The 62,674-nt window shown below is 34.6% G+C and overlaps 1 pseudogene; it reads left to right on the top strand.

The window, feature by feature from the left end:
* Positions 1–21,578: 21,578 nt before the first annotated feature.
* Positions 21,579–27,528, top strand: LOC131846551 (uncharacterized; annotated as a pseudogene).
* The last annotated feature ends 35,146 nt before the right edge of the window (positions 27,529–62,674 follow it).

A 62,674-nucleotide genomic window follows, 5' to 3' on the forward strand; every position in this document is an offset into this window, starting at 1 on the left:
CCTGTGACCATCGGAAGTAAAGCATGCTAAACATTGATAATTTTCATTTAATATTAGATATAGACCTATATAAATATACATTTTATATAAGCTGGTTTTTTATTAAAAAAAAGAAATTCAATTGATTTCCTGCCAGTTCTTCTCAATTGAAACTATGTATACTGAACTGAACGGTGGGAAAAAAGTATAATATAAAAAAATCAACGTTCATAAGCGACCAAAATGTCCTACATGAATAAATATTTTCGAATTTGAATTTCGAACCACTAGATCATTGAGGCCGTCTAGTATATTTGAAAATAGATCTATACTATTCTACTCCAGCAGTACAGAGTAAAATTTTATAATTGGACAGCAAGAGTTACCAGAAACGCATCCGCAACTAATTTGCTAACTCGAACTATTTAATTCTGGTTGAAATTATCAAGCGTGACACAGTTGGAACAACCTATCACGATAGGGGTCATGTGGCAGCCAACACTAGACGATAGTGCTTTATAGCACCCAAAGGTTACCCGCATCCGTTAACGTCCCTAATTTTCGCTTTCATAGTGATGTGCTTACTGATTTATCGATATTATTAATATAATCGATATTTATTAGGTTACCCGCATCCGTTAAAGTCCCTAATTTTCGCTTTCTTAGTGACGTGCTAATTGATTTATCGATATTATTAATATAATCGATATTTTTATTAGCGATCTTTATCGATAATATAATCGATATTTTTACGACGGACGTCTTTATCGATATTTTAGATGGCGCTGTGTGAATTGTCCAGGGTTAATATTATTATTATTTCATTTAGCAATTATTATTTACATACTTACAATATTATTTTCCAAGTGTCAAATTTATCGTCTGGTTCTGGAATAAAAATAACTTTTTTAGTAGGAATTTAATATCACGTAACTTTCATATATATTTAACTACAGAATCATGTACGTACTGTGTGTGTGTGTAGGTCTTATTTATTTTGAGCTAATTTTTTAGTTTTCAGTCGTATCCGATTAGTTCATTATTATGAGATTAGAGGGGAGGTAACAATAGATGGTGGAATGAACTACCTACCGAGGTTTTCTTTAGAGACTATAGCATAAGGTTCTTCAAGAATAGTATATTAAAGTTTCTTAATGCTCGACAACGCGCCCGTGACACCCCTGCTGTTTCAGGCGTCCATGGCTATGGTAACCATTTACCATCAGATGGGCCGTATGCTTGCTTGTCACTTACGTAATATCGACAGCTAAAAGGAGCATCATTTAAGGCAGAAGTTATTTACTTCGTCTGATAATGAATGCCAAAGATACGTTTGCAATGTTTTTGTTATTCTTTATGTACAGACTATAGTCACAAAAGTAAATAAAACATAGGAGATTTATTAACTTTTAAAATCATTATGTTGTTATGAGAAAATATCATATAATTGATTTTTGTTCCGAACATCGCGTTCAACACGGTTTTCATGCTGTAAAAATTGTCAAAATATCAGCTGTCATTCACACTACGCTACGTTGAGTGTATAATTTATTCCTATACATTTTTTATATTAAATTTATGATCACGAGCAATATATTAAAAATATATGACGTGCTCGGTGGCCTAGTGGTTTAGCACACCGCTTTACTTCCGGTGATCACACGTTCAATTCCTCGCAAGATGCAAACATTTGTCTTCATGGGAAATGATTGTTTGTATCGGTCTGAGTGTTTTATATATTATGTATGTATTTACAGAAAAATATCTAAGTATTTATATCAGTTGTCTAATACCTATAACATAAGCTCTGCTTACCATGGGACTAGAGAGCTCTGTGTTAATTGGGTTATTTATTTATTTATTACTTATATAAAATGTTGTTTTTTTCATCCCTAAATATCAAAGTAGATCTTATATAAATAGAGTTAATCGTATTATATAATAAGCGTGCTCAGGTTTTCAACTAGACGTAATTTCCGTTTATAATTTCATTCCTCATTAAGGTAACTTAATGGGCACACAAGAAATTTCAATATAGAGCACGAATTAAGGCGAGTGACACACCAAACTAAAATTACTAATGCTAAATAATTATTAGGGTCTATTAGTTTCTTGACTAGGTGCAATCAGCGTGCAAAGCTTGCACAACGTTTATTTCTACATTGAGCTTATATTATACTTTTTTTTTCTACTTCTACTTTCGACACAATATACAATTGTGTCTTTCCGTTATCTTTTTTGCCACACTGAAGAGGAAACGCCACTACACGTCTTATGTGGTTGTAGCCCATTTATGCATAAACGTACCTAATATCTTCTTGGAAAGTAAACTTTCCAAAACTCTATCCTGAGAAGATAAAAACCTCGCTCCTAAAAATATCGTTCAATGACATGTATTGACGGGTAGATAGCGAACTCCGAAAAAGACGAGCACAATGTATGCTGTAGGTTCAAGCACTCAGCAAGAAAGACAATAGTCCAAACAACCCAATAAAAAAATACAATTAAAATTCCCTGAAATATTTAATGAAATACGTCAAGATATTAGAAATCAAAATAGATGTAAATCATTTTGCATAAATTATAAAAACCATTTACTATGCTGTCTCGTGTCTGGTGGCCCCACTTAAAATCAGCGCTGTGGTATAACTTAGTTATACTACAGTATAAATGCTGAGTGGCAGTCACAGTCAGCGTTACCAATATGTTTTATCTTTTAAGTTAGGTAGTAAACATTATTGTAAATATAACGTAATAAACGCTGAATTATTATTACTATCAAAACATACAATAATCTAAAAACTTAACGTATATAAAAATTCTAATTACTTTTTTAAATTTAATATTGTATATAATTTGTAATATAAAAATATTGTTAATAGTGAAATACTGTGGAAACAGTGTTTTTATATTATTAACAATATTTTTATATTACAAATTATATATGCGCTTATGTAATATCTACATTCAGTGATCTAAATATATATAATATACAACGTGACTGACGTAGTGATCTATCAACGCACAGCCCAAACCACTGGACGGATCGGGCTGAAATTTGGCATGCAGGTAGATGTTATGACGTAGACATTCGCTAAGAAAGGATTTTGATTAATTCTACCACCAAAGGTGTAAAATAGGGGATGAAACTTTGTTAATTTGAAACTGATCAGGCTGAGACTTTGCATGCGTAAAACTACTATGACGTAGGCATCCCCTAAGAAAGGATTTTGATAAATTCCACCCCTAATGGGATAAATTAAAGCGGGCGAAGCCGCGGGCAAAAACTAGTTTATTTATATAATAAATAATCAAATAAATGTTTAAAATTTGACTTAGTGTAACTCTGACCTAAACGTGAGGGTCTAAGTACAAACTAAGGGACAAACCTAAAATCCGTTTAGGTACGCCTTTGTAATATTTCAATTCATACCTACTCGAGAAGATTTTGAATGTAAAGAGAGCTTTGTGACCGGCACAGCTGCTTGCTACCTCGAGTGCGACTCAGAAACCGCTATTGGTGACAATGTGGCTAGGTTTATGGTTAGTTAAGTAGCTATAATAGAAAAATTTTATACTAATTTTTTTTTTGTTTAACTTTACTTGTGTTAAATAATCGACATTCTTCTATTAGTTTTATACGTCTCCGTCCTAAATACAACATATATATCAAATATCAACATAAGGGAAGGTGATTGTCATGAATATGGACTGTCGATGTTATTGCAATGTATATTGTACCATGTCGGGTTGACCTCCACACGGTTTCCCCTGGAAACCATCGTGATAAAATCCTGGTGAATATGTCATAATGGGCAAACTGACCTCACCTGGTGCTCATCTTATCATCCTCCACTGGTGCCAGCTAACTAAACTAAACCATTAGCACAGGCGATATTTAGTAATACTATATATTATTCTATAAATAATTTGACCAAAGACTATCAATAAACAATAGAGTATATCTATATATAGTGAGTCAAATAAATGGTACTTGGGGTAAAGCTGATTGACAGGAAAGTAGAATAATCCCATTCCTAGCAATGTACCATGTCAGGTTGACCTCTATGTGGTTCCCCTAGAAACCATCGTGATAAATTCAGAGTGAATATACAACGATGGGCTGACATGACTTCATGCCCATCTTATTATTCTCCACTGGTGCCCCGCCAGCGTAAACCGTTAGCGCAAGCGGGTGCAACAACATATTATAATTCTAAAAAAAAACAGGCTATATGTTTAATATTTCTATAGATTTAATATATTTTTTTATTAATAATTTTAAAAAAATAGCATTCTTCACTTCTTCTCTATATAAACTATAAGTGTGCAAATTATAGATAATATTGATAACAGTAATTATAAGAATTTATATGTGCAATTATATTTGAATGTACATATGTTTAAAGCTTATCGATAAAACTTTAATATCGATAGTTCTCGATGATATCAAACGTATTTATATTTGACCCAGAAACCTCTGTCGATTGCCGTTCTTCTTGTTAAATAATTTTAATGTAATTATAATATTTAAGATACAGTCACGTGGTTGTATCGAGAAGTGTATAGTACCTTGTTATCTAACTCTTCGCTATATAATATTTAAGGGACAGTCACGTGTAAGGATTGAAATATGATTTACTACCTTGTTAAACTAACTACTCGCTATAAGTGTTTACAATATTCTTTGAAATTGTTAAGAATGTTAGTGTGATAAGGTATCAAATTGTATATAATATATGTGAATATTTTGAATAACATATGTAGATGGTTAGTCAAGTATATTCAGCAACGGATTTTTATTTTTTTCGAGGTGGGGCAAAATCTAAAAAATGGCACCCTAGAACTTTGTTTAGGCTGTATATGGTTATTCCGTTGCCATATAATTATAAGAAGAAAATATGTTTTCTTGAATAAAATATGGTGGGAAATACACAAAAATTATACTATTAAATAAAGTATTTTTATTCCATCAACCTCGGACTTATTCAAACTTCCTCCGGACTTCTCCTCTGGCCAACATTTTTACAGTCTTTGACAACTTGACCTTGACGCCAAGTAAATTATGTTATATGCTAACAATTTAGCATATAATTTGTTCAATTAATATTTCTATTAATTATTGTGACATTTTTCAAATACATTGCACTAAAACAATTTACTTGGCGTCAAGGTCAAGTTGTCAAAGAAGCATTAATGACGTGTATGTGACACTGGCGGGGCACCAGTGGAGATGATAAGATGAGCTTGAGGTTAGGTCAGTTAGCCCATCGTGACAAATTCATCAAGAATGTATAATGGTTGCCAGGGGGAACCGCGTGGAGGTTAACCTGACACGGTACATTGCTAGCAATATGATCATCAATTCACATTACTAACAATCCCCTTTCGGCCCGATAATGTGTATTTTTTTATGGATGATAATGGAATGGTGCACTCGCCTGCTCTAACTGTTTACACTGGCGGGGCACCAATGGAAGATACTAAGATGAGCATGAGGTCAAGTCAATTAACCCATCGTGAGGTCAAGTCAATTAACCCATCGTGACAAATTTAACAAGAATGTATAACGATGGTTGCCAGGAGGAATCGCGTCGAGGTCAACCTGACACGGTACATTGCTAGCAATATGATCATCAATTCACGACGGTTGCCACTTACCATCCCCTATACTCTCAGTTTGTTTACCATTCTAAGTATATAAAAAAAACAAAGTTTATCAAGTCTAAATTGCTCCTCAGATTATTTTAGTCATTTCCCTTCCAAATCTGACGGTGTCTAGGTAAAGCAGAAGTTTGTGCTGATAAAATTAAACGGCTCTCAAAGGTGAACTTTGAACAGATAAAAAGCAAGTTGGTATCGCAGGGGCCTTATTACGCTCACTGAATAACCAATTCAAGGGTCGGTAAATGGAGTCATATACTAAATTAATTTATATATATTACTATAATATAATAATAATCACAGGACAATTCACACAGCGCCATCTAGACCCAAGTTAATCTAGTCTCCAGCTAAGCCAAGCTTGTATTATGGGTACTAGAAAACTGATACAAATACATAAATATATTTTGTTCGTAAATACATATATATTATACAACATATATCTTCCATATTCATATATGTGTATAATAATTTTGTTACTTTATATTTATATTTTCACAGTTATTAAAAAAAATATATAAATTCACTACTATCGCGTTTTCGGGCGTGTGGTGCATATCATTACATACTATAAAACAAAGTCGCTGTTGCTGTCTGTCCGTTCCTATGTATGCTTAAATCTTTAAAACTACGCAACGGATTTTGAAGCGGTTTTTTTTAACAGATAGAGTGATTCAAGAGGAAGGTTTATATGTATAATATATGTACACCCGTGAAAAGCCGAGGTGGGTAGCTAGTCTAATATATAAAATTCTCGTGTCACATGTTTCGTGATTATAATCCTCCGAAACGGCTTGACCGATTTTGATAAAATTTTATATGTATATTCATTAGGTATGAGAATAGGTGTATAACTAATTTTTATACCCCTAAGTGTTAAGAAACCTCACCCCAAAACAAAAACTGGTTTAATTCGCTATCAACCCATATTTAAACCAATACATTGAAATAAATGACCTTATAGCATGTACATGTAAAAATATAATTCAATGATTCCGGCTCACTCCAAAACTGATGATTAATACACACTATAAGTTTAGTGAGAAGCTGATGATTATAATCTAAATCGTGGCACTAAACCATAGACTATATCACTCTCTATAGTTTCAATTCAATTCAAAAATCACGACCTACCCATATCGCCCATTTAGGGGACATAAATTTTCTTAAGAGCAACCACCTTTTGTCTAGTCGACCTAGATTAATTTCGTTACTATAGCATAATAGCTCTTGTCTTTGTTTCATGTAATAGCACTTATATTTGTACTTTATATAATAATATTAATCCTATATAGCATTGTCTTCATACAGCGCCATCTAGTCCCAATTTGTATTTATTTATTCTTAACAATTTGTTATTTAACGAAATTAAAATACAAAATTGTTATCTAAACTAAAAAAATGTCCAATTATTCATAAATTAATCATAATAATAAGAATAAGCCTCTGGGTAATAATAAAATAAAAATAGAATAAATAAACTTATAAATATAATAATAGTAATAATACCTAAATTGAGCTACATTGAGTATTTGTCATTTATTAAAGAACTCATCAATGGAGTAAAATCATTTTTTCAATAAATAATTATTTATTAGGCACATTGATTTAAGCAGAAAAAGTATAATCTATCACATTTAAAATAAGTATTGTTGCTAAGTAACAGTTTGTATGTAACGTGCTACTGCGATCGGAACGAAGTAAATTATATTTACTACTATATATGTAATCCACTCAATATCTCTATCATTATTGCGCATTGTATTTTTTGTTTTAGAGTTTTTATATAGTACATTTAAGCACTTAAAAATAAATAAAATTTCGAAAATAAAGTTACTTAGGTTACTCCGTATACCATTAGCTATCTGCCAGTAAAAGTTCTTTTAAAATCAGACCATTCCTCAAGTTCTTCTCGATTGAATCTTTTGACTGATCTCGACGATACGGAAATAAAATACAAAACTTGACGTTCATATACGTCTAAAATGTCCTACACAAATAGAATAGAAAATCATTTATTCAAATAAACTTACATTAATGCACTTTTGTATATAATAATTTAAATGTATCTGTATTATTGTAAATATGTACAACAATAAAAAAAATACGAGCTGAGTTTCTTGTCAGTTCTTCTCATCTCGAAATCATTCCGAACTGACGGTAGATTTGACTGTAATAGATCTACATGAATAAAGATATTTAGAATTTGAATTTATTTTTATTAGTCATCACATTTTTTCTCTTGCTCTTCATCAAAATAAATAACTTTTAATTGCTCTTTTAAATAACTTAATTGTTACTTTACATTTTTAAGTTGAAATGTCTGAAAATAAACAAGTTAGTTTTGACTTTATTTGATGTAAACTCTTGGAAGTTATATATTGCCCACACAATATCTTAATACATTACATAATACACGTGAAAGATCAAACAGTGAACTGTCAGGGGCTGACGACGGCACGTTTCCGCATTAAAACGTTATATTCGTAATTAACGACAACTTCAAGGTAGATCCTAGCGTCCCATGTCAATGAATGAATTTGTAGCCAGTTAATTTTCTTGTTTCCAAACTCTGTACCGGGATGTAGGCGCGAGAGAGATATCCAGATGCGGCAATTTCAGTTTTTACGAGTTACGAGAACGTAGTACAGTTTAGGTAGTAAGTATCAAATGTGTATGTAGTCAGCAAATTTTGTTTATTAGTTAGTAATACTTATTTATAAAAATAAATAAATATTAATAACAAATTGACGAAAAATTACTGTGTGTGTGATCGAAGTGAGAGCGAGGATTATATCAGCTAATTCTAAAGGAGCTTGACCTATCTGGAACTGCATTGCATGTCCCTTACTCCTCTCGTAAGAGAACATAGAACTCCATGATATTTTATAAGGATAAAGCAACTAATATCAACGTTTCACACTAATCAGATTTTCTTTAAACATAATTTTTTTCACCAAAAAAGGAACCTATCTCTAGTTCATTGGCATGAACAATCCAAGAAGGTATAAAAATTGAAATAATATATAAGTCATTACAATTATAACGATTATTCAGAGTAATGAAAAATATATATATATACACTGCAATGAGGAGGGCAATGAAGGTAAATAAAGAGGGTACATCTGGCCAAAACATAAGTACTTATATACAATAAAAGTAAATCCCTTTTTTTACGTCAATGGTCAACATATACCAAAAAAGAAACAATATATCTGATTATAGCAGCTGATGGCAGATGGAAATAGAAATGGAAAAATAAAAACTTTAATAATAGAGTAAGCCGAATACAGCGGAACGTAAATATTTACGGTAAAAATTGGAAAGTGCTATTGTACTTGGGTGAGGGGAGAGGCAAGATCTTTGAATAGAGATAGAACGAATACTGAAGATTAGAGATAGATTAGATAGTTAGATTAGATTCACTACATTGTAATTTTATAGCTATTACATACTTATAAGATTTACATTGAAATTTTGTAAATAGGTTAGTAGACTGCGTAATCATTATACAATGTATTTATAATATAAATTACAGTACAACCTATTTTAACTTCCCACACAATATTCCTTCATAACATGTATTCAGGTTAATTTGCGTCTTTAACTGTATTTTACATTGTGTTTATTAACTGACAAACCTATTTTTAAGTCAGCGTTGTAGTTTATTTTTTAATATTATACATTAATAAAACAATTTACACACAAGACATAATAAGTATATATCCAAAAATAATACAATAAAATAGAACTCAAAAGTGTTTATTAATTTTAAGAAGTCATTTTCTTAAAATCTCCAATTGTCTTAACTCAAACTGAGCATTTATATAACTAAGATATTTTATTTACATATACAAATCAGATTTAATTCTTTAACCGTTTACCGTCCAGTCCAGTACAGTATTTACAGCATTTGAGATGAACTGGCATGAATAATTTACTTATCACACTACCCACCAGAAATTAAAATACCATCCTGATCATCTGGTTGAATGGCGGTCCTCCATCGTGCGTTTTTCCAGAAACTTTTTGCCACGCACAAGCACATTGTAGAATCACCTTCCAGCAATGATATTTCTGAACCGATACTATATTTAAACCTTCAAAAAAAGATCTTACTTCTTCTTAAAAGGTCGGTAAAGCATTTACAATTCACCTGCTGTTGCGCGTGCTCATAGGCGGCGGTAATTACTTACCATCAGGTAAGCCGCAAGCTCGTTTGCCCCCTATGTTATAAAAAACAACTTATTTGATTTGTTTAAGATTATAATGAAAATTCCATATATGACATAACATTATGCATGTTTGTCATTAAAATATTGTTTAGTAAGTAATATAAATAAAGCCTCGGTTAGTAAACCTGTTTGAATAAAAATGAAGTTTTGTTTTTAATAGATTTTTAAGGTATTAAAGCCCCATAAAGCGAATTAACAAAGAAATAGACTCCTATTTACATTTATAATAATTACTTAATTCAAACACATCATCATCAGAAACTGTACTGAGTGTACATCCCACAGAACACAAAATATCTGCCTACTCCACAATTCTAAATAATTACTGTTACTAGATAAATACGGCTCAAACTATATATAAATTTACACATTTTATTTACTAGCCTACACATATTCTAAGTGAACAGTTGATCTCAAAGTTTTAATATCACAATAGCTGCTGCCGCGACCAAAATATCACCATTCAGTTGTTCCGGAATATATACCATGTCGTTATACGTTGAAACAGTTCCGCACCTCATAATTGGAGCTCGTGATTTAGTTTTTAGTAATTTTTATTTTATATAATTGTAATAGCAAACAAGTTGACTAATGGTAAATGGTAACCGTCGTCTACATACATGAATAGCACCCCGAACATCACGTTATTAGGCTACGCCCATATACCACTCATGCGTTGTCAATCTGAAGGACTATGATATCACGCCTCTTTTCCTGTAATTTCACTGCCAAATCTCACCCTAAATCCGAATCAATCAATAATTCAATAAGATTACCATCTACTATATCATTTTTATGATTAATAAATAAAATATATAAATAAACAACATACAGAGCAAGCAATTTGGCGACTGATATACTGCACAAAATATCAGCTTATTTCATAATTCTAAACAGTTGTACTGTAACTAGGTACAACTGGTACTGCTGGATCTGTCGATAGACTTATACAATTTATTTACATGCCCACATATATTCTAAGTGAACAGTTGATCTCAAAGTTAGCAGCTGTCACGTCCAAAATATCGCCATCCGGAACAAGTAAGTTGAAACAGTTCCGCGTCTTCAAAAACAAGCTACTTTACGACAGAAATACTGCACAAAATATCATTTGGATCAGTCGATAAACTAATACATTTTATTTACTTGTCTAAACATATTTTAAGTGAACAGTTGATCTCAAAGTTTTAATATCACAATAGCAGCTGCCACGTCCATAATATCGCCATCCGGAACAAGTACGTCGGAGCAGTTCCGCGTCACTAATTAGAGTTCGCGACAGTTTGTTACTGCTTCGTTCTACTTGGAACTGTTCTTTACCTTTTTAAATTATAAAGTGGCAACACTAAATATTATAACGATCTGCTAATATTATATATTATCAGTAAAATTGGTGTAATATCATTACATGGTATAAAACAAAGTCTCTGTCCCTATGTATGCTTAAATCTTTTATACTACCCAACGGATTTTGAAGCGGTTTTTTTAAATAGATAGAGTTAAAGAAAACAAGAGGATGTTTTATATGTATAATATAGTACAGCCATGCAATGCCCACCCACCTAGTTATCAATAAATCTAAATAACATAGTATTATGGTTCAATCATCCCTCCCTATGGTAGAGAGAAGTTATTATTACCTGTAATCATTACTAGACTGCCTCGGTTGACTAACAGTTTAGTTGCCTAACTTCTAATGGTCGTGGGTTCGATTCCTCGGACAGTATAAACATCGTTCTGCAGTATATTTCTGCGGTTCTTATTTTTTTTTTTTTAATTCATTATTATTATGAATTACAACAAACGAAAAATTTTATTTATATTTATGCATTTGTATTTATATAATATTCTAGTTATTATATATTATAGTTATATACTATGCGTTTGCTTTTTTTGTTGGTATTGTCATATATTTCCACCACTCCACAATTCCTTTCAGTCATTCAAAGGTTGACTGGACATCCCTCATTCGGGATAAGTCCGCCATTGTACAACTTATTTCTTAAGATCGTTGTATCCTGTTATTTTAAATGTATTTACTGCACAATAAAGTGTTACAAGCAAAGAAAAAACAAATCGAACATTTGTATTCATGAGTACAATTCTTTGTAACGGTCTAAGAACAAATTCTGTGAAAACTGTATATGTATTTACAAAAAAAATGAATCTATGTATTTACATCAATTTTCTGGTACTCATCGCTAATAATTGTTCCACTATGCGAGCATTACATCTGTTAAATTCATTTTTGGATAAGGTCCAAGATGCTGACGTATACAGATATAACATCGTATACATAAGCCTTGCATTCTATAATAAATAAAATAAGAATGTTTTTATCGTTAAATAGTTAAGTTGTGTACATAGTTAAGTTTAATAGTTTTAAAATATAAACGTGTTGGCAATTAGCTGTAAGTTTATATTATGTAAATTGAATAAAAAAAAATGACAATGATTGTTTGTAACGGTCTGGGTGTTTTCTATGTATAATATGTATGTATTTACGAAAAAAAATCTATGTATTTGTATCAGTTATCTAGTACCCATAACACAAGTTTTAGCTAACATAACTTGGGTCTAGATGGCGCTGTGTGAATTGTCCTGACATTATTATTCATGACTACAAAATGTTTGCACGGTATGAGAAATCGAACCCACACCACCGGAGTAAAGCGGCAAGCTAAACCGCTAGACCACCGAGGTCGACAAAAATTAGGGCCTGTGCCGATTATACAATCTTCTAGTTAAAAGGTATATTTTTTTATGTTCTGTTATTTTTCTCTTTTCAATTTTAATTTATACTTCACAATTTTTCTGTATAAAAATTATGTTTATATATTCGAGTACAAAAACGGATAGAAGACAGACATCGCTATGTTTTCTTTAAATTATAAGGTTTTTCTTTTAAATTATATTTCTTATATAATATACATTATTAATAAAGCTGAGACAAGTGCGAGTCGATCTAATACTATAGGTTCCATTTTATTACAACTTATATAACGGCATGTATTTTTTGTATAAACAACCGATTCATATTAATAGGATCCAATCGGCATAATATTAATAGGAGTTTTTTTATATTTCTTCTACAATTCACACAGCGCCCTCTAGTTCCAAGCTAATAGAGCTTGTATTATGTGTGTAGGCAAAAGGTCACATTTTTTAAACCTTGTTATTATATGTTCATATGGACAAAAATGCATGCAGAAAATAGCTATAATATGAATACGAATTTTTACAACTAAATATGTATTTATACATTAGTGCCGTTCTCTAATACATAAAATGATTGATCAATATCGATTCAGTGTCAATAAAGATATTGTGTTCGCGTGTACTACATAATTACACTCAAAATATAAATACAAATTGTGGAAGTTCATTCTTTGTTATTACGACGCTTTAGAAACAATTTCAAAGATGCCAACACTCACTACAATCAACGTAATATAAAATGTACTTTCCTTTAATATTATTACTTCTTCTGTAACATCTGAGAGAATTTAAAAAACGTATAAAAGAAATGGTTTATTAAAATTCAATTTTTAAATTTCTCACCGTTTCCTTGAATTAAGACGTATTTTTTACTTTAAATTACATTAATGTGCAACAGTTATTTACAATATTTATCACTTACGAGTCATTAGAACTTGCATTTGACACTTGACTATAGTTACATTCTGTGCAAATATTTATCGGTTAATCACGACTCATTAGAACTTACCACTTGGAACTTCACTATAGTTACATTCTGTGCAAATATTCATCAGTTAATCACGACTCATTAGAACTTACCACTTGGAACTTCACTATAGTTACATTCTGTGCAAATATTCATCAGTTAATCACGACTCATTAGAACTTACCACTTGGAACTTCACTATAGTTACATTCTGTGCAAATATTCATCAGTTAATCACGACTCAGTAGAACTTGCCATTTGACACTTGACTGTAATTATATTCTTATTATTTTTCTCTTTATAAATCTTCAAAACGCTGACTATGTCCTTTACATTCTAACCACAGTTGGAAACTGTGGTGTGCAATTTGAGTTCTGAGATGCATCCGTTCAAACATCAATCGGTGTCACACCTACTTTATTTATAGTTTTAATTACTATAAAGTAGTTTATTATAAAATTTATTTTTGTATTTGTACCGCAAGATAGGACTACCGTAATTTGTATCTGCCTGCAATAAACATGTTATACAAGCATACGATCCACCTGATTATCAGTGCTAAAATTCGCTTAAATATATTAACAACACTATGGATATTAAATTCATGCAATGACTACCCATACAATTCTTTTAACATAGTCAGTGCGGTCGACTACGCACCGAGGAGTAATATCCGACATACGAGACAACGTCGCCCGAAGCACGTTCTCATTGACCCCGACGACCCCGTAACGGCAGGTAACCTCCCCACGGGCCCACCCGTTCCACCCCGACAACACTTTTACACACACACACGACACTGTCCTCGCCGGCGAAGACGACGACCTCAAACACACAATATCGCGCATTCAACCGGGCGCCTGCGCGCGCCCGGGCGCTCTACACCGACGCCCCCGGGCGCCCCTCCGATCTATCCCCCATCCAAATCAAACGGGGATCGAAAATACGACGGTCTGAGCCGAGGTTCGAACCCCAAGTGGTGCCCTCAGACTAAAGTCGTATCCGTCAGGCAGGAGTTGGCCTTCAGCCGCTCCATAAGTCCTTCCGCGGTTTGGAGTGCCATCTGCACTCGCCCCCTAACGTCCAGTGAAGCTGTAAAGGCCAGCTGCGGCCAACAGCATTAGAGTAGTCCGAAAATAAAAAACAATTCTTTTAACTTTCAAAAAAAGGATTTAAAAACGTTCCGGTGTTACCTTTTAAATCACTGAACCCTAAAAAGTAATATAAAAACTTGGTACGTGCCGTATCTAATTGCGAAAGTTTCATACTGTTGATGTAGTTCACTTGATTTCACTCAAACTTCTTCATCTAAACAATATTTACTTGTATGCTATATTTTTATAACGTTTGCTATAATAATGTACGACGCAAAAAGATGGGTGTTTTATGTTTGTATGCTCCTTAATGTATTGAGGAATGTACCGATAATGATGCGGTTTGTTAGTTTGAAAGCTGACGTAATGGTGATGATTCTTACCTACAAATTTTGAAAATCTGTTCAGGCGTTTGAAGGTCAGCAGCTCTTTGTGTTCCGAGGCTCTAAGATACAAAGCTTAAATTTAGGGGGTAAAATTCCACCCTGTGTACCCAGACTCGCCACCAATTTCTTCTATTAAAACTGTGAAAACCAGCTGAAGCATATTCTTTGAAGACCATTAAAATTTATACAACTTAAGTCGTAGTAGCCGTAGTCGAAAAAGGACGTAACTTTTGTTCAAAGATTACAGGGATACAGTAAAGTTTATTGCGTTATCATAATTAATTTTCTTGATAATGTTTCTCTGACGGGCAACAGGAAAAGTACCAAAGCAATGATTAAGTACAGCGAAACGAATTATTCGTACTTAGGGTTGGCAACTCTTAGGGATGAGAGACGACTGCATGGAACTGAAATTCGAATGTTGAGATGAATGTGTGGTGTGATAAGAACGGAGAAGATAAAGAATGAATACATTAGAGGAAATATGAAACTGTCGCCGGTGTCGGAGAGGTTCAAGAGTAATCGTCTATCGTGGTATGGCCATGTAATGCGTAGGAATAAAGATAATGTTTTAAGGAAGGTATTACATTTGAATATGAATGGATATAAGAGCAGAGAAAGGCGAAAAAGAGAGTCCTTGGACTGTGTGAATGATGATATGGTAAGAATGAGGCTAGGTCAGTTTGTCCATCGTGATTAAATAATCAGGAAACAACCATGGTAGTTTCCAGGCTGAACCGCGTGATGATCAACCTAAGATGGTACATTGCTTGCAATAAAGTCAATGGGGTCTCATGACTAACTAAACACTTCCCTCTACTTGTTTCATTTATTCCAAAAAAGTATATAACATGACTCAAGTCTTTAATAACTTCATTGATTTATATTACAATGAATTAGGTGTTATTTTGCGTTATTATATTATTTCGTTTCCGCTATAATTAGCATGAGACCACAAACATTCAGTGCGGAAACCTGACCTTCTCTAATGGTGAACAAATTCCGACCATTATCGAGTCTACATCCATATTGCGACACGTGGTTCCTAAGAACGAGGTATCATCAGGCACTGAATAGAGTTCGGATATAGCTTGGAAGTCTAGTGTTGAGGATTCAGCGAGCAAACAGCGACAAAATATATAGAGCCAAATTTGAAGTCAAGACATTTAAGTCCAAGTTAGGGCAGTACTAAAATCTAAGGTACGATGCTCTGTTCTGTTTTTTTAAGGAACAGTTATTTTATCACAGTTACGCGTAACATAACAGCGCAGAGGCAGACAACAATAAAATTTAATCCGCTTGGAGATCAAGGGACTACCCGCAGTATAATGTTGTTTTTCTATGGGCCTATATTTCTTGCACGTGTCACACATTTAACAAGATACAAAGGGCAAAACGCGCCATTTTGTACTCGTTTGTAATAAACTTATTTATTACTAGCTCCGCCCATGACTTTGCACATATATTTTACATATAATAAAAATGAGACTATCTAGAAATAATGTTATATCTAAATCTATTCTTCATTGCTTAGTAGACAATATTGAAATAGACATTTTATTTTAGTCCCATATATCTCTATTCTTCATTGCACTTTGAATACATTATTTTAGTATCTTCGTAAAATTTTTTTAGTGGATGATAATGGAATGGTTCACCCACATATGATAATGGTTTACGCTGGCGGGGCACAGTGGAGGATGATAGGATGAACATGATGTCAGGCCAGTTAGCAAATCGTGACAAATTTACCGACAAATTTGACGAATTTGTCATAATGGTTTCCTGGGGAAACCGCGTGACGGTCAACCTGACATGGTACATTGCTAAAAATGGGATCGTTAGTCTACATTACTAATATTGTTAAATAAGGAGGACTTATCCCTAGAACGGATCTCTTCCTGTCAACCCTCTAAAGAGTAGCAGTATTAATTGCTCTATTTTGAACACACGCAGGGTTCAAATCAAACAAATGATGAATAAGAGACAACTCAGTCCGAAGAATTGCGAAATTTGAAGTGGCATGGGCAGGGCACATAGCTCGTTGGACAGATTACCGTTGGGTCAGTAAAGTCCTCGGCCGACGAATGTGGACCGAAAAACGCTGCGTGGGAAGGCCTCCGTTCCAGTGAAGATCGCTGGAAAGCGTTGAATTTGAGTTAATGCGGTGATTACTGATCGTCGTGTAGATTTTTGCGGGACGCCTTTGTTCAGCAATGGACGCCTTCTGGGCTGAAATGATGATACAAAACATCATGAATACAATTTTTTTACAGTGCAAAGAATCGAAGCCGCGACTGTCAGAAATAAAACGGTATAGACCAATAGATTGGTTAGACCAATGAGGCCATCGAGACCTATATTTCAAGAATTACCACTTTCAATCAGGCCTGTTTGTCAATTGTACATAGATTAGTAAGATTTATATTACGTGACGATTATGTGACGGCCTCGGTGCTCTAACGGTTTAGCACACCACTTAACATCCGATGGTCGCGGGTTCGATTCCTCGCACGGTGCAAACATTTGTATTCATGAGTATTATTGTTTGTATCAGTCTAGATGTTTTTTATGTATATTATATATGAATTTAAAAATATATAAATATGTAAGTATTTAATGAGTTGTCTAGTACCCATAACACAAGTTCTGCTTAGCTTGGGACTAGATGGCGCTGTATGAATTCTACAGGGATATAGGGATATATTTTCTTACATAAAGAATAGTAGTGCAGTAACATATGAACACACATCACGTTACAAAGGAACAGATACACATCACTGATACGAGGGGTCGCAGTAAAACCTAATTCGCTCTGAACATGGTAGCACGTTAATATTTTTCTCTGGGCCGATATTTCTAGAGCGGTGTCCATAGTCCATCCCTTGGGTACGGACCGGCATTTCGTATCGCATCCCTTCTGTGAGATTGCCCTTACTGATAATACATACGGACAAATAATACACACGACGGGATCTATGGTCTTTCGGTATCACACCGTCTTACTTTCGATGGTCGCAGTTCGATTATTCGCGCGGTACATAATATACAATTTGTTGAATATGGATGTATAAATGAATGTATGGATGTTTATCACTTTTTCATACAAAAACTACTGAACGGATATTGATGAAACTTCACAATAGCATAGCCTTTACAACAGAATAACACATAAGCTATAAATTTCACTTAGGTGAAACTACAGGCACAGGTTAATAATTATACTATCTTTTCATATAAATAGGACTTATATAATACAGAATAGTAGAATTAAAAAATAATAATATTTTTTTTTTAATTTCTCGGCTTTTCTGCACTATAGTTCATGTAATATAAATCTTACACTTGAATCCTCTATCAATTAATGGTAAACTCATTAAAATCCGCTGTGTAATTAAAAAAATCCAAACGGCTTCGTCTTTGTTTTTTAGCTACCTGCCTCTCCTTTAAACAGATGTACATATATTATACATATACATCGTCCTCTTGAATCACTCTATCTATTGCTAAAACTGCATACAAATTACAAAACCGTTGCGTTGTGGCGCCAGTGTCAGAGAGGTTGAAGAGTAATCGTCTATCATGGTATGGGTATATAGTGCATAGGAATGAGGATAATATTTTAAGGAAGGTGTTACATATGAATGTGGATGGTTATAAGGGCAGAGGAAGGCCGAAAAAGAGATGGATGGCCTGTGTGGAAGATGATATGGTAAGAAAGGAAGTAAATAACGCGATGACTGCGAACAGGCATGAATGGAAGAGAAAAACATATTACGACGACCACAAATAAATGGGATAAGGAATAAGCAGATGATGAAATCCGTTGCGTAATAGATCTAAGCGAACAAACAGCGGAAGCTACTTCATCTTATACTCTGTGAAGATAAAGTAAAAGATAATTCTTTTATACTCATATTTGCCACTTGTGCCGACCGTGTATCCCACAAAATGGCCACAGATAAGCAGCCACTGAAGAAAATACATGTAATATCGACAGTTGTTACTTGTTTGTGGATAAACGGAATGGGCAGCTCCACTCCGGCCTATTGGGATGATGGACTCGGTTAATATCCAACAGTGCGCAGTAATACAAGTGGGGATGGTATGAGGCCTTCAAGCGGTCATGAACGACCGTACTTGATGTAATATTGCATTTGTTTAAAGGATCTACTCTGCGACTTGTTTCAGACCAGATCTTGTATTTTTTATAAACGACTAGCTGACCCTAGATAATAGAATAGAGAAAATGTTAAGACACTTGATACGGCACCATGAATTTATGAAAGTTATTATTGAGGGAACGATAGAAAGGGAGTAAATAACGAGATGACTGCGAACAGGGATGAATGGAAGAGAAAAACATATTATGCCGACCCCAAATTAATGGGATAAGGAAGAAGCAGATAATAATGATTATTGAGAGAACGATAGAAAGAAAGAGGAGGAGAGGAAGCATAGCTACACCAAGCAAATTAAAGATAGAATTGGAGTCGTGACGTATAAACGATTAAAGAGTAAGATGGAAGACCGTGGAAAGTGGCAAGAGCTCCACCAACAAGAGCGTCGCTCTTAAATTATGAATAATTGAGCTGACCCCGCGAACTCCATTCGACCTCAGAACTAGATGTGTCAAAGGTTTTTTGAAGTTTAGTTACGCAATAAATTTCGGAACGCACCCTGTTGGACAGGTATGAACAGTATGTATGGGAATATAAAATTGTTATTTTTACTATTTTCCATGTAATTTCTTCACATTTTCTCACCACTTTTCTCTCTCTCTCTCTTACCCTTCTTGGAGTTCTACAAACATTTCAAAACCAAAATTAATCAAACTGCTCCAGCCATTGTCAAGTTTTAGCGAGACTAACAAATGTTATTTCATTATATATATAAGAAGATAAAGATAAAAGTTAATTAACAAATATTAGACAGCGTGAAGTTATTATCGAATTAGACAGGATTTGTAATAAAAAGAACATTGTTATTATTATGTGTATGATATTTACATGTGTGTATATATTTACATGTATTTTGCTATTTATATATACTTTTTATAAAAAGCAAAATATATGTAACATAAAAAGTATAATTGTATGCGGTTCTAATGTAATGTTTGCATCGCCTACAATTTTTCTCCACATATATGCTCGACTGTTAGAAAATGCCCAAAGGTTTTAAGTCCACCACATGTACTTTTTAAAAATCTTGATATCATGACCTTCAAGTTATATAAATAAATAACTACGTGCCCTCAGACTGACTCAAACATAGCAGCGGGATTAGCTGATGTCGTCACAACATGTCTCAACTAAACTTCTCCACTCATTTCCCAGAATATCCACCCAAAATAATATATTAAAATTTGCCAAATTGCAAATTTAAGGGGCGGCTATATATCTGAGTTAGGTGTTTAACTTTTAATTAGGTGCTCGCCGGACCCCGTCGGACCCCGCTGGACCCGTGTAAACGGATTAGAACAGAATAATCATACGTTCCACTCAATTCTAGAGATTTATACGCGTATACCTTGAACATATTAAAATTTGTCTAGTTCCAAATTATTTGTAACTATAAATTTACATATACAACGTACCTACGTACATATAATAATAATCACCACGATGGGTTAACTAGCCTAACTTCATGCTCATCCTATCATCCTCCACTGATGCTTTGCCAGCATATACCCTTAGCACGGGCAGGTGCATTATACCACTGTCATCCATAAAAAAAAGAATGGAGTGGGACAGAATAGAATGGAGTAGAATGGGGTAGAATGGAGTGGAACAGAATAGAATGGAGTAGAATGGAGTAGAATGGAGTAGAATGAAGTAGAATGGAGTAGAATGGGGGTAGAATGGAGTAGAATGAGGTGGAGTGGAGTAGAATGAAGTGGAATGGAGTAGAATAGGGGATAATGGAGTGGAACAGAATAGAATGGAGTAGAATGGGGTAGAATGGAGTGGAATGGATTATAATGGGCGAGAATGGAGTAGATGGGGGAGAATGAAGTGGAATGGTGTAGAATGGGGTAGAATGGGGTAGAATGCACTAGAATGAAAAGGAATGGAGTAGAATAGGGGAGAAAGGAGTAGAATGGGGTAGAATGGAGTAGAATGAAAAGGAATGGAGTAGAATGGGGTAGAATGGAGTGGAATGGAATGGAATGGAGTAGAATGAAGTAGAATGGGGTAGAATGGAGTGGAATGGAATAGAATGGAGTAGAATGGAAGAATGGGGGGAATGGAGTGGAACAGAATAGAATGGAGTAGGGGAGAATGGAGAATGGAGTAGAATGAAGCGGAATGGAGTGGAACAGAATAGAATGGAGTGGAATGGGGGAGAATGGAGTAGAATGGGGTAGAATGAAGTGGAAAGGTGTAGAATGGAGTAGATTGGACTAGAGGGAATGGAGAATGGAGTAGAATGGACTGGAATGGAGAATGGGAGAATGGGGGAGAATGGAGTAGAATGGAGTAGAATAGGGGAGAATGGGGTAGAATGGGGGTAGAATGGAGTAGAATGGGGGAGAATGGAGTGGAATGGAGCAGAATGGGGGAGAATGGGGTGGAACAGAATAGAATGGGGGAGAATGGAGTAGAATGGAGTGGAACAGAATAGAATGGAGTGGAATGGGGTGGAACAGAATAGAATGGAGTGGAATGGGGTGGAATTGAATAGAATAGAGTAGAATGGAGTAGAATTGAGTAGAATGAGGTGGAATGGAGTAGAATGGAGTGGAATGGAGTGGAACAGAATAGAATGGGGGAGAATGGAGTAGAATGGGGTAGAATGAAGTGGAAAGGTGTAGAATGGAGTAGATTGGACTGGAATAGATTGGAGTAGAATAGGGGAGAATGGAGTAGAGTGAAATGGAATGGAGTAGAATGGAGTAGAATGGAGTGGAATGGAGTGGAATGGAGTGGAATGGAGCAGAATGGGGGAGAATGGAGTAGAATGGAGTGGAATGGAGTCGAATAGGGAAGAATAGGGTAGAATGGGGTAGTATGGAGTAGAATTGGGGAGAATGGGGTGGAACAGAATAGAATGGGGGAGAATGGAGTAGAATGAGGGAGAATGGAGTAGAATGGGGTAGAATGAAGTGGAAAGGTGTAGAATGGAGTAGAATGGGGGAGAAATGAGTAGAATTGAGCAGACAGGAGTAGAACGGAGGGGAATGGAGTGGAACAGAATAGAATAGAATGGAGTAGAGTAGAATGAGTGGAAAGGTGTAGAATGGAGTAGATTGGACTGGAATAGATTGGAGTAGAATAGGGGTAGAATGGAGTAGAGAATGGGGAGTAGAATGGAAGTAGAATGGGAATGGGGGAGAATGGAGGTGGAATAGAATGGGGGAGAGTAGAATAGGGGAGAAAGAATGGGGGAATGGGGGAGAATGGAGTAGAATAGGGGAGAATGGAGTAGAATAGGGTAGAATGGGGGTAGAATGGGGGTAGAATGGAGTAGAATGAGGGAGAATGGAGTAGAATGGAGTAGAATGGACTGGAATAGATTGGAGTAGAATAGGGGAGAATGGAGTAGAGTGAAAAGGAATGGAGTAGAATGGAGTGGAATGGGGTGGAATGGAGTAGAATGAAGTAGAATGGGGTGGAATGGAGTGGAATGGAGTAGAATGAAGTAGAATGGAGTGGAATGGAGTAGAATGGAGTAGAATGGGGAGGGGAGATGGGGGAGGAGTAGAAGGAGAATGGGGGAGAATGGAGGAATGGAGTAGAATGGAGTAGAATGGAGTAGAATGGAGTAGAATGGAGTGGAATGGAGGAGAATGGAGTAGAATGAAGCGGAATGGAGTGGAACAGAATAGAATGGAGTGGAATGGGGGAGAATGGAGTAGAATGGAGTAGAATGGAGGGGAACAGAATAGAATGGAGTAGAATGGAGTGGAATGGGGTAGAACGGAGTGGAATGGAGTGGAATGGAGCAGAATGGGGGAGAATGGGGTGGAATGGAGTGGAATGGAGTGGAATGGAGTAGAATGGGGGAGAATGGTGTGGAACAGAATAGAATGGGGGAGAATGGAGTGGAATGGAGTAGAATGGGGTAGAATGAAGTGGAATGGGGTGGAATGGGGTAGAATGGAGTAGAATGGAGTAGAATTGAGTAGAATGGAGTAGAATGGGGTGGAATGGAGTGGAATGGAGCAGAATGGGGGAGAATGGGGTGGAACAGAATAGAATGGGGGAGAATGGAGTAGAAAGTAGGGGTAGAATGTAGTAGAATGGAGTGGAATGGAGCAGAATGGGGGAGAATGGGGTGGAACAGAATGGAGTAGAAGAATGGGGAGAATGGGGTAGAATAGGGGAGAATGGGGTAGAATGGAGTAGAATGGGGGAGAATGGGGTGGAACAGAATAGAATGGGGGAGAATGGAGTAGAATGGAGTGGAAAGGTGTAGAATGGAGTAGACTGGGGAATAGGGGAGAATGGGGTAGAATGGGAATAGAATGTATGGGGAGAATGGAGTAGAATAATGGAGAATGGGGTAGAATGGAGTAGAATGGGGGAGAATGGTGTGGAACAGAATAGAATGGGGGAGAATGGGTGGATGGAGTAGAATGAAGAATGGAAAGAATGGAGTAGAATGGGGTAGAATAGAATGGAAGGAGAATGGTGGTAGAAGAATGGGGAGAATGGAATAGAATGGAGTGGAAAGGTGTAGAATGGAGTAGACTGGACTGGAATAGATTGGAGAATGGGGGAGAATGGGAGTAGAATGGAGTGGAATGGGGTAGAATAGGGGAGAATGGGGTAGATTGGGGGTAGAATGGAGTAGAATGGGGGAGAATGGGGTGGAACAGAATAGAATGGGGGAGAATGGAGTAGAATAGGGGAGAATGGAGTAGAATGGAGTAGAATAGGGGAGAATGGGGTAGAACAGAATAGAATGGGGGAGAAGAATGAGTAGAATGGAGTTGAATGGGGTAGAATGAAGTGGAAAGGTGTAGAATGGAGTAGATTGGACTGGAATAGATTGGAGTAGAATAGGGGAGAATGGGGTAGAATGGGGGTAGAATGGAGTAGTATGGAGTAGAATGGGGGGAATGGAGTAGAATGAAAAGGAATGGAGTAGAATGGAGTAGAATGGACTGGAATAGATTGGAGTAGAATAGGGGAGAATGGAGTAGAGTGAAAAGGAATGGAGTAGAATGGAGTAGAATGGAGTGGAATGGGGTAGAATGGAGTGGAATGGAGCAGAATGGGGGAGAATGGAGTAGAATGGAGTGGAATGGAGTCGAATAGGGTAGAATGGAGTAGAATGGGGGAGAATGGGGTGGAACAGAATAGAATGGGGGAGAATGGAGTAGAATGGACTGGAATAGATTGGAGTAGAATAGGGGAGAATGGAGTAGAGTGAAAAGGAATGGAGTAGAATGGAGTAGAATGGAGTGGAATGGGGTAGAATGGAGTGGATGGAGTCGAATAGGGGAGAATGGAGTAGAATGAAAAGGAATGGAGTCGTATAGGGGAGAATGGAGTAGAATGGGGTAGAATAGAGAATGGGGTAGAAGAATGGGGGAGAATGGGGTGAACAGAATAGAATGGGGTAGAATGGAGTAGAATGTAGAATGGAATAGATTGGAGTAGAATAGGGGAGAATGGAGTAGAGTGAAATGGAATGGAGTAGAATGGAGTGGAATGGAGTGGAATGGAGCAGAATGGAGTAGAATGGGGGAGAATGGGGTGGAACAGAATAGAATGGGGGAGAATGGAGTAGAATGGAGTAGAATGAAGTGGAAAGGTGTAGAATGGAGTAGATTGGACTGGAATAGATTGGAGTAGAATAGGGGAGAATGGGGGAACAGAATGGAGAATGGGTAGTAGAATGGAGTAGAATGAAAAGGAATGGAGTAGAATGGAGTAGAATGGAGTAGAATGGAGTAGAATGGAGTGGAATGGGGGGAATACAATAGAATGGAGTAGAATGGGGTGGAACAGAATAGAATGGGGGAGAATGGAGTAGAATGGAGTAGAATAGGGGAGAATGGGGTAGAATGGGGGTAGAATGGAGTAGAATAGGGGAGAATGGAGTAGAATGGAGTGGAATGGGGTAGAATGGAGTGGAATGGAGTGGAATGGAGCAGAATGGGGGAGAATGGAGTAGAATGGACTGGAATAGATTGGAGTAGAATAGGGGAGAATGGAGTAGAGTGAAAAGGAATGGAGTAGAATGGAGTAGAATGGACTGGAATAGATTGGAGTAGAATAGGGGAGAATGGAGTAGAGTGAAAAGGAATGGAGTAGAATGGAGTAGAATGAAAAGGAATGGAGTCGTATAGGGGAGAATGGAGTAGAATGGGGTAGAATAGGGGAGAATGGAAGTAGAATGGGGAGAATGGGGTGGAAAGAATAGAATGGGGGAGAAGTGGAACAGAATAGAATGGAGTGGAATGGAGTGGAATGGAGCAGAATGGGGGAGAATGGAGTAGAATGGAGTAGAATAGGGGAGAATGGGGTAGAATGGAGTAGAATGGGGGAGAATGGGGTAGAATGGAGTAGAATAGGGGAGAATGGGGTAGAACAGAATAGAATGGGGGAGAATGGAGTAGAATGGAGTAGAATGGTGTAGAATGGAGTGGAATGGAGTAGAATGGGGTGGAACAGAATAGAATGGGGGAGAATGGAGTAGAATGGAGTAGAATAGGGGAGAATGGGGTAGAATGGAGTAGAATGGGGGAGAATGGGGTAGAATGGAGAGAATGGGATGGGGGAGAATGGGGTAGAATGGAGTAGAATAGGGGAGAATGGGGTAGAACAGAATAGAATGGGGGAGAATGGAGTAGAATGGAGTGGAATGGAGTAGAATGGGGGGAATGGAGTAGAATGAAAAGGAATGGAGTAGAATGGAGTAGAATGGAGTGGAATGGGGTAGAATGGAGTGGAATGGAGTGGAATGGAGTGGAATGGAGTAGAATGGGGTGGAACAGAATAGAATGGGGGAGAATGGAGTAGAATGGGGGAGAATGGAGTAGAATGAAAAGGAATGGAGTAGAATGGAGTGGAATGGGGGAGAATGGAGTAGAATGGAGTGGAATGGAGTCGAATAGGGTAGAATGGAGTAGAATGGAGGAGAATGGAGTAGAATGAAGCGGAATGGAGTGGAACAGAATAGAATGGGGGAGAATGGAGTAGAATGGGGTAGAATGAAGTGGAAAGGTGTAGAATGGAGTAGATTGGACTGGAATAGATTGGAGTAGAATAGGGGAGAATGTGGTAGAATGGAGTGGAACAGAATAGAATAGTGGAATGGGGTAGAATGGAGTGGAACAGAATAGAATGGGGGAGAATGGAGTAGAATGGAGTAGAATAGGGGAGAATGGTGTAGAATGGAGTAGAATAGGGGAGAATGGGGTAGAACAGAATAGAATGGGGGAGAATGGAGTAGAGTGAAATGGAATGGAGTAGAATGGAGTAGAATGGAGTGGAATGGGGTAGAACGGAGTGGAATGGAGTGGAATGGAGCAGAATGGGGGAGAATGGGGTGGAACAGAATAGAATGGGGGAGAATGGAGTAGAATGGAGTGGAATGGGAGTCGAATAGGGTAGAATGGAGTAGAATGGAGTAGAATGGAGTGGAATGGAGGAGAATGGAGTGGAACAGAATAGATTGGGGGAGAATGGAGTAGAATGGGGTAGAATGAAGTGGAAAGGTGTAGAATGGAGTAGATTGGACTGGAATAGATTGGTGTAGAATAGGGGAGAATGGAGTAGAGTGAAAAGGAATGGAGTAGAATGGAGTAGAATGGACTGGAATAGATTGGAGTAGAATAGGGGAGAATGGAGTAGAGTGAAAAGGAATGGAGTAGAATGGAGTAGAATGGAGTGGAATGGGGTAGAATGGAGTGGATGGAGTCGAATAGGGGAGAATGGAGTAGAATGAAAAGGAATGGAGTCGTATAGGGGAGAATGGAGTAGAATGGGGTAGAATAGGGGAGAATGGGGTAGAATGGAGTAGAATGGGGGAGAATGGGGTGGAACAGAATAGAATGGGGGAGAATGGAGTAGAATGGAGTGGAATGGAGTCGAATAGGGTAGAATGGAGTAGAATGGGGGAGAATGGTGTGGAACAGAATAGAATGGGGGAGAATGGAGTAGAATGAAGTGGAAAGGTGTAGAATGGGGGAGAATGGAGTAGAATGGAATAGAATGAAGTGGAATGGTGTAGAATGGAGTGGAATGGAATAGAATGGGGGAGAAAGGGGTGGAACAGAATAAAATGGAGTAGAATGGAGTAGAATGGGGTAGAATGGAGTAGAATGAAGTGGAAAGAATGGAGTAGAATGGAGTGGAATGGAGTCGAATAGGGGAGAATGGAGGAGAATGGCGTAGAATGAAGTGGAATGGTGTAGAATGGGGGAGAATGGGGTGGAACAGAATAGAATAGAGTAGAATGGGGTAGAATGGAGTAGAATGAAGAGGAATGGTGTAGAATGGGGTAGAATGGAGTGGAATGGAGTCGAATAGGGGATAATTGAGTAGAATGGGGTAGAATGGAGTGGATTGGAGTAGAATGGGGGAGAATGGGGTGGAACAGAATAGAATGGGGGAGAATGGAGTAGAATGAGGGAGAATGGGGTAGAATGGAGTAGAATAGGGGAAAATGGGGTAGAATGGGGTAGAATGGAATGGAATGGGGTAGAATGAAGTGGAATGGATTAGAATGGGGTAGAATGGAGTAGAATGGGGGAGAATGGAGTAGAATGGAGTAGAATGTGGTACAATATTAAAACCCTCAAGAAAAGAGCATATTTCATTTCTTCCAGTATGTGTATATATGTATATATATGTAGGTTTATATATTTATACCTAATATAAGTATGTATATTTAGTAGTATAGTAAATAGTGTCTCATGTGTGCCACCTACCTATTCTATGTACATACATAAGTCCTTTATTCTAGGTTGTCTGTAAGATATTACTTTTAGCGATAAGACCGCCTTTTGTAATTATTTTACTATTTACTGTATTTTCTTATTATTTTATCCATGTACACAATGGAGAGATTTTTTTTTTCTCTCAGCCTTTGCTGGTTTTCATTTTTTTTTATTTTTTTATTATAATATATATGTGTTATATATCTCCCTTTTCATAGGGGTAATACATTCAAACACGCGGGCCTTAGCCGAGCGTGGATGAGTTATGAGGATGATAAAAGTGAAAACGACAGAAATATAAATACGGTATTTTTATATATTATAGAAATATAAATATATTATTATTGCTATTATTATTATATTTTCTCCAAAAATAATTGCAATATCCCTAGATTACTATACGTGATCATATTGCCGATACTTTATATAATGTACATTGCCCTAATTTGCTTCAAACGGCAAGAAAATAATAAGATCATTACATAAATAAATAATCCTGGACAATCAACACAGCTCTATCTAGTCCCACGGTAGAGTTTGTGTTGTTGGTACTAGACAACTGATATAAATACTTAGATATTTTTCTAAACACATCCATAATATATAGAAAACACCCAGCCGATACAAACAATCATACTCATGAATAGAAATATTTACACCGTGTGAGGAATCGAACCCGCAACCATTAGAAGTACGGTTAGCGGTGTGCTAAACCGCGGGACCATCGAGACCAATATAAGAGAAGACATAGTAATGGGTAACAAAATCCACCACATTTCATCAAATAGCTTTCACAATCAGCACCAATCGTAAAATGTAAACCCCGAACTCCAATCCTCGAGCCGAGTATATAAAACAGTATATCAGCAAATCACATTAGAGAGTGAATCCATAAGAGATACGTCTGCCCCTCTCGCCATAATCATTTAGAGGCGTGGATAGAATCGATAAAAGTTTCAACTCTACCACACAATAATAACGATTTTTTTCCGATTCGGGGCAGCTCTAGCACGCGAAATGGAGTACACAACCGGTTTTTATCAGAATCCCCACTAAAGGAGTAACACAATACGAAAATATGTTTCTATACAGATTTGGAAGGATAATTGAGAGTGGCTCGGAATGGAAATTGTTAAATTCGACGAGTTCTTGTTTCTGGAATGTGGGAATAATGTTGAGAATGCATTCGAAAATTGAAAAAAGTTTAGGTACTCGAGAACATGACTTATGCTATTTTTTTAAGGGCAAAGGACAGAAATTCATGCGGTTTAATGTAAGTGGTTAGTGTGAATGAATATCTGTACAATTGCAGCTGTGGTACTGGCATATTAGAAAGTTTATGTCTGGAATATGTCCGACTTATTCGTTATATTCGAGAACTACACAGAGACTGTCTGCTCTAGTCACTGCGACGGTTTTATTTCATTCCTACTCTGTATGGTATGGTATGGTAATTTTAATAATTTTATACAATTTACTATAAAGTAAAACACAAAATCATTAACTTGTCAAATGTGACTGAATCTGCAGTAGAAAAAAAATACTATTCAAATAATTTACAAAGATTTAAATGTCATATCAGTTTAATAATACCATTGCAGAGAATTCGATTATCTATTATGATTTCTATTCTATGATCATCATTAAAAACAACGGTTGGTATTTGTTAACAACGAAATACCTAGCTCTAATGTACTAATAACCATAATACTAAGTGGTTCACCCTTAAACACAAGAGGCAACCCTCTTTATGTGCGTTCATGAGTTGAGTCGGTAATTGCCTAGCTTGGTAATGATGTAAGCCTCTTTGCCTGTCTGAAAATTAAAAAAAAGACCCAACAGTTGAGATTTATTAATACCAATGAGTTTGACGACCTCGGTGGTCTAGCGGTTTAGGATACCGCCTTACGTCCGATAGTCAAAATACAAATTTCAAAAATCATTTATTCATAGGACATTTTAGCCGCTTACGAACGTAAAATTTTTTATATTATAATTTTTTCCTACCGTCCAGATCAATATACAGATTCAATTGGGAAGAACTGGCACGAAACAAAATTAAATTTCTTATTTACTTACATAGGTGTCAATGTCTAACATTAAATGAATATCCGTGCTTGAACAACTATTGCCATGCATGCTCGTCATTTTATTCACTTTTTCTAAACGGTACTTGGGGACAGTAATATCTTTAAATCTAGTATTAATATTATGAATATTGCTGTTTTTTGGAAATTAGTGAATATTTTCATGAACATGTGGAATATTTGAGTGTATAAATTGAGAAGCAACGGTGAGAATATTTGTCTCTTTGAATTTCGCTCTTAATGAGTCACGACTCCTCAAGAAACTCTTTAAAAATATGACAGAATATATATCAAAGATAGATAATTATATCAAAGATAATACAATCTATACCCGGATATTAATGCCTACTACCGTGCAAGGATTCACGCTCAGCGACCGGTAACTAACGAGTGGAACTTAGAGAATATTAGCCAACTTTGTGAAAACTGTAGCAAACTTGAACAGAGCCTTCGTAGCATCTAATTAAGTCACTATTTCCGAACGAATCGTGAAACTACAAATCTTTGCTCCACGATAAAGATCCGAGTTTAATTAGCTTTTGTTTAACGGAGAGACTATGTGGAAGGGTGATGTCAAAGATTATATTAGAGTAGAGTGGCAACTTTTTAAACTCTGATTATTTGATTATTATGTAGATATTGATCCTCGGATGTTGTATAATAATAATAACCCTGAACAATTCCCACGTAACGCCATATTGTCCCAAAGTAAGCAGAGCTTGTTTTATGGGTATTAGTTAACTGACATAAATCCTTTTTTTTGTACTATTTTTTTAACTACCTACATAATATACATAGAAAACATCCAGACCAATATAAACAATCATACTTGAATACAAATGTTTGTACAGTGCGAGAAATCGAACCCGCGACCATCGGAATGTGAGGCAGTGTGCTAAACCAATGGATAAGCAGGTTATCTGACATTAAATTTTGCATTAGATGAATTGCCTGATGAAATGGCTATATTTTTTGCTGCTGGTCAATTATGTTCACATGGACAAAATTGAGGGCAGAAACTAGTTACAGTGTTAATGCGAATTATTAGCAGTTAATGTGTATGAAATCATAAATAAAATCTAATATATTCACTACTGAAACTTCAACAATTACAATTAAAGACAAAATATTAACATCTCTGTAACACATTCTCTAATAGATTGAAAAGATACGGTTAACGTACATTTTACTGGTAAGTTATTAAAATCTCAATAAAAAAAAACTTTTTTTTAGTAACACTGACTTTATGACAGGCTTCACCGTATGAACATGGGGGCGAGAGATGGACGGGACGTACTTAAGTACCGCGCAATCAATCAGGCACGTAGGCGCCTACGCACACCCGGGCGCTCCACGCCGATGTCCCCGGTCGGCTCTCCCATCAATCCCGCCCAATTCAAACAGGGATCGAAATTACAACGGCCTGAGCCGAGGTTCGAACCTCTAGCGGTGCCCTCAGGCCTAAGTTGTATCCGTCAGGCAGGAGTTGGCCTTCAGCGGCTCAACAAATCCTTCCGCGGGATTGGAGTACCAACTGCATTCGCCCCTATCATCCTGTGAAACTGTCAAGGCTAACTGTGGCCTACAGTATTAGAGTAATCCGAAAAAAAATACTTCTACCTGACGACAACGACTTTAGTCAAAGAGCACCGCTAGTGTTATATCTTTACGGATGATAAAAGAATGGTGCACCCGCCTGCGCTAACGGTTTACTCTGGCGGGGCACCAGTAGCGCAGGTCAGGTCAATATCCTATCGTGCCAAATTCATCAGGAATTTATTATGATAGTTTCCAAGGGGATCTGCGTATTAATGTATGGATATGTTATTAATATCTTTATATATAAAAATTACGTGTCACGTTGTTTGTCCGCGAGGGACTCCTAAACTACTAAACCGATTGCAAATTTGATTTACACATTGTGTGTAATTTGATTCAACTTGAAAGATAGGATAGCTTACATCTCAATTTATTGTCGCAATATTAATTTATTGCAAATTATTTTTATATATAAAGAAACTGTTAGCCACAACAACGCATGGCCGGGTCTGCTAGTATGGTAATATAAGTACTTACAACTATTTAATATCCATCATTAATATTTCAAAAAACTAAATAGTTGGGCTTATATACGTCGATGACATTTTCATGGACAATAGTATGACTGTCCAAACTTTTTAATACCCCCAAATATTTGGCGCAAACTGCGAACTGTATTCCAGGCACGCCCGTTTTATTACTTGTTTCGTATTAGTTTAGTTTTGATTGTGCGCTGTTTTACGGAATTTCAAATGTTTGCGGTAATATACGCAATTGTGTATCCGAGGAGATTGATCTGAACATTGGATACTGGGATTTGAACCCCAGCGATCTTTATGTATTTAGACCTTTAGTATTTTTATTATATGATCCTTTTATATTTCACAATTTATTATTCCTTTCCGATCAATCCGTATCCCATTCTAACAGATATAAAAATACATCTGCCTAAACCCTAGCAGTGGGTGGGAATTACTAACACTACCCATGTTAGTAATGTGGACTAATGAACCAATTGCTAGCAATGTACCATGTCAGTTTGACGTCTAGTCAGTTTCTCCAAGGAAACCAGCATGATAAATTCATGGCAAATTTGCCACGATGAGCTAACTGACCTGACCTCATGCTCATCTTACCATCCTCCACTGGTGCCCCGCGTAAACCGTTAGCCATTAGCGCAGGCTGGTGCACCATTTCATTATCATCCACAAAAAAAACATTCAATATGTACGAGGATGTATTTTAATGCCGTAAGTAAGAGTTTTGACAAAAACTTGTGACAAAAACACAACATAACAAATCTACATGGCAGCTGAAATAACAGCATAGTAATACAGAAGTATCAGCGCTGAAGACTTTTAACAAAATATACATCTGAAATTAAAGTTACACAAAACTGTCAGGTAGTATAGACAAATTCAAAAGAGTTAGTGATTACAGTAATAAAAGCTTAAGTAACCACAACAAACTGATTTTACCTAAATGTCGCTTAACTAAAGTTAGTAATCAGATTTTATGGTAATTACATAAGGTTTTACAACAAACTACCTGAGTCTGTTCTAAACATGCCTGAAAAAAGATTAAAATGTCGTGTAAAACACTTCCTTTGTAAAAAAGCATATTATAAAATTGAAGAGTTCGTTAACGATAATAATGTTTTTGTAGAATAACTTAAAATTCATAGCGCTGACAATATTATCTGATTGCACTAAGAATGAGTGCGTAGCGGTTTCTGTGTTGATTATCGTGTGCCTCTTACTTGTTATTTTGTAATTATTTATATAAAAAAACATCTATTCAAAAGAGCAACACTGAAGTTTCTTGCTCATTCTTCTTGTGATGAATCTGTATTCCGAATGAGTGGTAGAATCATAAATATGACTATTCAAAAGTGCTTATATTGAGTTTTTCTGAATAAATATTATTTCTATTTCTATAAAAAAAATACCACAATTGCAGATTAGCCGTAAAATTTGGAGCGAAAATAACTCTTTGCAAATCCAGTGTTACCACACTTTCAGTTGCAGCCCGAAAGTTCCCAACTCCCGTTCAGTGATCTCCTTTGAAGAGATATTTTCCTAAACCGGTAAAATCTGGATGCTGTCGACTACAGATCGCCTGACCTAGTTTATAGCAATCGCCTGAATACATACGAGTGGGAAATTCGCTGCTGAATGTTAATAATTTTCGAGATTCGAAACGGTTAGTTTTTAATTGAAACCTCTTGATTCCAAGAAAAAATTTGATTGAAATTTTTTACCATAGAACGATTCTTATCAATTTATCTTGAATTTTTAATATTCTATATTCGAGGAGCAAAACTTTAGTAGTCCATTTTTAAAAAAGTACACAGCCGGAAGAGTGTGAAATTTTGTACACTTATAGTTTATACAAGGCGTGAAGCATGCTAATATTTTTAATTATGCAAAAAATACATTAAAGCAATAAAAAAAAACATTACACACACACTACCATGTGTGGTGAATTAACTATTATCGCACGGCAACATTGTTGCCGGCTGATTTGAATTTGTACTATGTAATTGTTTGGCTGAAAGGAAATTTCCAGGGCCGTAGAATACTTAATAAAAAAAATCTACGACAGAATATTAAAATAATAAGCCTGTCATTTGAGACCGAATCACTTTCTTGTACATATATATCAATTGTAAATACTTCTATATTATAAATATGTTCATAACCACAATCTGGACTCATCACTTCACCTCCTACTTTCCTGCTGCTACCACAAAGAACATAATAATACACAAATAATAGCAGCACAACATAGCCGCTAAACATATATTTGAGACACACGCATCTATACTCTATTGCTAAAGTCTGTGGTCAAATTGAGAATAGATTAATTTTGTCTTTTTTTTTTATTCTGTATTTCCCTTTTCAGGGAAAGGCTTTTGCCTTTCCCTGAAAAGGGAAATACAGATACACATAAATGAGTTCTTTTGCCTTATGACAATGTCTGTATGGGCTGAGGCCTATACAGACATTGTCTTCAGTAGTGTTTTCATATATTTTTTTACAAATAATTATCTTCACAAGTTATAATCTTGAAATGTTGATATGACGTTCTAAAAATAGGTTTGTAAAATATTATTAGTTATTTAAAATAATTATGCTCTAATTTCGAACACTAGGCGTCCATTAACAATTTATATATGTTGCTCTTTTATTAACTACCACTAGTACAATTTATAAAAAGTCGTCTGCTTAGTCTCACCTTATTCAGCCGCCAAACAGCTTTCCCTATGAACTGTGTTTCGGTCGAAGAGCGAGATAAGCCAAAGAAATGATTGGGTAAAAGAGAAGACATTGTAGTCCTCGGGAATAGTAATATATCACGGGCGTCTTATGATAACGTGATATCCGTAGTGCTGTTTCTATGTATAAACAACGGTTACCATTTCTCATCAGATGGACCATCAGCTGGATTGCCATTCCAAAGACGTAAAGGTCCTCCAAATCATATTTAAATTACTACGTTAGCTATACTTTAAAAGAATACAAATTCTTTTAAAAAACTGGGCAATTTGTTTTACTTTTTTTTAAGTAATGTTTTTGTTATAAAGAAAAAACAAGATTCATCTAATCTTCGATTGAAAATAATAATAATAATAATCTCAGAACAATTCACACAGCGCCATCTAGACCCAAGTTAAGTTAGCTAAAGCTTGTGTTATGGGTACTAGATAAATACATAGATATTTTTTATCATACCATATCACCCAGACCGCTACAAACAATCATACTTATTAATACAAATATTTGTGCCGTGCAAAGAATCGATCCTGCGACCATCGGAAGTAAGGCGGTATGCTAAACAGCCAGACCACCGAGGCCAACAAAAATTGAAAATAATATTGCGTATTAGAATTGCGTTTTGTTTTGTATCAATCGACTTTTTAAAATATTTTTTATTTATTTTAAATAGATTATCTCTCACCCGCCCTTTCCCTTCCTTTCATTATACAATGTCACACTACGTCACACTCCACCTAGCGTGTGACGTACATTATGAAGGATCCCTTACCGACCGATTCAACAAAGAATGAGATAAAACATTAATTTCATTTTTATACAAAACTAGCCAACCAAGGAAAAGAAATGTAGTGAAATCCCATAACTATAACTTACGAGTAAAAGTTCGTGAACCGCGGCTACACTGCGGTAGTAAAATCCCAAGGGAACCGGGACTGTGTGATTGGCCGGGAATGCGCCGAGATTTGCAAGCGGCACCGAGCGCTGAACTAGTTATGCTGACTCGGCTATATTAAATGCATGGGATAAGTTATAGACTTATGAACCTAATTTAAAATAAAAAAAAATATTCCAAACCAAAATTATTATGTATATACCAATCAATATAATAAAATATGTTAAATGTGTAATTATTTATTAATAGTATGTATATAAGTATAGTCTCATGCAAGCAAGTTAAATCATATTCGAAATTATATTTTTTCTTATATTTGAATTTTTATTATTAGTATACAACTAATAAAAAAACTATATGTATAAAAAATACATGTATGTTTATTCACGTTCAAAATTATGTTTTCTTTTGTATTTTTAATTTTAACTTTGTTAATTAAACCGTCCACTTTATTCTCTGTTTGCCCAATGGTTGATTGGTAGAAAATGGCTCAAGTTTAAGACCGTTAAATGCACTTGGACCGCCATATGAAATTAAAAAAAATAAGTAAATATATAATAGAACCTTACGGTTTTTGTGCATATATTTGAATTCCTGCTGTCCAGTTCTGCTAGCTTCTTCAGTTGAGATGAACTGGCAAAGAAACTCAACTGGTACATTTTTATATTTTTTTTGATCAGTTCCAATAATAATAATAATAATACACAATCACTACCCATTTTTAAGAGCTCGGTTAAATCCCATTACCTCTCCACTTAAATCTCCCTGTATTCCTTCTTGCTATGTCTCTTGTTTCTTTGCATATGACATTGTTGTTTTGTACTTGTATTTATATATTTATATTTGTATGTATATATTTTATATATAGTATATATAATGTGTGTTATTTTCTAATATTTATTGGTATTATTATCCTATCCCTATTATTACCTTTATATATATATTCTTCCATTCTATTCATGCGCCACCTACCACTTTGTATTTTCTCTACCTAAAGGTTGTCTGGAAGAGATTGCTTCTAGCGAAAAGACCGCCTTTTGTACTTCCATATCTCTTTTCTGTATAATTCTTATGTATTAATTCTATTGGTGCAATAAAGAGTTTATAAATAAATATAAATAAATAAATAATAATTCAGGACAATGCAGGCTATTAAAAATTAAATTGACAGCCTCGGTGATCTAGCATACCCCTTTACTTCTGATGGTCGTGGGTTCGATTTCTCGTATGGAATAAATATAATAGTTTATATAGGTGTTCAGAAGCGTTTGTATAAATACGTATGTGGGATTTCAGCGAATCTCTGATTTTAATTATGCTATCGAGATCCCGAAAAGGCGTAAACAATCGGTCTGAGTGTTTTCTATGTATATATTTCAGCAATAAGTATTTATATCACATTGTCTAGTACACACAACACAAGCTGTTCTTAGCTTAGGACTAGATGGCGCTGTTTAGAAACCTCTAATTTATTTTTATTATTATTAACTCTTATAAAATGTACTATTACTCGCACATTGCGCTATCAACTCATTACTTATCCCACAAACAAACCAATGAATTAATTTAATAAAGTAAAAAAAACAAATTAAACCCTTTTTACTCTATGACTTGCGGTGGAGTCGAGCGAATTAGCTCTCAGTACCTACCTATAGATTGTTGACGTGAAACTTCTCGTGTTATAATGGAAATTTACAACGTTCGCTAGTAAAATATTTACTTTTTATACGTTGTACGCGAGTTTTAAAGAGCAAGATTTACTATCATGCTTCTAAGTCTTACATCGCTTTCCACAGTTTTTATTTTTATGGCATCCTGATCTATTCGTTTGATACCTGATATAGATTATTACACAGCTACTTTTTACCATCGCACCGCTCGCTATCGACAGGGAATTCATCCCCACACGCTGGGACCTAAGTGGTCTCGAACAGTGCGGTTTCAGAGGAGCTTCCTCCCGCGTACACTTAGATTGTGAAATGAACTACCTGGCTTTCTTGAGAGACTACAACATGTGTTTTTTCAAAAAGGCATGACAATATGCACGAGACACACCTGGTGTTTCAGGCGTCCATAGTCTACGGTAACCAGTCACCATGAGATGGAGCGTATGCTTGTTTGCCACCTATGGTATAAAAAGAAATAGATCTTAGACGGTGCTGAATAATCACCAATGTCCAATCGCAACCGGCAAACCGGTCGCAGTCTAGTGATTTTGGATACTGCCTTACTTGCGATGGTCGCAGATACAATTCCTACATTTTTATACATGGCTACAATTTTTTTAATTAATCTAGATTTGTCTATGTATAATAATATTCATATATTTAAGTTTAATTTCTAAGAACTGTCTATCAAGCTCCGCTTAGCTTGGAACTAGATGGCGCAGTGTAAATTTTTCTGAGATATTATTATTATTAATTTTGTCAAGCCTTATCACATGATACCTAACATGAGTAGCCATTATTGAGAAATGACTTCTCATCTATTATATCTTTTTATCCTGTATTTTCACTGCCACAATTTTCCTTCATATCGGAAATTATAGAAGATTTAAGTGAAATAAATCTTATTAATATTATAAACGATAAAGTTTGAGTATGTATGGATGGATGTTTGTTACTATCACGCAAAAACTACTCAACGGATTTTGATGAAACATTAGAATTATATAGCTTATACAACAGAATACCATCTAGGCTATAAATCTTATGCGAGTGAAACTGCGGGCACTGTCTACAGAGAGTCCTAAATGATAGAACGTTAAAAAAATTGATTTTTCTTACTCTACTAAGTCGAGAACATTAAAATCTGCATGCATCTATACTCTATTGCTAAAGTCTGTGGTCAAATTGAGAATAGATTAATTTTGTTTGTCTTTTTTTTTTATTCTGTATTTCCCTTTTCAGGGAAAGGCAAAAGGATGAGTTCTTTTGCCTTATGACAATGTCTGTATGGGCTGAGGCCTATACAGACATTGTCTTCAGTAGTGTTTTCATATATTTTTTTACAAATAATTATCTTCACAAGTTAATATCTTATAATCTTGAAATGTTGATATGACGTTCTAAAAATAGGTTTGTAAGATATTATTAGTTATTTAAAATAATTATGGTCTAATTTCGAACACTAGGCGTCCATTAACAATTTATATATGTTGCTCTTTTATTAACTACCACTAGTACAATTTATAAAAAGTCGTCTGCTTAGTCTCACCTTATTCAGCCGCCAAACAGCTTTCCCTATGAACTGTGTTTCGGTCGAAGAGCGAGATAAGCCAAAGAAATGATTGGGTAAAAGAGAAGACATTATAGTCCTCGGGAATAGTAATATATCACGGGCGTCTTATGATAACGTGATATCCGTAGTGCTGTTTCTTAGTTTTGTTTTTGTTATAAAGAAAAAACAAGATTCATCTAATCTTCGATTGAAAATAATAATAATAATAATCTCAGAACAATTCACACAGCGCCCTCTAGACCCAAGTTAAGTTAGCTAAAGCTTGTGTTATGGGTACTAGATAAATACATAGATATTTTTTTATCATACCATATCACCCAGACCGCTACAAACAATCATATTTTCAAATTCAAAATATCTTTATTCATGTAGGTATATTACAGATTCTTATGATATGTCAAATCTACCGTCAGTTCGGAATGATATCGAGATGAGAAGAACTGACAAGAAACTCAGCTCCTATTTTTTTCAAATAATAGTGGAACATGTTTATGATAGATACAGTTATTAAAATTCAAATTTGGGAGAATAGAGTGACCACCAGCATATGCTATCGCAAAGAACAACAAATTTAATCAGTGTTCACAACCTGAACAGACCTATTAATACAAATGTTTGTGCCGTGCAAAGAATCGATCCCGCGACCATCGGAAGTAAGGCGGTGTGCTAAACAGCCAGACCACCGAGGCCGTCAAAAATTGAAAATAATATTGCACATTAGAATTGCGTTTTGGTTTGTATCAATCGACTTTTTAAAATATTTTTTATTTATTTAAAATAGATTATCTCTCACCCGCCCTTTCCCTTCCTTTCGTTATACAATGTCACACTTTGTCACACTCCACCTAGCGTGTGACGTACATTATGAAGGATCCCTTACCGACAGATTCAACAAAGAATGAGATAAAACATTAATTTCATTTTTATACAAAACTAGCCAACCAAGGAAAAGAAATGTAGTGAAATCCCATAACTATATAAAAGTTCGTGAACCGCGGCTACACTGCGGTAGTAAAATCCCAAGGGAACCGGGACTGTGTGATTGGCCGGGAATGCGCCGAGATTTGCAAGCGGCACCGAGCGCTGAACTAGTTATGCTGACTCGGCTATATTAAATGCATGGGATAAGTTATAGACTTATGAACCTAATTTAAAATAAAAAAAAAATATTCCAAACCAAAATTATTATGTATATACCAACCAATATAATAAAATATGTTAAATGTGTCATTATTTATTAATAGTACATTTTTATATTTTTTTTGATCAGTTCCAATAATAATAATAATAATACACAATCACTACCCATTTTTAAGAGCTCGGTTAAATCCCATTACCTCTCCACTTAAATCTCCCTGTATTCCTTCTTGCTGTCTCTTGTTTCTTTGCATATGACATTGTTGTTTTGTACTTGTATTTATATATTTATATATGTATGTATATATTGCTTGTAATTTTTGTAAATTTATATTTTTATATCTATGTATGTATATATTTTATATATAGTATATATAATGTGTACTATTTTCTAATATTTATTGGTATTATTATCCTATCCCTATTATTACCTTTATATATATATTCTTCCATTCTATTCATGCGCCACCTACCACTTTTGTTGTATTTTCTCTACCTAAAGGTTGTCTGGAAGAGATTGCTTCTAGCGATAAGACCGTCTTTTGTACTTCCATATCTCTTTTCTGTATAATTCTTATGTATTAATTCTATTGCTGCAATAAAGAGTTTATAAATAAATATAAATAAATAAATAATAATTCAGGACAATGCAGGCTATTAAAAATTAAATTGACAGCCTTGGTGATCTAGCATACCCCTTTACTTCTGATGGTCGTGGGTTCGATTTCTCGTACGGGATAAATATAATAGTTTATAGCGGTGTTCAGAAGCGGTTGTATAAATACGTATGTGGGATTTCAGCGAATCTCTGATTTTAATTATGCTATCGAGATCCCGAAAAGGCGTAAACAATCGGTCTGAGTGTTTTCTATGTATATATTTCAGTAATAAGTATTTATATCACATTGTCTAGTACACACAACACAAGCTCTTCTTAGCTTAGGACTAGATGGCGCTGTTTAGAAACCTCTAATTTATTTTTATTATTATTAACTCTTATAAAATGTACTATTACTCGCACATTGCGCTATCAACTCATTACTTATCCCACAAACAAACCAATGAATTAATTTAATAAAGTAAAAAAACAAATTAAACCCTTTTTACTCTATGACTTGCGGTGGAGTCGAGCGAATTAGCTCTCAGTACCTACCTATAGATTGTTGACGTGAAACTTCTCGTGTTATAATGGAAATTTACAACGTTCGCTAGTAAAATATTTACTTTTTATACGTTGTACGCGAGTTTTAAAGAGCAAGATTTACTATCATGCTTCTAAGTCTTACATCGCTTTCCACAGTTTTTATTTTTATGGCATCCTGATCTATTCGTTTGATACCTGATATAGATTATTACACAGCTACTTTTTACCATCGTACCGCTCGCTATCGACAGGGAATTCATCCCCACACGCTGGGACCTAAGTGGTCTCGAACAGTGCGGTTTCAGAGGAGCTTCCTCCTGCGTACACTTAGATTGTGGAATGAACTACCTGGCTTTTTTGAGAGACTACAGCATGTGTTTTTTCAAAAAGGCATGACAATATGCACGAGACACACCTGGTGTTTCAGGCGCCCATAGTCTACGGTAACCATTCACCATGAGATGGGGCGTATGCTTGTTTGCCACCTATGGTATAAAAAGAAATAGATCTTAGACGGTGCTGAATAATCACCAATGTCCAATTGCAACCGGCAAACCGGTCGCAGTCTAGTGATTTTGGATACTGCCTTACTTGCGATGGTCGCAGATACAATTCCTACATTTTTATACATGGCTCCAATTTTTTTAATTAATCTAGATTTGTCTATGTATAATAATATGCATATATTTAAGTTTAATTTCTAAGAACTGTCTATCAAGCTCCGCTTAGCTTGGAACTAGATGGCGCTGTGTAATTTTTTCTGAGATATTATTATTATTAATTTTGTCAAGCCTTATCACATGATACCTCACATGAGTAGCCATTATTGAGAAATGACTTCTCATCTATTATATCTTTTTATCTTGTATTTTCACTGCCACAATTTTCTTTCAAATCGGTAATTTTCAGAAGATTTAAGTGAAATAAATCTTATTAATATTATAAACGATAAAGTTTGAGTATGTATGGATGGATGTTTGTTACTATCACGCAAAAACTACTCAACGGATTTTGATGAAACTTTAGAATTATATAGCTCATACATCAGAATAACATGTAGGCTACAAATCTCATGCAAGTGAAATTGCGGGCACTGTCTACAGAGAGTCTTAAATGATATAACGTTAAAAAAATAGATTTTTCTTACTCTACTAAGTCGAGAACATTAAAATCTATACATAACATAGTTGAGAATCATTACATAGTATAAAACAAAGTCACTGTCGCTGTCTGTCCGTCCCTATGTATGCTTAAATCTTTAAAACTGCGCAACGTATTTTAGGGTAGGGTATAGGGTAATTCAAGAGGAAGTATAATAAATGTACACGGGCGAAGCCGCGGCGTGTAGCTAGTAATGGATAAAAAATGGATGACATTTCAAACAACATGATTACTTCCAATTATCACTATATTGATACGTCCAGATTGCTATCTCTATATCGAACAATAGATTTTTCTTAGGCGCACAGTCAGTGGTTGTCAAAGTGGTGATACGATTATCTTAATCTTAATATCATTACACAGTATAAGACAAAGCCGCTGTCACTGTCTGTCCGTACCCAATGTACCCATGTATGGTTAAATCTTTAAAACTACGCTACGGATTTTGAAACGGTTTTTTTTAATACATAGAGTGGTTTAAAAGGAAGATTTATATGTATAAAACATGTACACCCGGGCGAAGCCGGGGCGAGTAGCGAGTGATATTATAAACGCGAATGTGTTTATGGATGTTTGTTACTATATATTTCATTGAAAACCTATTGATTTTAATGAAACTTTACAGTAATATAGCTTATGCACCAAAATAACACATGGACTATTTTATAATGAAATTTATATATTGAAATTTAACGCAGAAACCGCGGGCGTAGCTAGTAAATAATATTTTAGTAAGAGACTTTATGACAAATATCTTCACTTTTAGTTTAATAGATACAGACTAACAGATAAATAAATGATATTAATGTGAGTGTATGTATGTGTTTACATATTCATTGTTTTTTGTATATACTTTTCATGACTATATATTATATTTCGCCAAATATACATGATATCTTTTTAAATTATAGTTTATGTGTTGTTCTGATGTATAAATAATATTACTATAAAGTTTCATCAAAATACGTTCGGTAGATTTTGCGTGAAAGAGTACTAAACATCCAGTAATCCATACTCGCAAACTTTCATGTTAATAATACATTATGTTATCTGTGATAATTCTAATTTGACATTAATAAAAAGGAAATAACAAAATTGATGACCTCGGTGGTCGCGAGTTCGATTCCTCGAACGGCACAAACATTTGTATTCAATAGTATGATTGTTTGTATCGGTCTGGGTGTTTTCTATGTATAATGTGTATGTAGTTATGAAAAAAATCTATGTATTTGTAACAGTTATCTAGTGCCCATAACACAAGCTTTAGCTATCTTAACATAGGTCTAGATGGCGCTGTGTGAATTGTCCTGAGATAATTATTATTTGAAAACCTTTGCAGAAAATTATCTTATTATACTGTCAGTAGGCGTTACATTGTTTAATAGTGGATTAACGCCTCGTTAATTAAAAGGCAATTAATAATGAATTTCCTTACTTTGTAAGTATATTTTTGTAGACACACGAAGGAGATTAGCTTCGCATTAGAATTTATAATGAGCCGCACGTTGTTCTTTTTTTAATAGTGGTTTATATAACAATCTCAGGACAATTAACACAGCGCCATCTAGACCCAAGTTAAGCTAGCTAAAGCTTGTGTTATGAGTATTATGCAGCTGATATAAATACATAGATATTTTTTTCGTAAATACAAATAATTAATTAATGAATTAATTAATATATTTTTTCGTAAATACATACAAATTTGTATATATTTACGGAAAAAATATATTAATACCAGCTACAGCCATTAGCATGAAAATACAGGCAGTCTGAATGTTTTTTTTAGGATGATCATGAAATGGCGCACCCGCCTGTGCTAACGGTTTACGCTGGCTGGGCATCGGTGGAGGATGATAAAATGAACATGAGGTCAGGTCAGTTAGCCCAACGTGACAGATTTACTAAAATTTTATCACAATGGTTTCCAAGAGGAAACGCGTGGAGGCCGACCTAACATAGAACCTAACAGTGGAAGACTGGAGTGGATTCCTAGTGAATTCCTAGGAATTTATCACGATGGTTTCCAGGAAAAACCGAGTGGAGGTAAAAAATATAATCCCTGGAAATTTTTATCATGGATAAGTTTACAACAGAACAACGAGTGAAGATTTCAACAGCATTTGTTGAAAACGCTTCACTAAGTTCCTTATTGCAGGCCTACTAGGGGGATGTTGAACATTAAAATGGCGTACATACGATCTTTGCGTTGCAACAATTAACCATCCATTTTCAAAGTAAAATTCAATTATCTTCACTCGTTGTTCTGTTGTAAACTTATCCATGATAAAAATTTCCAGGGATTATATTTTTTAATTCTGAAAAAAGAAAAAGAAATATATTAATAGAAAAAAAGTTATTTAATTTTCAAAATGTAAAGTGACTTCTGGGCCACCGCCCAGAAGTCACTCCAATTTTATTTATATGTATATACAGGGTGCTGTATATACATATAAATAAAATTGGAGTGTCTATTTGTAATATTGAAATAACCTTTTTTTACTACATGCATATGAATGTAAATACGGTGCATACACCAAAACATTTTTTTTTACAATTTTCGTCTGTCTGTCTGTCTATTTGTTAGGACTAATCTCTGAAATGTCTGGACCGATTTTGACGGGACTTTTTTTAGCAGATAGCTGATGTAATAAGGAGTAACTTAGGATACTTTTATTTTAGAAAAATAAAGTTAATTTCCACGCGGACGAAGTCGCGGGAACAGCTAGTAAAATATACATAAATAGAACTTAGTGCAATCTGATGTCACAATACATTATACAAATGTCATACACTACACTACACTACTCATTAAACACACAGGTGTGGTCCAATCGTGTAATATGCTAATTTAACAGTAGACACGGGGACAGCAAACAGTACAGGTAAACGATAACAGTAGGTACCGCCCCCAGGGGAATCGCTTCCGTCCAGAAATTGTATTGCAAAGCGCCAACTCTCATGTACAAGTTGTTTGAGATAGTGCGAAATAGTTTGCCGCGCGGTTTGGAGTTTGTACCTAGATACAACGCGCTGTGATCGAAGAGTCCTAAACTAGGTAATTTCTGCGACTCACTCACAGTTGCTTCTGAATACGTTCACGAAAATATCATGTATGCCAGAGAAAATATTGACAGTTTCAAAAAAAATATCAATTACACTAGTAGAAGCTACGTAATAACAACAAACTGGTTTTATTGTTAATTTGTAGTATTCCTAACATAATATATCATAATTCATTTACTATACAATACAGTGAGATTATCAATTTAGATATAGTAATAACTAACTCCCATTCATGGGAAATGAGGAGCCGGACTAGCCGAATTACAGTGGCTAGGCTGTATACAGAATTATCATTGATATTGTATGGTTTTTACCTTTGCGACCATTATTCCACATATGGTAGTTAAAGGCATGTGTTGATTGTTTTTCATACTACAGGCAGTCATCGACTTACGTTATTTCGATTTACGTCGTTGAACTTACTTGAACTGAATTTATAGCATAGAATATACATAATAAAGTATGTATATTCTATGCTATAAATGCAGTTATTTTTTTAATGTTGAGTCCATGTGGATCGTAACACTTGACTTTTAAATGTAATATTCAAGTGTTTTGTTCATATGGAAAAATATGTCACAACTTACGTCGCTTTGATTTACGTCGCGTATTTCGAGAACCTAACATGCCTTAAGAAGGATGGATTGTAATTGATGGGAACTAGTAATCCACATTGCTAGCAATGTACCATGTTAGGTCGACCTCCAAGCGGTTCCTCCTGGAAACCATGATAAATTCTTGGTGAATTTGTCACGACGGGTTAACTGACCTGGTCTCATATTCATTTTACCATCCTCCACTGGTGCCCCGTCAGCGTAAACCGTTAGCGCAGACGGGTGCATCATTACATTATCATCCACAAAAAAAACATGCCATAAGCACGAGGACTGCCTGTATTTGAATGCTATTGACCGTTTACAGATTAGCTAATGAAAGAACTATATCTACATGTTAATTTGTTTTGTGGTAAGGAAGAGTGTGATATATATCAAACTTGTGACCTCTTCCCATGAAGCATTTGTTACAACAATTGCATTTTAAAATAACATAGGGGCGGTGTATCCACCCTCTTGATTGGTACTCAAATTTATCGCGTGATGAGCAGCCCTTTTTACTAGTGGTGTGATGCCATCAACGCAACATTTGACGTCAACCAGTGGTTGTTGAGGATGGTGCCTGGGGTATTGAGCTTTATACTGCTCACAGCAGAATTACTACTACCACAGATAACGTAATATTACATACTACTACTGTTTTTTAACACTACATATTTTATTAATGTTATAAACGCGAAAGTTTGTGAGTATGAATGGAGGTTTGTTACTCTTTCACGCAAAAACTATTGAACGGATTTTGATAAAACTTTACAGTAATATAGCTTATACATAGGAATAACACATAGGTAAAATGGGCGAAATATAATGATAAATATCAAGTGTGATGCAGATGAATGTGCACGGGTTAGTTAGTATTGTCTATAAATATTTGACGACCTTGGTGAGCTAGCGGTTTAGCACACTGCTTCACGTTCGATGGTCGCGGGTTCGATTCCTCGCACGGCACAAATATTTGTATTGATGACTATGATTGGTTGTGTCAGTCTGGATGTCCTCTATATAATCTGTATGTATTTATGAAAAAAAATATATCTATGTATTTGTATCAGTTCTCTAGTCTCTAGTACACAAGCTTTAGCTAGTTTAACTTGGGTCTAGATGGCGCTGTGTGAATTGTCCTGAGATTGTTATTATTATGTCATGTTACACGTGTACGGGCATTGTGTACCCACCTTTACTATCAAACATTAAGTACATATTTATCACACTGCTTTTATATTAAGGAAAATATCACGAGGAAAGCTCTTCACGTGAAAAACTCGTATCTAATGCACATTTTGTGACACCCAAAATAGAATTTCCTACATAATAAACTAGCTCTTACCCGTAACTTCGTCTGCTGTTAAATATATATATTTGCAAGCCTAGCAAGAATATTTTTTTAGATAAGACGTGAAAAGGTAACAAAAGACATGTAGAATTATGAGCAACTAGCTGTACCGCGGTTTTGCAGCGTGAAATTTATAGCACATGTGTTATTCTGACACATAAGCTATATTATTGCAAAGTTTCATCAAAATCTGTTCAGTAGTTTTGATTTAGTAACAAATATCCATCCATACAAAAAAAAAAAATATATATATCTGTTCAGTAGTTTTGATTTAGTAACAAATATCCATCCATTCTCACAAATTTTTGCGTTTATAGTAACATTTCTTGATTTTCTTAAATCTAAGTATTTATATCAGTTGCCTAGTACCCATAACACAAGCTCTATTTACCGTGGAACTAGATGGGGCTGTGTTATTTGTCCAGGGTTATTATTTTTATTTTTTATTTCTATATATATAATTTTTTGAACTGAGCATTAGAAGATTGTAAAACTCTCTTCTTCTTCTTTGCCAATTCCTCAATACTGTGGATCGTGACCACAAGGAATGCTTCTTCCAACCAAAACTCTCCATGCATTTCTATCTTGTGCTAAGTGTTAATATTTTTATTATAAAAAAATGGAACACAGACAGAAACACTTTCACATATATAATATCAATAAGGATATTGTATAATACAATTTTATTTTTAGAGTTTCCCAATATTTGTGTCTAAAGAAAGTATTTAATAAAAGTTGTTCACAACACATTTTCATGCATCACTTATCTTTATAAGTTAAACTCGTAGATAAAAACAAACTTTTATCATCTCTCTATCTACATATATATATATATATGTTTGTATAAAAAATTTTTGATAGTCTCGGTGGTAGAACGGTTAAGCAAGCCCTACTTACAATAATTGTGGGTTCGATTCTTGCACGATTCGTCTGGGTATTTTATAAAAATATATTTAAGTATTTCTATACAATTTTTAGTATCCATGATAAAATAATAATAATAATCTCAGGACAATTGACACAGCGCCATCTAGACCCAAGTTAAGCTAGCTGAAGCTTGTGTTATGGGTACTAGATAACTGATACATATACATAGATTTTTTTTTGTAAATACATGCATATTATACATAGAAAACACCCAGACCGATGCAAACAATGAATACAAATGTTTGTGCCGTGCGAGGAATCGAACCCGCGACCATTGGTCGTAAAGCGGTGTGCTAGACCGCTGGACCACCAAGGTCGTCAATATATGCTTGGTTTGGGAATTAATGGCGCTTTATTAATTTGCCTGGGTTTTTATTACGATTATTATCTATTTATAAATACATTTATACTATTCAATCATTTATATCTGAAGCTTATACAATTCTGCATTTGTTTGCAAATGAGTAGGTACAAGTATGTACATACCAATTCATCTGCGTACAACATTTTATGTTGAACAAAAAATATAAACGTACAGCTTATGCATGTAGTACTTTAAACAAAGTCGAATAACTACGCAGTGATGGCTGGCTCATCCGTCATACTCGTGAACGAGTGCTGCTTGTAGGGACTGGTCTGCTCTTATCACTACGACTGATTTAATCTTATTGCATGATTATATTTGACCCAAAAAATTTGTGCTTGTTGGTAGTTTGTATTCACACGTTTCGACTTGTAAATGTAAACTTACAAGGATTATTTAAAAGAGCAACACACAAGTTTCTTGCTCGTTCTTCTTGTGTTGAGACTTTCCGAACGAGTGGTAGATAAAAAACAAATTGTTATGACTATTCAAAAGTGCTTAAATTAAGTTTATTTGAATAAATGATTTTCTATTCTATTCTATTCTAATATAGAAGGTCTAAGAAGAAGAAAGTGTCTATTGTAATAATTACAACACTCTAAATAACATGGTATTTCAGTAATGTAGTCTGCCAAGTTCGTTATCAAAAATTAATAAGCCAAAATTGTTTTGTTTAATCACGTAAATTGGTTATAACACTTTGTTGAGAAATAACCTACGTTTACTGTGTTTGCAATTTAATGAGTAGTCTGTTTTTAATAATGAATACAATTTAGGAAAGTTCCCATGTCTATTGCTTCATAAGTACACATTTAAAATGTTTAAATATATATAAATGTATAAGACTGTATTAAATTTGACGCTGTTATTATTTATACTTACGTATAATTAGTCAACTTGGCAAGGACAACGGATGGGAGATGGACCGAAAAAATGTTATATTGGTACCCACGAAACACAACAAGACCACGTGGAAGACCTAAAAAGCGCTGGAGTGATGACATCATTGACGTAGCGGGGCCCACTTGGACGAGACTGGCTAAAGACAGAGAAAAGTGGAAAAGGTTGGAAGAGGCCTATATCCTTAAATGGATACCTAAATAAAAAAATATAATATAAAAGAAATTAAATGTTTATTGTTATTGCATGCTAATAATAATATATTGAATGTAGATAAAATAATATAATAAAAATAATAATATAATATAATAAATAACAAATAGAATATGTAAAAAGATCAATAACATGATATGTTTATAAATAACTATTTACTAACTAGTAATATTCTTGTCATTTTAGGAAATAAAAGGCTTTTTTATTTTATTTATTTTATAATTAGTCAAAATCACGGGATCTTACCACGTTTAAATCTTAAACTGATTACCCGTGATAATGGTGGTTGAAACAATGCCGAAATATCGGGAACTCAGCAAATAAATATAATGTCGGCGCACAACACTAGCGATCGGCTCGCTGTAGGTCCAATCCGGTTGAGGTTGGCTCGCCTGTACCCTTTTCGACGTCCACTACATATGACGTGCGCATAAAATTTATTTGTACTTTTTTTAAATATAATCATTTAAAATTGGAGTCAGATTATCATTCATATCCACCTCGGAACGATAAAATGTGGTAAAATCCCGTGATTTTTACTAATTATACGTATAAATGTATAAGACTTTTTAAATGTCATAGTAAAAAAATCTTTTACATTTTGCTGGTATACCTCTCGACCGCATATAAGTTAACCACTGACAAAAAACATGAACATTCGTAGCACTTTCCATAGATAATAATAATAACCAATCACATTTCACACAGCGCCATCTAGTCCCAAGCTGAGCAGACTTGTGTCATGGGTACTAGACAACTGATATATTTTTATTATTTATAGAAGAAATCCAAACCAACGCTAACAATTATTTTTGCCTCGTGCGAGGTATTGAATCCGCGACCATCGGAAGACTGAGCCGAGGCTCGAACCCCTAGCGGTGCCCTCAGACTAAAGTCGCATCCGTCAGGCGGGATTTGACCTTCAGCCGCTCCATAATCCTTCTGCGGGTTGGAGTGTCATCTGCACTCGTTCCCTATCGTCCGGTGAAGCTGTAAAAGCCAGCTGCTGCCAAAAACATTAGAGTAGTTTGAAAAAAAAAATCGAAAATAAAGCGGTGTGCTAAATCGCTAGACCACTGAGGCCGTCACAAAATATATACATTAGAGTTTATGGTAGGTTACGATGATTCTCTCAAACACCATGACTGTTTCCATAGACACCACAGAAGCACATTAGACCTGCGAACTCAATAATCATTAGCGACCACAACATCTTTCACAAATTAGTTTTGTTCCTACATATGACTAACGGAAGTGCTTCCTGTCTAAGCAGACGTGCTACAAATTGTATGTTGACATTACATGCGATTAATCGCATTAAAATCGCCTTATTATAATTATACACGTATTCTTTGATATATTATTTGTCATTTTCTTTACTGTATGTTGTAAATAAAGTATACATATTCTATCTCATCATCATCATCATCATCTGCTTCATCCTTATCCCATTTATTTGGGGTCGGCGTAATATGTTTTTCGCTTCCATTCATCCCTGTTCGCAGTCATCGCGTTATTTACTTCCTTTCTTACCATATCATGTTATTCTTACATATTCTATCTATCCGTCTAAATTTGGAAGATAGAAATCTATCTATATCTATATTAGATGAGCTCTTGTTTTCTCATATTTGAGTTTTTGGCATTAAAGAGGTCGTGAGAGTAAATCGGGGCAACATGAAAATAATCAATAGATTGAATTCTGGTTGAGTTACCGATGAAAGAAAATACGCTAAAACTCAAATTCAAACCACAAAAATAATCAGTTATCTGTGATGACAGTTTTGTAAATGTTTCCTAAATACTTGCATTATTATTATTATTAATAATTTATCCTAAATTCTAAACGGATTTTGACACAGTTTTTAACAATAGATAGAGTGATTCAAGAGGAAGGAGATCGTTTTCATTTCATATACACATTTATTTGTAAAATTAACGAAGTTACTGTAGTTTTAAAAATATGGAGTACCATTGGCAATTCCAATATTATAATTACAGCTTAAGTATATAGTTGAGCAAGCAAGAAATTTACGTGTAGTCCATCTACAGAAACTGAGTAGACGGGTTACAACTGGCACCTAGGTATAAAAATCGAATGTCTGCTCAAACCGTTAGAAATAGAGAACCGCATCAATTTCATTTCACATATATAGATTTTAGACTAACGAAAATATTGCCATTGTCAGTTCAAATATTGTAATTACAAGTTAAATATATAGTTGAGCAAGTTGAGCATAGTTGAGCAAGCATGAAATCCGCGTGCAGTCCGCCTACAGGAACTGAGTAGACGGGTTACAACTGGCACGTCTAAAAATCGAATGTCTGCTCAAACCGCTAGAAAGAGAGCACCGCATCGATTTCATTTCACATATGTAGATGTCAGATTAACTGGCGACCTGATATATATCTGAGTTAATTTAAGTTATATGTGGGTACCGCCAACGGGAGAAGTGGCTCGCAATTATTCCACACGAGTGCTTATGGAAAAGTGGGAAAGTTGCACTAGTAATATTAAGTTTTTATATATTGTGATGATGTTTTCTTGTAAGTAAGTCATTTATTTGCATTACAGACAGATAATAATAATAATCCTTGAACAATTAACACAGCGCCATTTAGTCTCAGAGCTTGTGTTATGAGTACTAGACAACTGTTATAAATACTTAGATATATATTTTTTGTAAATACACACATAATATACATCGCAAAACACCCAGATCGATATAAACAATCATACTCATAAATACAAATATTCGCACCGTACGAGGAATCGAAACTGCGACCATCGGAACTAAATAATTATGGCCACTAATATTTCATATCGTGTTCGGAAGGTGAAAGAAAATAATGAGATCTATTTACATATGCTCACTAAAATGACTACACATGTTGCAGCATGGTGGGCCGGGTCATTGGGCTCCCTAAAATATGGTCGAGCGCAATGATCATCCGTCATTCTCGTGGTCGAGTGCTGCTTGCAGGGATTGGTCTGCTCATCATTAATCATTACGACAGATTTAATTTTATTGTTTATTTATATATTTTGACCTGAATAAATTAGTGCTAGTTGGTAGACTTTATTCAGACGTTTCGACCTAAAAAAGTAAAGTTACAATGATTATTTAAAAGAGCAACACGCAAGTTTGCTCGTTCTTCTTGTGATGAGACAGCTATTTAAATGAGCTTTAGATTAAAAAAAACTATTACTATTCAAAATTGCTTTAACTAAGTTTATTTTTAAATAAAAGATTTTATATTCAATTCTATTCTATAATATTAAGTATATTTAAAAAAACAACAAATATACAAATTACGGTCTCGTAATAAATATATTACTTTTAAAAGATTTTTCAAATGTCTTAAATAGGATAATGTATTATCCCAGATGTAACAGTCAGACACATTTCCTGGCTACGGTACAGCACACGAGGCTCCTTCGGCTGCTGAGACGCCCCAGGGGAGCCGTAAGTAAGGTCGGTGCAGCCAACTTACAGTTAAACCGCTTACGTGCAAGCACCATAGAATTTATTATAATTGCAAAATGTCTACGCTCCCTACCTGCAGTTTTATATCTACATCGCTTTAAGATTTACTCAATGCAGGTATAAATATTAATATTTCACCGCCTTTTTATCTACATCTCTCGTCTGTGTAATTGTTGTGTAAAATGATTGGTGCAATAAAGAGGTCATAAATAAAATTATTATTATTTATTTATTTAAACAGCCTCGGTCTAGTGGTTTAGAACACCGCTATACTTCCGATTGTTCTGTATAAAGAAGGAATAAACATATCTATATCTATACAAATACATAGAAAATTTTCATGTATATTTACTGAAAAGCTGTTAATTTATACATACGATACTTACATATATAAAAAAAACTACTAAACTATTTATTATAAATACACAATAAGTTGAGTGACTAAATAAAAGTAAATCAATCGTAGTGATTAGAGCAAACCAGTCCCTACAAATTATTACTTTAATGTTGATTGTTACATTTTTTTTTAAAGTATAAACCATAAATGAACCAGTATAGAATAGAATAGAAAATCATTTATTCAAATAAACTTAATTTAAGCACTTTTGAATAGTCAATGTGAATGTACCATTTTAATTTGAAACGTTCGAAATTGAATAAAGTTGTAGTATTGCAAAATTTTTCGTTTTTAAATAAACTTTCTTTTTATTACGGCTCTGGCTACATACTACCTGAACTCTCTGAAAATGATAAAGGATAAGTATCCCCACAGTTCCTCAGTATCAAGGAATCTGCTTAATTCGCCACCCTAGCTGATCAAACCGCCGCCGAGATAAGACACGGATTCGATATCCGTTTGTGTGTTTGTCCCTAGTATCTAGGCAACTCTCCTTTTACGTCACTGTTAATGATTAAACTTTCGTGAAACGATAATTTGTTTGGTTAAGTTTATGAGCACGGTACACAGTTAATGGCAATGTACTTAGTTAAATTGGTATATACAATACCTACACCATGTTATATGTATATCATAGTTTTAATTACCCTTTCGAACTTAACTGACTTTATACAAAGTCGTCTATTACCTCTGTCTCGCCTATTTCAGGTGAATAATTTATATAGTTAAATATATAGGCCCAATACAATGATGTATCTAATCTACATAAATATATGTAACTCAAAGGTTACTGTCTGACATAGTGATCTATCAACGCACAGCCCAAACCCCTGGACGGAGCGTGCTGAGGCTTTGCATGCATAAAGCTACTATGATGTAGGCATCCCCTAAGAAAGGATTTTGATAAATTCCACCCTTAAGGGGATGAAAGTTTGTCTAAATCTTGTTAGATTTTCGACTGATTGAAATGAAATTAAAGATTGAAGCTACTTTGATGAAGGTGTTCGCTTAAAAAGGATTTTGATAAATTTAACCCCCATGGGAATAAAATAACCCATAATGGAGGATGTAAATGTATACTAATACAGATTAGTTAAGAATATTGTGTACAAAGAAGTTTGTAGGCCCTAATTCTTTACACACGCTAAACAAAAGTAAAGCCGCAAGATCTATACCTAATTTATAATAATACTTCTAACGCGAGCGAAGCCGCGGGCAAAAGTTAGTACTATATATGTTGTTTTTGTAAATTCACAAAGAAATAGAAATATTCTTTATTCAAATAAACTTAATATAAGCACTTTTGAAAAAACAATTTTTTTTATTCTACCGCTCATTCGAAAAACAGACTCATCACAAGAAGAATGAGCAAGAAACTTGTGTGTTGTTCTTTTAACTAAATATTGCTTTAATTATATTTCCATTAAAAAGGATTAGGCATGCGACAATCAATATAGAAGCCGCTAGGCACTTACTCTCTGTTCATGACAAAGACTCAAACAAACTTTAGCAAGTTAGTGCTATCGCGAGGTACCGCCAAGAGCCTTCGTAACCGCCCCAGACAGTACTGTTACCTGGTACTATGGTAAAACACAGTAAATCAAGGACCAGAGAATTGTTATTATATATGAGACAGTAGCCAATTCCTTGCGTAGTCGTAGTTCATTAATCAACTTGGACCTTCAGAGAATACTTTGTTATTGGCAGATTGCCGTCTTCAGTGCCGTGATCACACAGACAATATTATTGTATTAGTTTTTAAATATTATATTATATGTATGTTGTCTATAAGGTAGTCGAAATAAATGAATAAATAAATAAATAAATAAATATCCCACCATGCTAAATACGAACATAAAGGTACGTTAAAGTATAAAAGAGATATAGTCCATATCGCCTCATATATAGCTGATTATAAGCTATAGTGGTTCAACAGAGTAATCACGAGTCTTACATCATAATCCATAGTACTGTTCCTAAGACTATATACATTCTTATGTATGATAATGGAATGGTGCACCCGCCTGCGCTAGCGGTTTACGCTGGCGCGGCACTAGCAGAGGATGGTAAGATGAGCATGAGGTCATATCAGTTGGCCCATAGTGATGAATTCACCATGAATTTATCACGAGTTCCTAGGAGAACATAAACAGGTTGACCTGTTATGACGCATTACTGACCTTTTCCCTGATTATATGCATTATCCACAGCATTAACCATGAACACGACTTGGAATAAAGTCTACTTTGGTTTTATTTTAATGTATTTTTATCCTTATAAAGATCAAAGACATTTATCATCAGGTGGGCCATCATTTAAAAAAAAAACAAATCGTCTGATAGATATCTATGGGTATCAGCCGTACATTTTTATAGCTCTCTCCATTAAACGAAACGTTGGTGGAACACGATGGGTCGTTCTATGAAAAAAAAATCAAATTCAATGAGAAAAAAGTCGTAAACAGTCAGATCCAACAGTAAAGCGTTTAACTCGAGAATCGGATAAACGTACAAAAACGTAAATATATAAAAGAACGCGATAAAAAGGCCTTTTTCTTTACTTGGAAATGTTTATGTTCAATGTACAATAGATGCTTAAATGTTATTAGATATCTGAATACCTATTTATAAGAATTAGAACAGAGAAACTTAAAAATGTAAAGTTATAACAATTTATTTAAAAAAGCAACACGCAAGTTTCTCACTCTTTCTTCTAGTGATTAGATAGTTCTCCGACTGAAAATTTGATTTTAATAAAAATAAAACTACGACTGATCAAAAGTGGTTAAATTTAAGTTTATTTAAATTAATAATTTTCTAGTCTATTCTATAGAACGTTGTAGTATATTAATTTAATAATTATGGGTGTCATAAAATAATTTGATGTATAGACATCTAAGTATTTTTTTTACCATCAGATGAACTGTCAACTGGTTCGCCATTGATTTTGACTACTAGTGTTTCTATGTTAATTGTGGTATGTGTAATCCTTGTAAATGTGTATTTAAAACAACATTTATTTAAAACTAGCTCTTATCCGCGGCTTCGCTAGCGTTAATTTATCCCCTTAGGGGTGGAATTTATCAAAATCCTTTCATAGGGGATGCCTACGTCGTAGTAGCTTTATGCATGCAAAGTTTTAGCCCGATTGGTTTAAAATTGACAAAGTTTCATACAAACTTTCATCCCATACTTTATCCCTTTGGGGGTAGAATTAATCAAAATCCTTTCTTAGTGGATGCCTACGTCATAACATCTACCTGCATACCAAATTTCAGCCCGATCCATCCAGTGGGCTGTGCGTTGATAGATCACTATGTCAGTCACCTTTGAGTTATATATATTTAGATAGCAACACGTAAGTTTCTTTCGCTTTCTTCTTGCGATGAGATAGTTTTCTGAATAGCATTTGATTATAATAAAAATATAAGTACGACTATTCAAAAGTGCTGTAAGTTTATTTGAATAACGAATTCTCTATACTATACTATTCTATTCTACAGAACGTCGAAGCATATAGGTTTAAAAATTACGAGGGTTATATAATAATGTGATGTTGTTTGTTTGAATCAAAAGTGCTGTAAGTTTATTTGAATAACGAATTCTCTGTACTATACTATTCTATTCTACAGAACGTCGAAGCATATAGGTTTAACAATTACCAGGGTTATATAATGACGTGATGTTGTTTGTTTGAATCAAAAGTGCTGTAAGTTTATTTGAATAACGAATTCTCTATACTATTCTCTTCTATTCTATAGAATATCGAAATATATAGATTTAACAATTACGAGGTTTATATAATAACGTGATGTTAGTAGTTGCTATACATGTATATACGCGACGATTACCACTTACCATCAGGTGGCCGATTGGTTGCCATTCCAGTTCGATAAAAATTGATTACTTTTAACAGTGATTTTGACTGTTAATGTTTCTATGTTAATTGAATATCTAATCCTTGTAAATGTGAACAAAATTTATTTAATAAAGCAACACGCGACTTTCTTGCATGTTCTTCATGTGATGAGATAGAACCCCATCTACTAGTACTAAGTGAGGAAGGGGATTGTTAGTAATGTGGACTACACCCCCATTGCAAGCAATGGTATGTCTGGTCTCCACGTCGATCCCTCTGGAAAGTATCGTGATAAATTCCTTGTGAATTTACCTTGATGGACTGACTGACCTGACCTCATGTGAAGGATGATAAGATGAGCATGAGCTCATCTTATCATCCTTCACTGGTGCGGCGCCAGCGTAAACCGTTAGCACAGGCGGGTGTACCAATCCATTATAATCCATAATACTAAAAACCACAGTAGCTACTAAAATCATCTATATCTTACTAATATTATAAACACTAAATTTGTGATCAATGGATTTTTGTAACTTTTACACGCAAAAACTACAGAATGAATTTTAATTAAACTTTACAATAATATAGCTTATTATTTTTTTATACTTATTATTTTTTATACATATTAGCTTCTTATTTTATATATACAATAATATAGCTTATTATTATTATTATTATTATTATTCATGTAAATTATTACCGTTGCCATTGACTACGAGATATACTGCGAATAATATTAATAACATATTTATTTATTTTAATTTTAATGCACAAATCTTAGTAAATATTATAAACGCGAAAGTTTGTGAGTATGGATGTTTGTTACTCTTTCGTGCAAAAACTACTGAACGGATTTTGATAAAACTTTGCAGTAATGCATCAGTATGACATAAAGGCTATATTTTTGTTGAAATTTAATGCGGGTGGTAGTACCTCATATTTTTATTATTATTATTCTTTATTTATTTATTTCTCAGCTTTTGTTGGTTTTATTATTATTATTATAGCTTGTTTGTACTTCTATGATTTCCGTCAAGATATAGGAAATGATCTAACTTTTAGAAACAAACCACTTATTCTGTTAATTCTGAAGCGGTGTTAACATTAGAAGCAAACCTTAACGACTTTACTTGCTTCAGTTAAAAGCTTTAACCCTTCGCTCGTAAAAACTTCCGGCGTAAAATTTTTGAAAATTATTAACTTTAGGAGAAAATCCTAAGTCTTTCTAAACACACCAGATTGCATGTTTTGATAATGCTCTCTTATTTCTTATCTGCTACATTTACATAAACAATCGCATTTTTTTTAAAACCAACGTAGAAAGATATCTGTTAAAAAAAAACTAAATGTAAAACTTATAATTGAATTCTTATATATATTTAGTCTTATATAGTTTTTTAATTTTTGTGGCTAAACAACAGCAGATAATTAAAAAATAAGAGGACCTGTTTTGTCAGATTTTTTTTCTCTACAACTTTTATTCAATACGTTTTTTCATATTTCCTACTGTTATCGAGTTATTTTGAAATATGGTGTTTCTCAAACCATTTTTAATTTTTTTATCACTTTCCCGTTAACTTAAACCAAAATTTCTTTTTGTATTCGCGTATTTGCGAACTTATTTTTATATATTGCGCTAAAACTGGTAAAATTTTTTTGGACTAACATTTCCTTTGTAATTATTTACCTAATGGTAATTATGTTTGAAATATATATTTTCAATATAAAAAAAATATTTAATATACCGAACTAGATTATCTAACTATATTTAGCTCTCAAGTCTGTAGTCATTATCCATTCATTATAAGATGCTTATTAATTATTATTTATATATTTAAATTCATCACGAATGCTCTTTCTTTTTTTCAACTGGCTCCACTGAAAATCAGTACTGCAGTGGAGGTCCTTTCAGCTCATAGCGAAATATTAGTTTTTACGTTTTCTTTTTTATTCTGTACTATGGTGCTGAATAAATGATTATTATTATATACAAATTTACTTAGTTACATATATTACAAAATAAAAACAAGTTCACATATTTACAAATATTTTATTTATTACTGGCTGTAACTAGTTATTAATATATTACTTAGCCACTTCAAAAATTGTATTTTTGTATCAATTCCCTGGCCTAAATAGACCAGAGGATAGTATAATTAATATCGGCTTGATTGTTTACTATGTATGTAATCTTTATCTTTACATAGTATAAAGTCGCTTCTACTGTCTGTTCGCTTAGATCTTTTAAACTACGCGACGGTTTTTAGCAAAAGTTAGAGTAATTTTAGAGGAATGTTTATGTGTATAATATATGCACGTGCGAAGCCGGAGCGGATATCTAGTGTAAATACAAGTTTAATAGCAAATATATATATATATGTAAATATTATATAAGTATGCATAACATATAAAGATATATTATTTTCAGCGTATAATATTATATATTAAATTTTACGCCATCCAATCCACGTCCTTGGTATACAGAGTAGTTTATTGAAAAATAACACGTATCTAATTCATATTCAAAAGCAATAACGTCTGTCTGTATGAGTATGTTTTTAAATTTTTATAAAAAAAACTACTTTAAGAGCATATAAAATAGTGTGTGTGAAAATATGTGTGTGTGTAGTTACTGTGGTAATTCACAGTGTAGTAGTCTCGACATCTGTGTAGTTTTTTTCATTCAGCCAACCTATTTACACTACAATAATAATGTGAACCAAACGCGAAAGTTTAAATTTAGGTATATTTGCATTTGCTCTTTATAACAGAATCTTTAGCGTTAATGCGACATCGTAGCTGTAATGCTGATCTCTGTCATTACGCTAATTCACAAAATGGCGGGTGAATTACATTCATTGCGTGTTTTTGAGTGGTTATTGGTGGAATTTGATATTTGAAAACACAATTTCGGTGTTTTTTTCATGTTATATCATACTAGCTAAGCACCCCGGCTTCGCACGGATGTACATGTATTATACATATAAACCTTCCTCTTATATTAAAAAGCAACCGCTTCAAAATCCGTTGCGAAGTTTTAAAGTTTTAAGCATACATAGGGACAGACAGATAGCGATAGCGACTTTGTTTTATACTACACAATCATGATTATCAATAAAAAATAATATAAATAATTACGCTGACAAAATTATCTGATTTCTCTAAGAACGAATGTAAAAAACAAAAGTACTATTCAAAACAGTAATATTATATTTATTTGAATAAATATTATTTCTATTTTATACGAAAATGTCATAACAGCTACGTATATAAATGAAATTTATTTATGCACATAAATAAAAATAAATCATTGCATTTTCTACCGCATATGCGGTATGTAACAATGTAACAATGTAACAATTCCTCAGAACACACCCCGTGATATATATCACAGGGTGTGTTCTGAGGAATTGTTCGGATTAATACCAACTGCACCCGCCAGATACTAAAATACCATCCTGATCATCTGGATGAATGGCGGTCTTCCACAGTGCGGTTTTCTAGAAACTTTTTGCCACGCCCAACCACATTGTGGAATCACCTTCCAGCAATGGTATTTTATATATATATTGAAACATTCAAGAAAAGAGCTTATGCCTTTTTAAAAGGCCGACAACGTACTTGCATTTCCCCTGGTCTTGCGGGTGCTCATGGGCGGCGGTAATCACTTACTATCAGGTGAGACGCTTGTTCGTTTGTACCCTGTGTTTTAAAAAACTTCCTTCAACCTAACACAATGTTAGCTTCAATACAGAAAGAACGCTCAATTGATTAATTTGTTACTTACATTTCAAATTTAGATCCAAAGTCAGTCACGTGATGTCGGTGGCGGCATAACAATGGTGGCATAATAGACATAAAAAGGTAGGGAACAAGGACTAATGTTTGAAACCTCCTTTCTGTTCGAGGCAACCGCGACGACCAGATAGATGTAGATACTGCGACGCAATGTGGAATGTAATTTGAAAAAGAAATAAAAATCAACTACTGCAGCAAGGGAATTTATTTAAACACATAAATAAAAATACCTTTTATTTCCTAAAATGACAAGAATATTACATGCATTTATTATTTATACCTATACATATCATTTTATTGATCCTTTTATATATTCTAATTGCTATTTAAGGTTATAAATATAAGACCTCTTCCAACCTTTTCCACTTATTTCTGTCTTTAGCCCAGTCCCATCCCGTCCCATCCAAGTAGGCCCCGCCACGTCAATAAGAGTCACAAATATTCCGCGTGGTCTTATTGTGTTTCGTACCAATATAATTTATAATATTTCATACACATAATTGACAACAACGCAAATATAAACCTCGCAGCATGTACCTTGTTAACTTATTTATAACAACACAAACATAAACTTAGCAAAATGAATATCCTCATCTAACTTAAGACAAAAAATATTTTTGGTTATAGATATTTTTTTTTAATCTACGGTACGACACATTATCGTCCACTAAAATCAGCTATATATTGACAAAATTAGTCCTTACTGGGACCGACAGCCTCGGTGGTCTAGTGGTAGCATACCGCTTTACTAACCGATGATCGCGGATTCGATTACTAGCACGGTACAAACATTTATATTCATGAGTATGATTGTTTGTAGAAAATACCCAGGTATTTTCTACGTATAATATGTATTTATTAAAAAAAATGTATCCATGTAGATGGCGCTGTGTGAATTGTCCTAAGACATGATTATGTTGGTGTTTAGTATATTGCACCCATACCAGATCCACCAGCCAGAACAGATCGATAGTACTATTATCTGTGGTACTACATACGCACCGTAAGTGTGTCTGTGATCATGAAAAATAAGCAAATTATACCGCTCCGTGGAGGAGTGCATAAATAAATAAATTTCAATCCCTCATAGTGACGTCTCATTTTCAGTATCTTGCGAGAGCGGCTTTGCCTCGAATGTGAATTTCACTAGTAGATACCCACAATTACCATTTCATTTTCTGCCACACTTAAGTTTTTCCCATATTTAAGTTTTTTGCATGGAGTCATCCATGTCAGCTTAATCAGAATAGATGATGAGATTATTAATTTTTCATCATATTATTAGGATAATGGTATAAATAAA

Source organism: Achroia grisella, unplaced genomic scaffold (genome assembly GCF_030625045.1).
Source record: "Achroia grisella isolate CSIRO2021 unplaced genomic scaffold, CSIRO_AGI_Agris_v1 utg511, whole genome shotgun sequence".
In the NCBI taxonomy this organism is placed as follows: domain Eukaryota; kingdom Metazoa; phylum Arthropoda; class Insecta; order Lepidoptera; family Pyralidae; genus Achroia; species Achroia grisella.